This window comes from Notamacropus eugenii, chromosome 2, assembly GCF_028372415.1.
Source record: "Notamacropus eugenii isolate mMacEug1 chromosome 2, mMacEug1.pri_v2, whole genome shotgun sequence".
In the NCBI taxonomy this organism is placed as follows: domain Eukaryota; kingdom Metazoa; phylum Chordata; class Mammalia; order Diprotodontia; family Macropodidae; genus Notamacropus; species Notamacropus eugenii.
Genome location: NC_092873.1, coordinates 6,614,266 through 6,684,371, shown reverse-complemented (window position 1 = coordinate 6,684,371; position 70,106 = coordinate 6,614,266). Strand labels below are relative to the sequence as shown.

General features: G+C 36.6%; 2 protein-coding genes across 2 annotated transcripts; both read left to right on the top strand.

The window, feature by feature from the left end:
* Window positions 1–22,354: 22,354 nt before the first annotated feature.
* LOC140522087 (ankyrin repeat domain-containing protein 26-like) lies at window positions 22,355–26,042 on the top strand. The gene is made up of 3 exons (XM_072637123.1): window positions 22,355–22,396; window positions 22,637–22,780; window positions 25,086–26,042. Exons 1-3 carry the CDS (start codon window positions 22,355–22,357, stop codon window positions 26,040–26,042), a joined length of 1,143 nt encoding a protein of 380 aa, XP_072493224.1.
* Window positions 26,043–28,114: 2,072 nt separating this feature from the next.
* LOC140523390 (ankyrin repeat domain-containing protein 26-like) lies at window positions 28,115–42,294 on the top strand. The gene is made up of 4 exons (XM_072638293.1): window positions 28,115–28,560; window positions 32,087–32,893; window positions 35,375–35,524; window positions 42,004–42,294. Exons 1-4 carry the CDS (start codon window positions 28,312–28,314, stop codon window positions 42,118–42,120), a joined length of 1,323 nt encoding a protein of 440 aa, XP_072494394.1. The 5' UTR covers window positions 28,115–28,311; the 3' UTR covers window positions 42,121–42,294.
* Window positions 42,295–70,106: the final 27,812 nt, after the last annotated feature.

The following is a 70,106-nucleotide window of genomic DNA, read 5'->3' as shown; positions in this document are numbered from 1 at the left end:
ATTCATATTGTTAAATTCATTTTACAGAATCAAACTTAGGTGAGGAGAACTTGTGAAATGCCACCCCCACCCATATCATCACACTCAGTAGGTTTTAGTAGCAGTATTTCAATCTAGGGCTCTTCACGCTCGAAGACTAACACTCTTTTGCAAAAGTTATTTTCCTCTTAGGTGTTGAAGATAAGAATTTGTCCTACATTAAGAGTCATTATCCTGGTACAATCATCTCAGCTCCAAACCAACGAAATGGTAACTGTCTTAAACTTTCCTAGTACACGTCTTGAGAAAAAGGTCTTTTCTGGGAGAACTGTAGCATTTTCATTTTATCATTGATTTAAAACTTTTAGAAGTTTTCTAGTCTGAACATCTCTTTTAAGGGTGGAAAAAGTGAGACCTGGAGTGTGCTCAGTAGATAGTAACCTAAACTTCCTTTACCATCAAATTTCAAAGTACTAGTGAAAGAATTATTGAGTTCAAAGTATAAAAATTTGATGTTGCAGTCCCATCAGTTCAAGCAAACTGGGCCCCATTCAGGATAGGTTGGAAAGCTATATCAAAATGCTTAGAAGATCCATTCTATGAGATTCCTTCTATAAAGTCAGGAGGAGAGCATGAATAGGGAGCACTCCAGTACCCAGGCGGCAAAGGACTACTAAGGGCTAAATGATTTACTTCCTAAACGATTTACTTCCAACCGATGTTGGATAACAGAAATGCAAAATCCTAAATTTGGCATTTGACGAACTTGAATTTTTATCATACAGAGCAATGATGAATGTCAATTACTGAATCATTGTAATGGAAGGAGCCTTATTTTAGAAATCTAACTGAAAGTTATTCCTATTACAAATCCTTATGTTCCTTCTCTTTCATGGAACATGTGTGAGACAACATCGTGAAGTCGATCAAATTATTATCATGCATTTTATAACTCTTTCCCTCTGCCTATGAAAGCAGAAACGGATGAAATCAATTAATGAAGGAAGGAAAGAAATTTGTTTGAGATATCACCTTCTATTGGTTGCATTCCTTCCTCCCTGTAGGTATTAGTGACACTGATGAGCTGCCCCTTTCTGATTCTCAGAAAGGGCAGAGGTGCTCCCTCTGTCTTCCTTCGCTTCTAACCACTCCCTCCTTTTTCTTTCCCCTTGCTCTTCCTACTGCTTCTGGGCCTAGTTAGGTTCCATACTTAACTGAGTATGTTCTTCCTTTCTTGAATCATATCTAATGAAAGTAAAGTACAAACAATGCTCATCTCCCTCCCTTCTTTCCCTTTACAGTCATATATTTGTGTCCCTCTTCAAGTGGAGTAATTTACAATTTTCTGTGTCCTCCTTTCCCCTTCTCTCACTGCAATCTTTTTGTGCTGCTTAATTCCTTTTTTTGTCACATCTGTTAGTTTATACCCACAGCCTCTGTCTATGTCATTATAAAGATAAAATTTTCAAGATTTTTAAATGTTAGAATAAAGATAAAATTGTCAAAATTGTCAAGAGTATTGTTGTCCCACATAGATGTGTCAACAGTTCTCTCTTATTGAATAAGCTGATGTTTTTAAAATGTGTTTTTCTTGTTTATTTTTTCATACTTCTCTTGAGTCTTCTATTTGAAGGTCACATTTCCCATCAATCTCTGCCCTTTCATCAGGAAGATCTGGACGTCCCTTCTTTCATTTAATATCCATCTCCTTGACTGAAAGATCACCCTCATTTTTGCTGGGTACCTGACCCTTGGATATAGTCCAACCTTCTTTGCCTTACAGAATAGCATATCCCAAAGCCTCTGACCTTTTAATGTAGAAGCTCCAAGGACCTTCGTGATCCTGACTGTAATTTCATGGTATTTGAACTGCTTCTTTCTGACTGTATGCAGTATGTGTTCTCATTGACCTGATAATTCTGGAATTTGACTACAATGTTCCTTGAGCACTCGTGCAGGCTTAATCTTTCCCGTTGGGCGCGTGCGCATGCCTTGAGCGTCTGTCAAGCTCACGCGCACTTCGGTCTCCCTCGAGGCGTTGCTAGGGCTCCAACCATCTCCAGGATCGATTCCTTTCTAACTGTTGCCCTGTTTGGACGCAGTTTCCTTGGAGTCTCTGACTATCGAAGTGTTTTGGAGAGTAAGAGAGCTCCTGGAAAAGGCTGAGGGACTCCAAGTGAGTTCTCCAGACCATCTCTGAAGCCCGCCCTCAGGATGGAGAAGACTTTCAAAATCTTGAGAAGGAGAGAGCGGTCTCCATCTGGCTCCTCCTCTCCCAGGAGAGACAGCGAGGTCCGACCCTTGGGCCCAGGTGCTGGTTATGTCATCAAAATGAAGGACCTCGGGAAGATCCATAAAGCTGCCTCCTTCGGGGATGTGGCCAGGGTGCAGCACCTGCTGCTGCTGGGCCAGGCACACGTGGACGATCTGGATAAAGAGAAGCGGTGAGAGGGCGCTGGGGGTGAGAGAAGGGATGCCCCCCCTCCCCCCAGGAACAGTCTAAGACAACCCCCTCCCCCGCCCTCCCACCACGAGTCTGCGTGTGCCTTGGCTAACTCTTGGAAAAGTTGTCCTTTGAGCACGTGGGCCAGGGCAGGCGCAGGCTCTGCCTCCTGGAGATTGGATCCCAAGTCCTGACTGCTGATGACCCCTGACCCTCCTGCCTGCCCATTTTTAATGGAGGGGAAACTCTTTCCTTTTACTTGTAGTCTGCTTCCAGCTGACCTACTCTTTCTCAGTGGCGAGGTGGGAGCAAATGCTGCTCTCTTCCAGTGAAATGTTCTTCTGAGTCTGCTATTTATTTCCCAGACGTTTTTGTTCATCATATCCGGTCAGAAGAACTAATGCACATTGTAGATGTCCTCGGGTGAGAAGGGTGGCCACTTATATTTATTTGGGCAGTGATTTCGATTTCAGGCAGAGTAACAATAATGCATTTTATGTTAGAAATATAGTACCTAACAAGAGTACAATTTTGATTTTCGTAATTACCAAGCAATGACTTAGCTCTCATTTTCATAGCACACCTCTACACCTGGCTTCTGCAAATGGCCATCCAGATGTTGTGTCTCTCTTAGTAGAGAGAAAATGCAAAATAAACCTGCGTGACAAGCACTATCAGACATCTTTAATGAAGGTATGCCCTAGTTAACCTTCCTGGTCGATAGAATGCGTTTTGATTAAGAAAATGTGCTTTACTAACTTATTTAAATATCACTAATGATGTTTTAGTATACTAAATACTTTTTAGAGTATTGATTGTCTCTTTCTCTACATTCCATTCACAGGCAGTACAGTGTCAGCAGGAGGAGTGTGCAAGGATCCTGCTGGAGTATGGTGCAGATCCTGCTCTGATGGATACCGGTGACAACACTGCACTTCACTATGCTGCCTCTGGACTTAACACAGCAATAGCAGCAAAGCTGCTTAGACATACAATAGACATGGAAGCAAAAAACAAGGTAGAAGTCTACCTCTTGTGTGAGAAAATATTTTCTGAGCTCAAATGGGTAAATCAGGTATTTTCCAATTCACATTATATTCTTGGAAGCATTTCTTTAATGCAAGTATCTTAAAATCCATCTCTAGTCAAAGTTCATTGGCCTTGGGAATTTTCTGATGGCCAGGCAAAATGGGGAGGAGACTCCATTCACATCGGAACTCTTAATGAGGAACTTCCCTCGACTGCTTTGGACCAGGGCCTGTTCTAAGATTTAATCTTCGAGTAGGGTTGTTAACCTGGGATCCATTAATTAAAAAAAAAATCACCATTTATTTTATAGTTCTTTCAATGTCATTGGCTTCCTTTGCACTCTCTGTATTTTAGGTATTTAAAAGCATTATTCTGGAAAGGGGTGCATGACACACACACAAAAAAGTGATGAAAACTTGACTGAGGGAGTGGTTTGTAATGCTGAAATGTGAAGTGACTTCCCAGGCTCACCTAGCCACTCTAAGTGTCTCAGCAGCAGGCCTTGAATCTCTGTTTCACTAACTTTGAGTTTGGCTCTCCATTCATTCCATCACATCTGTCTCTCTAGAATTTTCTTTGCATGCTATATTAGGTCTGGTACCCAGAATTTAAAGGTTCCATCAAATATCTGTCTGCAATACTTTACATATAAACCTTTACTTATGATAGTACAATGTTAATTGGTCAGGAAGAAATGTCATAATGTTTTAAAAAATAATCTTTTAAAAATTTGTTCAGCATAAAACTGCAGACAGACATTTCACAAGAACAAATTCTTAGGCGTATGTAGGTGTGTTTTTTTTTCTCTGTTTCCTACACACTATATCGTTTCCTTTCTAGACTTATTGAGTATCTCCTGATTTTTAAGAAAAGGTTTGACTCTTCGTCACTGCTGCTCAAGAGAGAAAATAAAAATCAAAATATACATTAGGAGAGTTGTGAAGGGAGGGAAAATATCAAGAAAATGACTTTCTTCAAGGTTCAGCACCTTAAGGCAAGATTTTCTTGAGTTTTTGAGGCTGGTTGTACACACTTCAGGGGAAAGGATGAAGAGAACTAGGCAACTTGAAAACTGACCAGAATTTAGTTGTAGCTTGGCCAAGTACTGGGGAAATAAGGGTGACTGCACGCAGACAATCATTGATCATGACATGAAGACAGAGGAAAGGAAGGTACCCCTAAAAGATTAGGAAAGTCTCTTACACATCCTGGTTTTCTATGTCCTGATCACAAATTAATAACTGGAAGCAATCCCAGAGGCTATCTAACTTCATTCCCTCATTTTACATGTGAGGAAACTAAGGCCCAAAGAAGTGAAATAATTTACTTACGGTCACATGGAAATTAACTAACAGAAGCTGGATTTATGCCCTGCTCTTCTCATTCCAGAGTTCCATTGTAGCCTACTTCCTTAATATGTCATTAGCAAGTTCACAGGATGTTCACAACATGCCTTCAACTGAATTCTATCATCTAAACAATTCTTGCATACCTAAACTTGATCTTTAATATGTTTTTGCAGGAAGGCTGCACACCACTTTTGCTTGCAGTTAAAGAAAATAACCGAGATATGGTCGATCTTTTCTTGAAGAATGGAGCAAATGTGAATACATCAGATAGGCATGACAGGTACGGTAATTAAAGCTTCCAAGAAAAAAAGAGGTAACTGTTATTAGAGGAATAAGAACAACTTCAGTCAGGGAACTCTTAGTGAGCAACAATAATTGAAATTGTTCATCACTGAGAAAGGGTGACAATGTGCACAAACATCAATTATGAAAAGGGCTACTATTTATGCTTCTGCAGCAGAGAAAGCCATTCATGTGGGCATGCCATCCACCATCAATTAGTGATTTCTTTTTGCAGGTTTCCCTGTTTGATTTTCAATGACTTAAGATCATCACATAGCTGTTGTGTGCACTCGTGATGCAATTGATTCTCTATATGAAATAATCTTCATGTCACCCATGAGAATTGATGTGTGTAATTTTTCCTTCTTCTTCCTTTGATTGTCCTTAAGAATATGTGCATTGACAAATACAAATCAATACAATAATAAGATGACTGACTTTAATGATCCTGTGACCTTATTACTGTGAATATTTATGCCACTGGCTGAGATTTTAGTCTTTCCATACTTTCTCATGCTACATGATTTTTGTCCTAATAGCAGAAATTCTACATAGAGGATCCATGAAAGGCATTGAAGCCTTCTCCTGGTTCTTTTAATATTTGAGGACGATGGAAGCACTTACATTGTCACGTTTTCTCTCTTTTATTCTTTTAAAATTTATTTATTTTTAATTTTCAATTTTTTGCAGTTTTCAAATTTTGAGTTCAAATTGTTCTTCCTCCTGGGCCTCCCCCTTTCCCAGGATGTTATGCAAACCAATATAGGCTGTACATGTACAATCATATTAAACCTATTTCTACACTGCTCATGTTTGACAGAAGTAGTAGAATAAAAGAGGAAAATCTGAAGACAGAAAAAAACAGAAAACCAAAAGAGAGAGAAAATAGTATGCTTCCACCTCCATTCAGACTCCATAATTGCTTCGCTGTAAGTGAATAACATTTTCTGTCATGAGACTTTTTTCCCCGGTTTTCTCAGCATTTTTTGTCAACTAGCGAATTCAGAAGCTGGAATTTTGGGTTTCTCATATAGAAGATTACTGTAGTCATTGACCATGGTTCTTTGATACCAAACATATTCCACTAATCCTACACTCTGTTTCTCAGCCTGTTCCAAGTGGCTGTGATGATTGTCGATTTATACAATAGAATTTTATATATGGTAGAGATAGACCACCTTCACTTGTATTATTTTTGATTAATACCCTTGGTATTCTGGACCTTTTGTTCTTCCCGATGAATTGTATTTTTTTTATTTCTGTACAATAATTTTGGTAGTTTGATTGGTATGGCACTGAGTAAGATATTACTTTTGGTAGAATTGTCATTTGTATCATATTAACTTGGCTTACCAATGAATAACTGATATTTTTCAGATAAGTCAGATCTGACTTGATTTGAGTGAAAAACGTTTTGTAATGGTGTTCATTGTTGGTTGGTTTGTACTGGAAGAGAGAGTCCCAAATATTTTATATTGTCATAATTCTCTTTCATCACTCAATTCTTTGCACACTTTTCCTTCTACCTCTATTATATGATTTTAATTTCCTTTCTGAGCTCTTCCATGAGCTCTCTCTGGGATTGAGATCACATCTCTTTTTTCTTTGCGATTTTGCCTATACGTGTTTTGGCGTCATTCTCCTTCTCTGAATTTTTTTCCTCCACATTCTTTGTGGCCACAATAACTTCCTATGGTCATTTTTTCCAATTATTTTTTGCTCGTCTTTTTTTCCCCTTTCTTTTCAATTTGAGCTCTGCTCACAATGTGGAAAGGGCACTGTTTCAGAATTTTATAGCAGGGTCTCCAGGTCCTGGCTGTTTACCTGGTGCTGCAATGTTTTGCTGACTCGTGTGGGAGCCCTCTTTTACAGTGGTTTGCTCAGGGGATGGGAGTGGGAATGACAGGCACTGCTGCAGATAGTAGGGTTCTGGCAGCTTACCTGATGCTGTCCCGGAGTTCTACTGCTGATGTTTGTCATGTGCTATGACTGGTGGAGTGTTCTTGAGTTTCCCTAGATATACCCTGAAGCTCTTGTCATTGTAACCATCGGTGGTTGCCTGTTTGCTTAATCACCTGTAGGGATAGACCCTACCTGTTTGGCTGAGTCTATTCTGAGGCATGTCAGTTCTTAGAACTGGAGTCTGCCCACTCCCTATACTGGGGCTCAGAATCTACCATTGCTTTGTTGAGATGGGGCTTGCTGCTGGCCTGTTGGGATACTTCCTGTCCTGGAGTATGCTCCCTTTTACCCAAGTGAGAAAGAACTTCCCTGTCAATCTTCCAAGGTTTGGGGCTCTAAGATTGTTTCACCCTATACTTTTGATGGTTCTGCTGTGGCAGGATTTGTTTGGGGGCAGTGTTTTATGGTTGTTTCGAGGTGAATATTGGAGAGTTATGGCGATTTACTGCTTACTCCATCATCTTGGATCGCAAAACTAAATATAATCTTTTAAAAACAAACCTAATATTTTTAAATATAGGATAATATTTAGTGCTAATACTAGATTTCAAAACTCCATCAGTTTCAATCTTTCCCATAATCCTTTATTCCGCGCCACCCCCAAATATATTGTACTCGTTCCTTTTGCTATGTTTGGTATTGAGATTTTGGATCAGAGAAAAACATTTAAACAGAATCAACATTTCTACCTGCCATAAAGAGTTTATTAGCACTTGAATATACCTTAAAATATCCATAATTTCCCCATATAATGTATTTATATTACATGGATATTTTTGACACTACTTCCACCTTCCACAGAGTTAGCCTATTATATCGGTTATCACTGCGTGAGTGTTCATCCTTCCTTGCAGAAGAAGACCATGCCATCAGGGCAATACTGCCATGACTTGCAATTGACTTTATTTTGAGCGAGGGAGGGCTGTGCAGGTTGCCAGCCTCACTTCTCCTCCAGAACCATCTGAATCCAGTGACCAGATATTCATCAGGGTGACTGGAGATGACCCAGGATGAGACAATTAGGGTTAAGTGACTAGGCCAAGGTCACACACCTAGTGAGTGTCAAGTATCTGAGGTGAGATTTGAGCTCAGGTCCTCCTGACTCCTGCACTCGTGCTCTATGCACTGCACCACCTCGCTGCCCCATGAGTTATCACGAAGTAATCAAGGAGCAGTAAACCTCTACGTGACATTACTGATATACCTACAATACTGCCTTAGGCAGAAAGACAGTGAATTATTCAACATACCACAAACTCGGAACTTCAGAAGATCTCTGTTTTCATGATTTTGGATATTTTCTCTACTAGTGCAGCTTGTAATCACACTAACTCTTTATCAACTGCCTTCATGGGTTAATGGGCCTCCTTGAAATCCAATGGTCCTAGCTATCTGGTGATGAACCTTTCTTCAGTTACATGAGCTTGTCCATAAACATTACTTTCAAAGAACCTCCACTTTCCTTTCAAGGCTAGTAAACAAGTGGAAACTTGGTGTAGGCTCCCTTGAAAGTTCTTCACTTTTGTACACAAGTTACTCTGATGCACTACCTTCTTGTTGTCATGAAAATCTTGAATTGGACAGTTCCTGCTAGAACTCTAAGAGGACAAAAAATACCCCTCTCAATCCTGTCTTTCCTTCTTTTCCTAACTGCCATTTTTCATGCTGCATATAAGCACAAAAAGTACTCATCCCTCACGAAGTATTCATGTTGCACATGCGTATAACCTCATATATGAGATATCCTCTTGTTGCAACATATCGAGAGAAATCTAATTACGTGTGACTCCTTTAAATTCTGAAATGTCGATGGTTTCTTTGTTATTCTAGAACAGCCCTGATGATTGCTGCCCGTTGTAAACCAACAGGTGTAGTCAGTCTTCTTCTTCAATATGATATTGATCTCTCTTGCCGAGATGCATTTGGACAGACAGCTGAGGAACATGCTGCTTTCAGTGGTCATTCCATGTAAGTATCAACGTTTTAATTCTAATAATTTGTATGGAATTGCATTTAAAATCATTTCTCCTCTATACAAAGGAGACTGTCTGGGACTTTCATAGTTGCATAATATGGCAAGCATCTGGCAAGCATACTTCAAGGCACTGTGAAGAAGTTGGTCCAAAGGCCAATTTCGGTTATCCAAGTTCAGGAGGACATAAGCATGAGACGAGTTACAAAGTAGAGTCAGGGTATGTGAGATCAGATTTTTCAGAAGTAAGGATAACGAGGATGATAGGTGCCATTTTTATAGTTCTATAAGGTTTTCCAATGTTTTCCATACATTTTAGTATTTGATCATCCCAAAAGTTCACTTCACAAAAATTTATTTATAAAGTCTGCTTTAAAGACACGGTTTTTTTTTCCTGTTTGTTTCTTAATCTTTGCTGATACCTCCAGTTATAGTAGATTTAAAGTTAGTTTTAGGAAAAGCCACATGATATGTTGGACACCTGAAAGTGAGTGACAGCTAAAGAGAATAAGTAATAAATATAATAATCAACATCAAAATTTACAATGAGGCAGTTTGGTCAGGGGAAAGAGTGCTCTAATTGGAATCAGAGGACCTGAGGAAAAATGATGCCTCTCACTTTATGGATCACCCTGGAGAACTGTTAACCTTTTCTGGAACTCAGTTACTTAATCTAGAAAATAAAGTGTTTGGAGTAGATGATCTAAAGCTCTGAATCTATACTTCTCTATTACTGTGACTCTGAGTACATGTATACTAGGTTTAGGCTGAATAATTAGTTATACCCTACAGACTTTATCAAAAGAATAACAACAATTTTGCTGATAATCTGATATTAAAGTCTAAGGTATGCAGAGACCCGGTACGTATAATTTTATCTTGGTTGATGTACAAATATTTTGTTTTATCTTTTACTTTGTATATAGTCATTACGAACTAATTAATCAATATGGAAAACAGAAGGCACTTAATCAGCCCCTTTCACTCCAAATCAGCAGTTTGGAAAGGGCTTCTGATTCCAGATTTACCGTGACTGGACCTGCCAAGAATCAGGAAGGTAAGAGTGACAAATTTAAAAAAATAGCTAATTTTAAAAAATAATGAAAGAGCAATCTTTAATTTCATATATATTAAACATATATGTATATAAATATAGGTATGTATGTTCTTTTTCCATTTTATACTTTTAAAGGGTAGGAATTGGTCTATTTTTGGTTATTTACTTAATTATCGTTGTAGGTTGATTATCCTGAACAAAACAGCCTCAGGGTACTTTGTGTTATTAATATCTACTTTCTCCAAAAATTTCTTTAAACAAGTTACAATAACAATTTTCAGAAGTCTCCATTGTTATAAATGAAATTAATTAAATCATGTGAAAAATTTTGAACATATTTCACATGTATTATATGTAGTGATATTAGTTATTTTTGATTCTTAAACATGGGAAAAATAAGTATGTAAACGTCTCCTGTAACTATAGCATGTTCACGCACAGAGGCACACCGACACAGATGGGCTCATCTAATACTTGGACATATAAAGACAGAACGGTAAAACAGCTGGAGAGCAAAGCCTTCTTCCTTTTTGGAAGTGTATGAAAATCACTTATCCAAGCTTTGGAAATGGATACATTTTAAACGTTTCCAACATTTCTAAATGTTCATAAAGCTTTCAGTTCAGAGATACCAAAGAGGATGCAAAAGACACAGAAGTTAGGGGGAACAGGGGACAAAGGTTTGAAAGGTAATACATATATGTTCCTAGATTTTTGGTAGATATTTGCACATGTGCCCACTTCCAACATCATCCTAGGAACACTTCCAATCTCCTGATTCAGGCCGTTAAACTTTCAAAGAGAAGAGATTTTTCTGAGTGGTTGCCTAATATTGAATCCTGCCAGCTGGGCCATTGGGAATCTCAATGACCTGGGCTTGCAATAATAACTTCATCCCGCATTTATGAGTTTTCTCTTTCAAATCAATTTACCCTTTACCTTGTGAGAAAAGCAGTGTGGGTATTCTGTTTACTTCCATTTGAATGGTGATGAAACTAAGGAGCAGTTAGCTTAGATGCCTTGCTCATGCCAACAGAGCTCAAAAGAAAGTGTGATCATGCGCATATTACACTACAGATCTGAAAGAGATGAGCTATGTAAATCGTTCCTTAAAAGAAATAAGAAATCACAATGGCACAAGAAACAGTATTTAATTTTAAGTATATCTAGTACAGTCTAAAATCACATCCTTTTCTGAAAACATTCCTTGCTTATAGCTTGTCAGGTGATGAATGAACTTCATTTTTCTTCATTTTCTTCGTTTGTAAAATAGTATATCTCTAGCTACATACATGCAAATAGAATGAACTTTTAAGATTAAAAATGTCGAGTTTTATTCCTCAATTTCTATTATGTTATCTACAGAAAGAAATTTAATCAAATTTTTTGAAATTCCAAATCAAATTGTAACAAAAATAATTGTACTTAGGAATCTCAATGAAGGTGGAATGTCTATGAATTTCATCAAACAAGAAAATTTATAGTCTACAAGACGGAAATAAATATAGGGAAAACTGAAGGGATTGTTACTGATAGAACTATTCATAAATAGGTTTGTGACAGATATCTGAATGCAGACACTGACTTTATGAAATATATAATAACCAGAATCATTTTCTATAGAAACCCAAATCGTAGTGTAAGCGCAACCATAGTAAGGTTAGAATTTTAAAAGCTTCAAACAACTAGGGATAGGAATAGGAAGAAAAAAATTTCTTTTTTGTGATATATTTTTATTAAATATGTATGCTTTCCTTGAAATACTCATTCTGTACCATTAGACATTTATTTGTTCTATCTCATTTATGTTCATCAATGAATTAGTAAAATTTGTTATTTGATACACGAGTGTGGCAGTACAGCAAAGCATCATGCAGCATTAGACGAAATTGGTGATCACTTTTTTGAACTTGAGGCGTCACTGAGCTGTGACCATGAACCTCAAATCTTCGTTGTTTTGAGGGGAAGATGAGAGTAGTAATAAAGTGAGGACATTTTTTCTTGAGTTTTATTAGTAGTGAACCCTTTGCATACACATTTTCTTATAAATCATATTGGCAAAGGAAACCAGGCTCTTATCATGAAGTATGAGTGTGATAGAGTTCCGATCCTGGGGCCTGGTAGTCATTTTACGTTCCCTGAAGCAACATCTTCCTTCCTTGTAATTATTTCTTGTTTTCTTTTGTTCACATTAATTGAGAATAAGCCCAAATTATTTGTCAGAGAAATTTGAAATTTTCTAGTTTTCTGGCATTTTGACAAATTATTCTAGTCTGGGGTGGAGCATTCCCTAATCAGTAATTCTCATTTCTTTGATATTTTAATTCAGGGTTATGGTAGCAAAGTCACAAATTATCCCAAAACATTGCAGTCCAAAAGTCTTTTTTCTCTCTCTCCCTGATGATTGATATTCAGTTTTCTTTTCATGAAGCCATTACTTTAATTGAGTAATGTCATCTTGTTGCACAACTCTTCATGGGTAATACAAATTGGAAATGCTGACAAGTAAAAGTTGTCCTTCCCAAGTCAGACAGTGCTGTAGTGTAGCCAGATAAGACAGGCAGGATTTAGGACTAAGTGATCTAGTCCTGGCTCTGCCAGGTATTGTGTTGAATTAAGAAATCCAGTGCTCTTGTTAATTACTTTTCTCTTCTTGCCCTTAGTTTTAGGAAACAATGAGATGAATTTCAGTTTAATGAGTGGGTTATATAAATGTCTGCCTCAGGATAAAGCCCATATCACATAATTCTTTTTGGTGATAAAGACAAGACTTGTATTTCCGTTGGCATGAATTATCTCCTTCTGCAAGTGCAGGTTAGCACCTTCTGTGAAACTTCGGGTGGCAGAGAATTGACTTGAGCACTGAAAGGTGAAGGGATATATTAATTTTCACGTAGGCAATATCACAATCAAAGGTGCAACAATAATCCTATATACAAAAACTTGCACAGTAGTACCTGTTTCTTGATGCATTTACCTTTGTGCTCCCCTGCAGAAGGGCTCTACAGCATTACTCCATATTTCAGCGTACCAGAGGACCTGACTTTGACTATACATACATACATATTTATGTATGTGTGTGTGTATGTATGTATACGTGTACATATACATATATATCTATAATTGAAAATTCCCAAAGTTAATAAAAAGTTTTGCATATGTTCATTGATGCAACCAATTCCTCTTGTCAAACTAATTGTAAATACTTAATAAACAAGAAACCCCTGATAAAAAAAATGCTTTGAATTTAGTAATATATTGTGGACTGATGAATAGTAAAGGTAATTTTATAGTTTTGTATATTAAACAACATCTTAAGACGTTTTTGGACTGCTATATATAGTAAAGTCATTTAATATTTCAAAATAGACAATGGCTGATGTAGGAATTCAAAGATATAAAGTTTCTTCCTCTAAGGACATGAACGAATTGGGCATGCAGGTGAAAAAGCCAGAAAAAGAACAAATTGAAAATCCCCAAGTAAATCCCCAATCAGAAAGACTGAGAACCAGAAGAGAGATTAATAAAATGGAAATTAAGAAAACTATTGAAGTCATAAATGAAACTCAAAGTTGGTTTTATGAAAAACCACAAAATTGAGAAACCTTTGAGCCATTTGATAAAAAAAAAAAACCAAAGAAGAAAAGCAAATTACTCTATCAAAGATGAAAAGGGTTGAAGTCACCTACAATGAGCCGGAAATTAAAACATTACCTAGAAATTACTTTGCCCAACTGTATGCCCATAAATTCGACAATCTAAAGGAGATGGATGACTATTTTAAAAAATGTGAATTGCCCAGATTAACAAAAGGGGAAGTTGAGTACTTACATAACCCTGTTTCGGAAAAAAGAAATTGAACAAGCCATCCATCAACTCCCTAGGAAAAAATCTCCAAGGTTGGATGGATTAACAAGTGAATTCTATCACACATTGTAGGAACAGTTACTTCCAATATTATATCGAGTATTTGGGAAAATTGGCAAAGGAGTCCTCCCAAAGTCGTTTTATGATGCAAATATGGTTGTGATACCTGAACCAGGAAGGGCCAAAACAGAAAAAGAAAATTCTGGACCAATTTCTCTAATGAATATTGGTGCAAAAATTTTAAAGAAGATTTTAGCAAAAAAAAAAACACAGCAACTTACCTTGAAAAGAATGGTTCATTATTAGGAAAACTATTAACATTATTGATCATGTCAAAAATTAACAGAAACCACATGATTACCTCAAAAGATGCAGAAAATCCTTGGACAATATACAACACCCATTCCTACTGAAAAGACTGGAGAGCATAGGAGTAGATGGAACTTCCCATAAAATAATAAAACAATAAGTAGTATCTACCGAAAACCTTCAGCAAGCATCATATGCAAGGGAAATAAGCTAGATGTACTTGCAAGAAGACCAGGGCTGAAACAAGGATGTCCATTATCACCAATGTTATTTGATATGGTACTAGAAATATTAGTGGTAGCAATAGGAGAAGTAAAAGAAAAGGAAGGAATTAGAATAGGCAAAGAAGAAACTAAGCTATCTCACTTTGCAGATGATATGATGATATTCTTAGAGAATGCCAGAGGCTCTAGTAAAAAACTACTTGAAATGATAAATCATAAACAACTTGGCAAAGATTCAGGTTGCAAAATAAACAGATCTTCTGCATTTCTATATATGATTAACAAAGCTCAAGAGCAAGAGATAGAAAGAACAATTCCCTTTAAAGCTAGGTTAGACACTATAAAATATTTAGGAGTCTACCTGCCAAGAGAAATCCAGGGATTATCTGAATACAATTACAAAACCGTTTTTGCACAAATAAAGACAGGTCTAAGTAAGCGGAAAAACACTAGTTGCTCATGGCTAGGCCAAGCCAATGTTAAAAAAACATGACAATTCTACCTAAGTTAATTTACTTATTCAGTGCCATAACAATCAAATTATCAGATAATTATTTTCTATAGCTAGACAAAATAAGACCAAAGTTCGTCGGGAAGAGAAAAAGGCCCAGAATATCAAGCGAACTAATGAAGAGAAATACCAGGGAAGGTGACCTTGATCTACCAGATCCCAAATTTCATTATAAAGCAACAATCATTAAAACCTCTTGATACGGGCCAAGAAACAGAAGGGCAGACCGGTGGTATAGCTTACGTCCTTCCGACGCAGTGGTCAAAGAATATAGCAATCTACACTTCGAGAAAGCCAAGGAACCCAGTTTCTGGGATAAGGACTCACTACTTGACAATAATTGCTGTGACAACTGGATAACATTGTGGTGGAAACTAGGGTTAGAGCATTGCCCAAAACCGTACACAGGAATAAATTCCAAATGGATACATGCTATAGGAATAAAGATTGATACTATAAATAAATTAATGGAGCAAGGAATAGTCTATTTTTCAGATTTATGAAGAAGGGAAGAATTTTTGACTAAACAGGAGGTGGAAAGCATTATGAAATTCAAAATGGAAAATGTTGATTCCATTAAACTGAAAAGCTTTCTACAACCAAACCCAATGCAACAAAGATTAGGAGGAAAGCGGAAACCTGGGAAACAATTTTTGCAACTAGCGTCTGTAATAAAGGCCTCATTTCTAAAATAGATAGAGAACTGAGTCAAATGTGCAAGAATAGAAGTCAATCCCCAGCCGATTATTGGTCAAAGGTTATGAATAGACAGTTTTCAGAGGAAGAAAGAAAAGCTATCTAGAGTGATATAAAAAAAGCTCTCAAGAAGTTTTGATTAGAGAGATGCAATTCAAACCAACTCTGAGATACCACATCACAGCCATCAGGTTGGCTAACATGACAAATTAGGAAGATGATGCATGTTGGAGAAGATGTGGGAGAGTTGGAACACTAATCTCTTGTGGGTGGAGCTGGGACCTGATCCAACCATTCTGGAGAACATTTTGGAACTATGTCCAGAGAGCTAAAAAATGTGCACAGCCCTTGACCTAGAACTACCGCTTCTAACACTGTATCCCCAAGAGATCACAAAAATGAGAAAGAGTCCCAAATGTACAAAAATGTTTATAGCAGCTCTCCTTTGGGTGGCCAAAACCTGGAACTCTACGGGATGCATATCATTTAAGGAATAGCTGAATAAAGTGTGGTACAGGAATATAATGGAATACTATTTTGCTATAAGAAATGATGAACAGGAAGATTAATGAGAGGCCTGGAAATAGTAATGTGAAAAGATTCTGAGTGAGAGGAACAGAACCAGGAGACCTTTGTACACAGCAACAACCACTATATGGGAGGAATTTTTCTGCTAGGCGTAGCACTTCATTGCAATGCAGGGATTTACATAATTTCCAGTGGTCTCTTAAGGCAAAATGCTTTCCACATGCGGGGAAAGAACTACGAAATTTCATCACATAATGAAGCAGATCATTTTCTTTTGTATTCTGTTTTGATTTGTTTTAGGATTTCTCTCATTCGTTTTAACTCTTCTATGTAACATGACCAAGGTGAAAATGTATTGAATTGGAATGTAAGTGTAGAATCTATAACAAACGGTATGCTGTCTCAGCATGGACATGGGGAGATACGGGGTTACAGGGAGGGGGGAATCTAAGATATATGGAAATGATTGTTGAATACTGAAAACAAATGATATTTTAAAAGTATACAATAATTTCAAAGCTTCAAATTCTGATTTCTTAGATATATCTCCAACATGTATATAGCTTTCTTTTTCATTAATGCTAAAATACATATGTGGAAAGGGTGTTTATATATTAATAACTTTAAATTACTAAAGGAGATGACTAAAACCATTTTTCTTTCTTGAAATAACTCTCAAAATGGCAAAAGTTTTTCCATCATGTCTTAAAAATATTTTATATAAGTTCTTTCCTATATGGATAAACAAAACGTTTAAAAAGTAGGTTTTATATTTTTATAGTTTTGAACATACACTTACCTTAATTTTAAATTTTCTCCGCCTGCTTCCCTTCCTCCCTCCCCAAGACAGTCTGCAATCAGATATAGGCTGTACATGTACTTTCCTATCAAACGTTTTTTCACATTAGTCATGGTAGTGATGGAACAACTTAGTGTTGGTTGTGAAGGTAAGAACATTTTACAATTTCCTAAAAAAATAACAGTGTTCAACAGAAACCAAAGACGTGTGTGTATACAAGAAGATACCACTGAAGTCCTAACCCATTTTCTCATAACAAAGTAGAGGTCAGCTTCATTTCTGGCAGGCCTTCACCAAAGAATCACTAAGTACCTATTGTGTGCTAAATATTCAAAGTTTAGATAAGTTTCCTCATTCAATGTGCAATCTGATAGGGAATATAGCCTACATAGATAACTCAAAAATTAATATGTATATTCATATATATATATATGTATATGTACATATACGTATATATGTGCTATATACGTGTACATATATATGCATATATATGTATGCATGTTTGAGAAGCACAGTCATATTGCTGTATGAGGTTCAGTCGGGGAAAGACTATCAACATTACAAAATAAATAACCTGTGTGTGAAGGTAGCATTTGAGTTGAGTTCTAAAGAATGAGTATGAATTCAGTAGGTAGAGATCATGGGAAAATAGGGAGATGAAATGAACATTTTCAACCATGGATACTCTGAGTAGAAAGGTATAAAAGTGACAGTGAAAAATCCAGTTTTTCTGCACAATATATACCTCTAAGAATTAAATATGGAAAGTTAGGATATTACACATTTGCAGAGGGCCTTGATTTTTTCTGTAGTCCACTCACTTAAACGTGGAACTTCAGTTTCATAACGTACAAAAAGTCATACTTCACAGGTTTGTTGTTGGGGGAGGTGTATTTTGTAAGCCTCTAAGTGCTATGTTATATAATCTGTGTTATTAATATTGGTTGGTAATAGGAGAACCATTGAAGAGATGGAACTGACTACGAGTATAAAGGTCTCAAGGAGTGAACTCTTTCATGAAAAGAATAGTCAAAATACGAAAATATTTCATAAAATGGCCCCAAATATCAAACATCTTGTAAATATTCTGCCTAGTTTTTATAATTCTTCTCTCAGCATGGCATATAGCATAGTGGACTGGACACGATGCCATGAATAGCTAGGTTCAGATTCTGCCTTTTACATGTTCCAACTGTGTGAATCTTAACAAGTCTTTTAACTTCTCTGTGCCTCAGTACCTTCTTTTCTTTGAATCGGTGAGCTAACCACTTCCCTCAGTGTCAGCTTCGCTTCTACTCCAGTGTGGCTACATCCAGCAACTGGGTTCTCTCTTGTTGCTTCACTTCAGTTCAACAGTGAATGAATATATGAAGAACTGGAAGTTACCAAGGAAAACCCAATAATCAAGTTCGTTGAAACTGTAACGACATAACGAACATTTCTAACTCTGGATTAGGTCTCAATTTGACTCCATATGTCTCTCAAGAATAAAGGGGCAGCTATTTTCTTTAGTGCTCAGAACCATTTTTGACCTTCCTCTGGTGTTTCAGGTATATTTTGTTTCAAGTTACCAGAGGTTTCGCCAATGAATAAATGAGGATGGATATTTCAATGTGTGAATATTACATACTTACTGATATTATAAATCTCTAAAGAGGAAACAGTGTTTCCATACAATTATGTAAAGCAAAACATATTTATATTTCTAAAATAATTCAGTATATTTTCATTATATAGATATTAAGTATATAATCCCTTTGATGAATCTTATTTGTCCCATCCAGAATACACCTCAAAATGTTTCCTTTTCACAAATATTTTTCTTTCATTGTGAAGAATTCTGAGCTTTGAGATTTTTTTATATCAATTAATTTGTCACTTAGAGATTGTGTTTCATTGCCTACAGTGCACACATAGAAATAGGTTATTGTCACCTTCAATGTAAATTTTTGACAACGCATTATTTTGCAATATCTGAGAATTTATACGTGGATATGATTTTGTCATTGCCAGAGTATTTGAATTCTAAGTATACTGCTACTGTTCTGCATATTTTAAAATACTTATATTTTTATTGACTTGCGTTTTTCTCTGCACAGATTTTATTAAACTTGTGAAAAATGAAGATGCAATACTTAGACATGATCGATCAGTGGTACGTAAAAAAGGACATTGTCCATTACTCACCAGGAAAGTGAGGAGTTTAGAAAAAAAGATTTGTGGACTGCGGGAAGAATTATCAGAAACAAGGCAAATGGTGTCTGACTTGGAGCGACAAAAAGCAGAATGGAAAAGAGAACTCCTTAGCACCAGGTATGGAACTCATGATTTTAAACAAATCCTTGGAAGCTTTTCTCTTACCGTTGAAGAAATGTGATAGAGGATTTGAGGTTAGGAAGGCCAAAATACCACCTCATTCAAACACTATTATTAATAAGCCCTACTTACTCATTTTTACTCTGTGGATATGAGGTAGAGATGCATTTGTAGTGAATTTTGAAAACTGTAACACAAGTAGCTGTGTTTCATTTTTTTCAACATGAAGTTAAAAATCATTTGACTAATCAATACTAATGGGAAAATGGATGTAATTTCATATGCATCCCCCTCTGCACTTTTCACCAGCGCCTTTGAAATGTATCAGAACTCGGGAATTTGGAGATAATCTTTTGTGCCAGCTCCATACAATTTATGGAATTTCTCTTCATTGAATACAAGAAGCAAAAGCATCCAAATGAATATATGATACACTTTTGATAGAATTAAAATGCCCTGGAGCAGCCTGGATAAAAAAAATGGGTTCCCCTCTGATTTTGTTGACGACTGGCAGAGGGGCAATCAGTGCCACGAAAAGACCAGAGTACCACAGGCAGGTCACCTGGAATGAATTCACAAACTCAAACATTTTTGACATCAAGGTACTTTACTTTTACTTTACTTTTCAGCAGCAAGGGTTCTTAGGGAACCTGCAACCTTAGCTGGTTTTAGTCTATAGGAAAACATGTGCCAAATATGCTAAGCAGATGACTCAAGGTGAGATTAGGCAATGGTTAAGGAGAGGTTATTTCTTAAAGGAACATGCACTTTTGGTATCTACTTGGCAGATATTTTACTCAGAGTTCATAGGGAAATAGCATAAGGAGGAGCGGCAACTGCATAGAGATGCGGTTTTAGGACTGAAACATCCCTAAGTCCACTAGTGGTCAGGACAGACTAACGGATGCCAGATTGGTCTAACGAATATCTTGTTGCACAAGAAAAATGTAAGGGAGTGTTCCTATATCTAAGTCGAGGAAACATATGATGGGTCAATGAGTAGTCAATGTCGTTCTGGCCATGTTCACAGACTGTTTAGCCAGCACAGAGCTGTTCAAACTTCTGAATTCCATTCTTGTAACTGGCTATTGTATCAGGTAAGGAGATAAGAGTTGTTGCTGTGACAGGCTGTTTTCTTGCGCTGGGGAGAAACTGCCTGAGACAATGTTTTGAGGCTAGGGAGAAATGTGATTTTGAAAGAGAAACGTGATTTTAGAATCGTGTCCAAGCACAGGCACCCAAGAACTCCATCAGTTTCTGACACATCCTGACTTTGTGAGCCTGTGCAAGTTACGTTGTTTCTCAGTGTTATAGGGACAGAAGCAGGTGAACTCAAAAGGTAGAGCACGGACCACTCTGCATCAATAGAGGGCGTTCCTTGACGGGGAGTTCCCTACATAGATCCAGTTCCCGATAAATTAATCTTCTTTTCCTTTAGAAATCCAGATGAGTATATTCAATGGTATTTCATCCTTATTTCTACTGCACTGTCATTCAAAAAGGACAATTTTCATTTAGGATTCACGGGAAGCAAGAAGAAATTGAGCAAGACACTGAAGAAAAGCTAGTTCTAAAAATGAGTCACCAGTTAAGAAAAAAAGAACGATGTGGTGAAAAAGTGGAGCTAAGACAGGAATTTCAATACCCTCTCAGAACTCTGGACCTGGAATTGAGAACAGAAACAAATCATTCGAAACAGGTAAATTGGAATTTTAAAGTCACTATTTCCATCTTTTCTTGTTAAGAAAACTTATGGGTTTCCTGGGAGTGGGGAAGTGAACATTATATTCTTTTTAATCCTGAGAAAGGACTAGGATTTTTATGTCTAGTGTGAGTAAGTTGGGTCTAATCATTTGTAGATACGTACACATGAATATAAAAAAAATATATATCCCATGCAGTAGCATTAGAATGTAAAATTGCAGTCTAAACAGCCATGAAAGAGTAAAGTGGAATTAGTATTTTTTAAAGTATGTCTCACAGTAGAGGATCACAATGGCGTAGTGAGTAGAACTAACCTGAAATCCAGAGAAACCTGGGTTCAAATGTTGCCACGGAGTTCATCTCACCTACCCCTGAGCCAAAGGTTTCAAAGTCCCCCAGATCTGTCCATAGAACTCAGTACTGGAGGATCTGTTTGACACCACTTCTCTATCCTCAACTTTGATAGCAACATAAGTTCCAGAGGATTCCTCTCCATTTTTAGAGAGAGTCTTCTTATCTGAAAATACTTTGGGTAATGCAAGTGCAAGTTCGTTCTCTTTTTCTCTTCCTTTCACTACACTTTAGCACACATCCTTCAGTCTTTCAGAAGAGTTTATTGGTCTCTAGGGTCTTTATGTTTTACTTATTTACTTGTTGATTTACTTAAAATTATTGCAGACTTTCTACATGGAGGAAATGCAAATTCTCAGTAAGTCAGAGTACTGGACTGAGCCTATTCATAACATGATGTTCAGTGAGGATTTCTGTCAAATTATACAATTAGTTACAAAATTAGGTTCATTCGTATGAGTTGGAGGAAATAGGTTTAGATAGCATTTTGCCTGAAAAGATATAAGAATCGTGGCCAGTTCTAAACTAAAGTTGATTTATTGATGTTACTTGAGAACCCAAAAGCTAGTGTAATTTTGCATCTTATTCAGAAAAGTATAGCTTCCAAAATAGAGAAGGTGAAAATCACTCTCTACTCTGAAGTGAATAAGTAGATAGGCTTATGTTGTTTAACTCATTTGTGGCTTCCACAGAATTATGCTCGCTAATAAGCAGGATGGCAAACAGGATGAGGAAGGCCCTTGAGGTCCATGACTTGTGAGGATCTGTTCAAGAAAACAGAGCTATTGATCCTTATATGTTCAAGTTTTTGAAGGAGAGTCATGTGGAAGAAGGACGAAGCTTGCTCTGCTTCAGTCTAAGGATAAGAGCTAAGAGCCATGGATAAGAGTTGCACAAATGTACATTTTTAAGATTAATGAGGAAAAAATTGCCAACAAAGAGAACCATGCACAAATCGAATGAGTTCACTTGAAATATGGTATCTATCCCCATCTGTGAAGACTTCAAGCTGAGGCTTGTAAGAGTTAGGGACTTAACCCTGGGTATGGATCGCCCTGAGGAGTGATTGAGGTTCCTTTCCAACTTTGAAATGCTTTCCTTCTTGTTGCTTTTCCTTTTCAGTAGCCTGTTTTTCTTTGAATTTTTAAAGTTTGTTTCCGTGCTTTGTCGGATTCTGTATTCCAGTTAAAGGTAAAATGTTGTTGCTGACTGTTGAAGGAAAATGATGATGAAAATTTTATGAACTTCTTGTCCGCAGGACGAAGAAGAGCTAAAGGAAACTCAAGGACCACTTTTTCCGCAGCTAAATGTTATAGCTTTGCAAAGTGGGATTCTGAATAATCCTCTTTCGAAGCACCAAGAAAACAAAACAACTGCTTCCAAAATCACTCAGACTTTTGAGGTATTTACTTTGGTCATTTTCAAATCTAACTACATATTTTGAAAGTTCAGATTTCCGTTCTTCATTTTGGGACATCTTTGTTGTCCTCAGTCCCGTCCATCTGTCTGCAACAGATAGTTCAGGACACAGCTAGTGATCAAAACCAGCACAATACTGTTTGTCTTGCTTGACCGTTTCTTTTTCTTTTAATTGAATGATCTCTCCCGAGACCCAACTGTACGTCTACTGAAAAAAGTTCCTGGTGCACAACAGTGCCTCTTCCCTTTCTGGACATAGGAAAGGGGCAGCTCATCAGTGTCACTAACCCCTAGCTTAGAGAGAGAAAGGAATGCAACTAGGTAGAAGGTGACACCTCAAACACAAACCATTTTTCTTCCTTGATTACGGGATTTCACCTGCTTGTACTTCTCAGGGAAGAGAGTGAGGGTTCTGAAATATATGCTAATAGATTGCTCTATTTCACCTTCTTGTCTCCCTCATCTTTCATTAAAGAAAAGGAATAAAAGTATTCGCCACAGAAATAAATTTCACTTAGGTTTCTGACATAAGGCTCTATCCGGGCCATGAATTCCTCCATTCGCTCACATTCATCATTGCTCAGCATGATAGAAACATAAGTTTCTCAAATGCCAAAATTAGAATTTTTCATTTTCTTCTGTTTTTCAACAGTTGTTTGAAGTAAATCATTTGGGTTGTTGGCCCTTAGTAGTCCTTTGGTGCTTGCACACTGGAGTGCTTCATTGAACTCACCTGTTACCAATTCATGCTCTCCTTCTGGCTTTTTAGCAAAGATATCGTAGAATGCAGCTTCTAAGCTATTGGACAAAACTCTGTTCACCAGTCCTGAACGGGATCCAACGTTCCTGGAGGAGTTTGGTTGTGATGGTAGTGCAATACTCATATTTTATTCTTTGGCCCCAATAATTTTTTCATCATTTCTTTCACATGTAATGGTTAAGACTAGGTTACCATCAGTAGGGGATAACATTCTAGGCCTGACTTTTCCCTTCCCTAAAATGAGAGATTTCAACTTGATAACTTCTAAAAGTTTTAAATCAATGACGCTATGAAAATGCGACAGATCCATCACAAAATCGATTATTCTTAAGACTTGTACTAAGAAATATAAGACTTATGAGTTCATTGTTCTGGAGTGAAGTTTATTGTACTAGGGCAATGAGTTTCCATTTAGGAGAAATTCTTAATATCAACTGCTGAAAGTAAATAAGCTATTGAAAAATGTGTGCTAGATTTGGAGTCTGAAGAGACCTGGATTGAGATGTTGCTGCTGATACTTTTTGAGCGTGATAATGGACAGGTTTTTCAATAATGTATCCTAACCTAAGTTCTAATCTGTAAAACGGGGAAAAGAATATAAATATTTCCCGCATCACGGTGTGGCAAGGCTTAGGTGAGAAAATGTATGGGAAGTACTTTGCTGAATACCACCAAATCCAATGTGTCACCAAGACTTTAGAGAGGCCTGGAAGGACTTATGTGAACAGATGATGAGTGACAGGAGCAGCACCAGGAAAATTTTGTATGCAGGAACAACCAGAGTGTGTGAGGAAATATTCTTGTAGATGTAGTACCTCATTGCATTGCAAGGACTTAAAAAATTCCCTTTGGCTTCTTGAAGCAAAATGCCTCCCACATGCTGAGAAAGAACTATGGAATTTGATCGCAGAATGTAGCACAGCATTGTCTTTTCTGTTACATTTTGTTTTATGGTTTCCCCCGTTCATTTTAATTCTTCTAGGGAGTATAACTAAGGTAAAAATGCACTTAATAGGAATGTATGTATAGATACAAGATACTAGATAAGATATAAGACAAGATATTGATGCTCTATGAGATCGTACACCGTGTAAGGCAGTAAGTGGAGAGAAAAGGGGAAAGGAGGTGGGGGAAAGGGAAAGGAATCTAAGATATACAGAAGTGATTGCACAACATTGAAAATGAGTAAAATAATACAACATAGAAGAGGCAGTTTGCAAATATTAAGTATTTTAATTTATGACTTATCATGGTGGAATAGAATGGACAGAGCAAAGGAAATAAAACATAAGCTTTGTAGGCCTCAAAGTACACTCCATGTCTTTTCATTAATGAAGCACTTTTAAAATGTGTTCTTTGTGAAAACTGAGTCTGAGAGAAATGTGAAATAGGGCAAACTCCCTCATTTTAATTTTGTTTTAATAAAGTATGCTTCTTGGTACCTTGGCGTTTATTTGGAATTACTAGGTAATAATCAGCATCCATAACTTTATTTTGAATAGCACTTTTTTCTATGTATTATGTTTAGATTCCTGACAGCCATGAGAAAGAAAAATATCTGTTCCAGAAAAATCAAATCTTAGAGGATGAAAATGCCATGCTCAAACTCGAAGTAGACACACAAAAAATTAAGGATCAAGACAAAGAAAACCACATCGAAATTTTAAAGGAAAAGAATGATCACCTTCAACAGGAATTAAAGTTGAATACAGAAGCATTAAGAACAATCAGAGTCCAATACAGTGAAGAAGTAAAAGTTGTGACAGCTGAGAATGCAGGGCTGAATTCTAAATTGGAAACTGCAAAAGAAAACACAGACAGACTAGAGGGCGAAATTGAATCATACAGGTCTCGTCTGATGTCTGTTATTGACGATTATGAGCAAAGTGAGGCGTCCAAGCTAGCCCTTGAACATTCCTTTCAGGAAGCAAGAGATGAGTGGCTTCATGTACAGGACAAGTTAAACAGTGACTTGTCTATTTTAAGAGAGACCCATGCTTTCCTTTCTGAAGAACTCTCTCAGGCTGAAAGTGGAGCCAAGAGTTTAGAAAATGAGCTAGGCCATGTCCATGAATGCCTCAGAGAAAAGACATATACTTTAGAAAACACACAGACAGAACTGAACCATGCTGAAGAGACGGCAAAGGAACTTGAAGAAACAAATCAAGTGTTAAAGGAAAAATTCAACAGATATAGTTTGGAAAATGAATCTCTGCAAGAAAGATTAGGGCAAATCCAGAGTGAAAATATGGTTCTTCAGCAAGCGCTTGAAGACACACAGAAGAAAGTCACGATGAAAGAAAAGCAACTGAGTGATGCCCAGGTACAGTTTATTGATCTCTTCAACAAACTTTATGCTGATAGTGAACAACAAGTTCTTCTAGTAGAAGAGAGCAAGAAAGTGTTAGTCAGTGAATGTAACCACTTAGGAGAAGAAATGTGTAAATATGAAATTGAGAAGGCTGAAAGAGGGTTCGGTCATTAAATGTCATACTTGGATAACGATAAAGATTTTTGAAATGAAAGTCAAAGTAATTTTAATCAAGATAATTTAGGAATTTGAATTCTCAACAGGCTGGTGAGGTTATCAACTTTCATTGGGAAAATGCTGATATGTAAGAATTGAGAATGAGAATCCATAATATGATAAATAGAACAAGTAATATCATGATTTTGAAGATAATATGATTGCAATAATAATTAAATATACTGTCATAAAACATCAGTAATTAACTTAACAAATGAAAATAATGTGACATATAAAATAATAATTTAAAAACCAAATAAAACTAAAATTAGAAAATGCTTTTGTAGATAAGATGACTCATTTTGATTGAAGAAATTCTAGAGGCCATGACATTTTGGTTTCATAAATATTTGTAGGGAAAATCTCTAGTGTATAAACACAAACAATATTTTTATTTTATTACTTTCCCTAATATTCTCTTTGAATATTGAAATGGAATAAATTAATTCCAACGCTGAAGTTTAAGAGAAGTCTTACAAAATAATGCTAGGAATAATGTAACAGTGGAAAGATAACATTTCCTTTGAGACACTTTGGAATATTCCCGTTAGACGTCTCATTAGCATTTAAACGTGCTCAACATTCTGACGAGTTTCAATTCAGATTCCTCTGAACTACTCTTTGCAACGCTAACGGCAGGATGATAGTTGTAGTGAAAATCCAGAGTCTAGACACTCCTTTTCTTTTCAATTTAGGACAGTAATTCTATTCACAAATATCATGATTCTGCATTTAGGGTTAATTGTTGGGTTACTAATATTATTTTTTATTGTGCTTCACTACCAATTTTTTTTTATCTCAGTATTTTTTATTGTTTTACTAATAATTCTTGCTCGGTGTACAAAATTGCAAGTTCTGGAATCACTACCTTTTAGTTGTTGAATAAGAACAGCTTTACACAGTCTAATAGCAGCTCTCATTTTCTGTGATTTATCATATATACAATGAGTGTCCATTGTACCATATATTGTACTGGGTAATAATTTCATCTAAACAATTTGAAAATTTTATCTTGTCATTGAATGGTAGAATTTAGTTACCATGTAAGAATTCAGTTAATTGAGGCGATTTTACTTTCTCAACTTTACATTGTCTTCTTTTAGCCTTATGTTTTCTTCAAAACAACTTACCAGACTTCAGTTAAATTTAGTTTCACAAAGTATTTCAACTTGTCTAATAGGAGAAAACATTTTGATTTCTTTTGATTTGGGGCTTCATTTGGTATTCATAATTTATGTAATAACTTGCCTGGCACTATGATGAAAGCACAGATGAATTTCTGCAGTATAACAGTCCATAAACACATGACTTTGTATCTCTGTGTGTGTATGTGCTTATACACATATGTGAATGAATGAATACATCTGTAGGTACAAAACTTTGATTTTGTAACGTGCTACGTATGCATAAGCGGGAGAACTAGCATGTTTTCCATAGTTTCCTTTTTTTTGCCGATGGACTGAAACCAGGCGTGTAATTCCTATCAGAACAGGAAAAGGAATTCTTTGAAGGCTTAGCAAAGACTCTGGAAGATGTGAACAGCAGCTAGTGACCATATGTGTGGTTCTCATTGTGGCTTTGAGCAAAGCACATCATTCACGTGAAGCGCTTTTACCAAGCCTGACATGCCTACCAGTACCTACGTTCCTTCCCCCGAGTTAAACAATGAGAGGAAGGAAAATTCAAACGTTTCTTCTAGATGTCCTCTTCTTTCTAAAGGTTGGTGCATAGAAATGAGGCAGTTAACTTTTCTGGAAAACGGAATGGGAAACCATGAATGTGTCTATCAAGTACAAAAAAGTATACATTCCTCCCCCCTCATTCCATTACCTTCCATGTGAGTCTCACCTATAATATTTTAGTCCCTAGATAACTTTTGAGGTGATACAATTATGCTCAAAAAACAGGCCATGGGAAATCAGGCTGAATGTTCTGATTTCTGACGATTTTTCTGAGCAAGTAGAAAGATCTCATTTGACCCATGCTAAATGAAGGTTGAGTAGAATAATCAAAAGAGCTTTCTCGTGTCAGGAGCCAAGTGTCAATCTTTGTCCCTAGAAACGACTAACGTGAAGACCTTGGGTAACTCAACTAACCTCTTTGGAGTTTCGTTTTTCTCATGTGCAACATGCCGGGAATTTTGTTAAATAACATCTAAGATATTTATACCACAAATCTATGAAAATTATGAATATGTTGATGAAATTCAATTGCATACAGAACTATAATGACTTTTGATTTGAATTTTGAAATGATATTTATTTCATATGAGCTAATATTGCCTTCTGAAATCAGCAATAGAAATAATTTGACATATATCTCTCAGGCCAGAGAAAGAAATCTTCAGCGAGAAGTTCCTGTTTCCAGCAACTATCAATCCATGAGAATAGTTTCACAACAAGTCACATCATTTTATCGAAGGAATTATGAAGAGGAGAAAAAACTACCGAAGCAAGTAGATGAAACCAAACGTAAAGTATGTACGCAAAAAGATCAATAATTTGTTCCTGATGAATGGAAATTGTGTTCAGTGTGACATTTCCCTTTTTCTCGTCAACAGTATAAATTTTCTGAACGCTCTGTCTGTCAATTAAGTTCAGTTAAATTAGACCTACAAACTCCACAATGTGTGCACACGAATTTTAATACTAATATTCACTCATGATGTCCTTGACAATTTGGATTATCTGTCTTTACAGAAAGAGTGAGCTGTTTTCCCAAGGACCCATAATGCCTGAATCGTTTCTATGATTCTTTATGTTTAGAAAGACCTTTACCATTATTTTCTCTTTTAATCGCGAAGCAATACTGTGAAGTAGAAATTACTTGGTTACTTACGTTGAAACTTCTCCTTGAACAACAGGAAAAGGTTGTTTCTTCACAATTTGAAAATATGTAAATTGTACCTGCAAAACGCAATTGAGAATGAGATGGATGATTTCATTAGTATCCTCTAACTTCATCGATCTTATCTCACCATGTAGATTTCTAGCTCCATACCTTCTTCACACTCTTCTTCTGGCTTCCACACAGTTACACGTCCTCATGTGCACTACCCGTCAAAAACCTATCGACTCTTTACCTCCAGCATGCTTGTGAATTGCAAAAGCATGATTCTTTTGCCATAATGCCATTGGGACTTTTCACCCATATGGGTTTCTGAATCTCCTGAAATGCACTTTTCATTTGATACGACCTCATTGGGTATTTATTGCTTTATGGTGTTCACATTTGTTAACAAAGTATTAATTCCTTGTTCTACCTCTTTTTTTCCGACTATCATAGATTTCCTTGAGGACAGGGATAATTTAGACTTCGTTATTTTCTACAGAACGTTGTTTTCAAAGCATGCTGTCAGCAAAAGTAATTGTTATTATTTTTTTTTTTTAGTACAAGTAGGAATAGTAGTAGTTCTAGTACTAGTAGCTCTAGTGATAGTAGTACTTGTAGTGGTAGCACTAGTAGTAGAAAAACAGGAACAAGGAAACTAAATGGTTTTTCTTGATTTTGGCAGGAGTTGAACGTTTACCTAAAATTAAATTTCTTCTAAGGTAATGGTTGGGCTAAAGTACTTTGAGTTTCTCTAGTCTGATTTTTCACAAAGTTTCAATTTCCCAGACGCCAAAAGTAGAAATTCAGTACAAAACTATTTTAGTTTCTATTATCATTCTTCGAAATTATTAAAAGGACAGTGCAGTTAAGTGTACAATAGCATGACAGTTAAATTCTTCTAGCCTCTTCCCTTTAATACTATCAAATACCTTTCTCCACTGTCAGTTGCTTTCCCACATTTCCATGTATTTCTGTATGCTATTCATCATGGTGGAAGGCACAACGAATAGTAAGGGAGATTTCTGAGATTCTTCTAAACGCAATTTCCCCCTAGTAGTCACCATAACTTGCAAAGTAAGTAAGTATCTCTGCCAAAGCAGGGAAAAAAAGAACTTTGGTTGATGAGATATTTCTCCACTTAGACGTATGTTGGTGGAATTAGGGATAGAAATTTGGGTCTGGGGTTAGAAAAATCTTTCTTCAAATGTGTCTGGAGATTCTATCTGTGTGATCCTAGGCAAGTCACTTAGTTTTTCTCAGTTTCCTCAGCCACAAAATGGGGATAATACTAGTACATACTTCTCAGGGTTGTTGTGAGAATCAAATGAGATCATTATTGTAAATCTCTTATGTTTATGACCTTTATTCTTGGCACATATTGGACACTTAAGAAGTGCTAGTTTCCCTGCTCCAAAAGCATAAAGACCATTGTCCATTATATACAAATAATACTGCCTCCCACATTTGGATAAACATCTCCTAATATTGGAAAAGACTTTTCTTAACCTGGCTAATTTCAGTGTACTCAGCTTAGTTAAGAAACTATTATGAATTCCAATCTCATTCTTCTGAAAATGACTTTTCTTTTCAATGTGCATGCTTGAGAAATTTCTCAAGGTGTCAGAAATGAGCACTGGAATGAAATAAGTTCTGTTTCCCAATTAACACCCCTATCACTTCTTGCCTTCATTTCCCTCACCTTCTTTCTGGAAGACTTGGATTAAAATATGAACCGTCATAAACTTTTGGCTTCAGGTTGCTCTCAAGAAACTAGGTGTGAACTGACTCCTGGAAGGTATACCAAGCAAGCAGTAACTTAGAGTCCATCGTTGGCAGCAAGAAGTAGGTCATTTTATGGGCATTCTGGCCAAACTGACACCATTTCTTGTGTAATTTCCCTGATCGTGTAAGTTTTCACTATGTAAGAATTTAGTGAAATTCCAGTTCCTTCCTTCTTCAAATGTTATTTCATCAGCCAGTGAATATTATCTATGTGAACAACCCTGTGATAGATCCTGAGCAGGAGAAAAGACTGTGTGTCAGACGTGCGCTGTCTCCTTGAAGAATTTTCACTCTCTGTGGAAGTCAACACAAAATAGAGAAACTTCATTTATAACAAACGGTAGAATTTAAACAACTACGAAGTGAACGATTTTCCAGTAAGCATTTATAAAAGGGAGGTATCACTAAAGTTGGACATTAGAGCAGATGGTATTGATCCATTCATGTTTTACCTAATGCAAACATTACTTGATGCAATTTGGTTGAGTTAGCAGCCCTACTGGAAGAAAAATTGCTGAATACCTACCTATTGTATATCTGTATCTATCTATTTGTCTGTCTCTCTGTCTATCTATCTATCATCTATCTATCTATCTATCTATCTATCTATCTATATTTACATGTACATTTATATTTACATATTTATTTATATTGATATATTTGTTCCTGTGTGGATGTGTACATGTACACACAAAAATATACATGTACACATACGTAGATACACGCATATATATATATGTGTGTGTGTGTTTTTACGGATATGTGTCTGAAGTTTGTTAAAACTCTGCATCTACGGGTGACTTTTCCAAGATTTTGTGTTCTGCTTCATTCCATTGCCATCCAGATGGCTTTCGACAAATGATTTTCTGTCTTTAGGCTTCTGGTTCTTGCTTTGTAAAATGATGTACTAACTCATCAGTAGTGTCCCTTTTTGCTCGAACAATCGAGAGTTTGACGTGCGTGAATTGCACTTCTGTTACACAATTGGCAATACGAAGGAACATAAATATTTCCCTCATAAGGGTGGTGCAAATTTTAGGTGAGATGATGTACTGAAAGTCCTTTCCAAAAGCCTTGACATGTCTCAGATAGAATCATCAGTGTGAGTCAGAATGTATGGAGAAAAGGAAACCAAATCTACTGAAAGACAAATAGCTTTGTGAGTTCAAAAATGGTGTCCAAATCTTCTGGTTGATGAAGCAGTTTTCAGTCGTATGCTTTCGGCAAATTGATAGAAATGGGAAAGAGGTGAAACTCCCTCAGTTAACTTTTTCTCTAAATACACTATGCTTCTTGGCCCCTTGGCGTTTCCTTTGAATTTTGAAGGAAATATCAGAATAAGTCGTTTTATTTTGAATAACACTTTCTTTTCTTTTTCTTATGTTTAGGTTCCTGTTAGGAATGTAAAGGAAGAATATTTGCAGGAGAAAAAGGACATCATACAGCATGAAGTTGCCATGCAGAAAGTGGAATTAAAAACAGTAAAAATTAAGGATCAGCGAACCAGAAAGCACCACACAGAAGAAACTGAAGCTTTGAAAGAGAAGAATGAGGAGCTTCAACAGGAATTACAGTGGAATAGAGAAGCATTAAGAAAAATCCGATTTCAATACAGTGGCCAAGTAAAGGTTCTGAAAGCTGAGAATGCAGCGCTAAACTCTCAATTGGAGAATGCAAAAGAAAACACAGAGAGACTAGAGAGCGAAATTGAATCATACAGGTCTCTTCTGATGTCTGTTATTGACGATTATGAGCAAAGTGAGGCGTCCAAGCTAGCCCTTGAACATTCCTTTCAGGAAGCAAGAGATGAGTGGCTTCATGCACAGGACAAGATAAACAGTGACTTGTCTATTTTAAGAGAGACCCATGCTTTCCTTTCTGAAGAACTCTGTAAGGCTGAAAGTGGAGCCAAGAGTTTAGAAAATGAGCTAGACCATGTCCATGAATGCCTCAGAGAAAAGACATATACTTTAGAAAACACACAGAGAGAACTGAACCATGCAGAAGAGAAGGCAAAGGAACTTGAAGAAACAAATCAAGTGTTAAAGGAAAACGTCAACAGAAACACTTTGGAAAATGAATCTCTCCAAGAAAGATTAGGCCAAATCCAGAGTGAAATTATGGTGCTGCAGCAAGAGCTTGAAGACACAAAGAAGAAAATCATATTTCATGAAAAGCAAATTCGTGATGCCCAGGTGCAATTTATTGATCTCTTCAATAAAGTTTATGCTGATAATGATAAAAAAGCTCTTATAGTAGAAGAGAGTAATAAAGTATTAGTTAATGCGTGAATGGAACCAGTTAAGAGAGCAAACGTGGAAATATGAAAATGAGAAGGCCGCAAGAGGGTTTGCTCTTGAAGTATTTTATTTGGATAAGTTTTAGTCTTTTTGAAATGAAATTCTAGTTAATTTTTATCAAAATATCTTGGGAATTTGAATATTCGACAGACTGGTGATGCTATTATCTTTCATTGTACAAATTCTGATATATAAAAATTGAGAGTGAGAATCCATCATATGATAAACAGAACAAGTAATATAATAATTTTTAAGATCAAATGAATATAAAAAGGAAAATAAAATGTACTGTAATGCAATATAAGTAATAAAGCAAACAATCGAAAGCAATTTTAAATATAAAAATAATAGTATAAAAGATAAAAGTATAAAAATAATTTACAAATTCTTCTTTTAGGTAACGATACATTTTGCTTCAAGAAATTATGTAGTCCATGACATTTGGCTTAGTAAATATTTGTATAGGAAATCTCCAGTGTCTAAATAAAGATAAATTTTTATTTCATTAATTTTTCTATTATTTCATTTGAATGGTGAAATATAACAAATTTTTTCAAATGCTCCAACTTAAGAAAAGTCTTCCAACATAATGCTAGGAACAATATTACAGTTGAAGTATGAAATCTCTTTTGAGATAACTGTGCAGTATTCCCTTTACGAGTTTCATTAAAGTTTAAACATACTCATCTGTATAACTAGTTTCAATTTAGACACTTTTGAACTAATTTTTGAAACATTAACGATTGGATTCTATTTGTAGTGAAATTCCGTAGTCTTGCCACTACTTTTCTTTGAAATTTAGGACAGTGCTTCTATTCAGAAACATTATGATTCTTCATTAAGCGTTAATTTTTCAGTTACTAATCTTATTTTTTAATTGTGCTCCACTATTTTTTCATCTCTGCTTTTTTTTTTTATGGTTGTACTAAGAATTCTTGCTCAGTTTCCAAAACTGCTGGTTCTGGAATCACTCATTTTAGTTCCTTAATATGAATAATTTATACAGTCTAATAGCAGATCTCATTATCTGTGATTTTTCGTATATGCAATGAGGGTCAATTCTACCATGTATTGTCAAAATTCAAAATTTTATCTAGTCATTCCATAATAGAATATAGTTTACTTGTAGAAATTCAGTGAATTGTGCCAATTTTACTTTCTGAACTTTACATTGTCTTCTTTTAGCCTTAAGTTTTCTTCAAAAAATTTGACGAGACTCTACTAAAATTTACTTTTACAAAGTACTTCATCTTGTCTAATTAGAAAAAAACATTTGGCTTCTTTTGATTTTTGGCTTCATTTGGTTTTCATAATTTATGCAATAATTCCCCTTGCTCTCTAGTGAAAGAGGAGAGGAGTTGCTGCAGTATATCATTTTACACACATACGATTGTGTTTTTCTGTGTGGATATCTACATATACATATATGTGAACGGATGAATATGTCTGTATGTCCAAAACTCTGTACTTCTAACATGCTATGTACACATAGCGTGGAGAACTAGCATATTTTCCATAGTTTCCTCTTTTTTCTCCATTCACTGAAACCAGGAGTGTAACTCCTATCTGAACAGAGGAAGCAACTTCCTTGAAGGCTTAGCAAAGACTGTTGAAGATGTGAATAGTACCTAGCGGCCGTATTTGTTGTTGACATTTTGGCTTTGGGTATGTGAAGTGCTTTTACCAAGCCTGATAAGCATATCAATGCCTATGTTCATTCTCCAGCGTAAACCATGAGAGGAAAGAAAGCACAACCTTTTCTTGTAGATGTCTTTCTTCTACGGACTGGCACACAGAAATAAGGTAGTTAAATTTTCCGAAAAATGGAATGGGAAACCTTTAAGTTTTCTACCAAGAACAAAAAAGTGTACATTCTTCCCTCCTCTTTCCTTTACTTTGCATGGGAATTTCATGTAAAATGTTTTAGTGCCTAGATAGCTTTGGAGGTGGTCTCATTCTTGTCAATTAAGACGTAATGGGGAAAGCAGGCTGACTGTACTGATTTCTGAGGAAGTAGAAAGATCTCATTTGCTCCATGCTAAATGAAAGTTGAGTGGTATAATCCAAATAACTTTGCTGTCTCAGGAGCCATGTTTCAATCCTTTTATCTCTAAACGTCTACCTTTAGGACCTTGGTTACTCATTTAACCTCTTTGGAGTTTAGTTTTTCTCACCTGCAAAATGAGGTTGTTTTCTTAATGCCTAAGAGATTTCTGTCTTTCAATCTTTGATAATTATGAAAATACTGAAGAAATTAAGTTGCATGCAAAATTATATAGACTTTTGATTTGAATTTTAAAATTATATTTATTTTATATGAGCTAATGTTGCTTTATGAAATCTGTAATATTAGTAATTTGGACATATTTCTATCAGGCTAAAGTAAGAAATCTTCAGCGAGAACCTCCTTTTTCCTGCAATTATCAGTCCCTGACAGGAGTTTCACAACAAGTCACATCATTTAAGGAAATTGATTATGAAAAGAAGGAAAAACTACAGAAGGAAGTGGATGAAACCAAAAGTCAAGTACGTATGCAAAAAGATCAGTAATTTGTTCTGGAAACAAATGAGTGGAAAGTATATTCAGTGTGACATTTCACATTTTTAAGCAATATATTTAGTTTTAGTATTCTACAATCACTACGACAAAACTTAGATTTTTTTCCCTCCCCAAGAGGCATACAATTCTATATAGGATCTACATATACATTCCTACTGAGTATATTTTCACTATAGTCATGCTGTGTAGAGGAACTAAAATAAATGGGAGAAATCATATAACAAATGAAAATATAATACACACACACACACACTCACACACACACAGAAATGATCTGTTAAATTCTGCGACTGAATTCCATAGTTCTTTCCCTGCATGTGGAAAGCATTTTGCCTTAGGATATCATTGGGATTTTTTTTTTCTATGAATATCGAAGTCTACCAGAAAAAGTTCTTGCACACTTTAGTGGTTGCTGTGCACAAATTTCTCCTGGTGCTGCTCCTCTTGCTCAGCATCAAACCATGTAAATATGTCCAGGCTTCTCTGAAGTCATCTTGCTCTTCTTTTCTTATAGTGCAATATTCCATTACATTCATATACCATAATGTCTTCAGCCATTCCCCAATTGATGGGCATCGCCTTGATTTCCAGTTTTTGGCCACTACAAAGAGTGATGCTATAAATGCTTTTGTACATGTAGGGCCCTTTCTCACTTTTATTATCTCTTGGGGATACAGTCATATTGCTGTATATTGCTGGGTGAAGGGGTATGCACATTTTTGTAGCCCTTTCAGCATAGTTCCAAAGCGCTCTCCAGAATGGTTGGATGAGCTCACAGCTCCACAAACAATGAATTAGTGTTCCAACTCTCCCACATCCTCTCCAACATTTATCATTTTCCTGTTCTGTCATGTTTGCCAGTCTAATAGGTGTGTTGTGGTACCTCAGAGTTGTTTTGATTTGCATGTCTCTAATCAAAAGTGGTCAAGAGCATTTCTTCTATGATTATAGGTATCTTTAATTTCTTCCTCTGAAAATTGTTTGTTCATATCCTTTTACCATTTATCAATTGGGGAATGACTTGTATTCTGGTACATTTGACTCACTTCTCTATATACTGTATCAAGGAGGCCTTTAACCCCAACATTAACTGTAAAAATTCTTTCCCAATGTACTACATCCCTCTGAATCTTGATTGCATTGGGTCTGCTTGTGCAAAAACTTTTCAGTTTAGTGCAATCACAATTATTCACCTTTCCCTTCATAATGCTTACTGTCTTTCCTTTAGTCAAAAACTCTTTCCTTCTCCATAAATCTGATAAATACACTATTCCTTCCTCCTTCACCTTGTCTGTGGTATCAATCTTTATCCCTAGATCAGGTACCCATTCATTCTTGTGCATGGTGTCATGAATTGGTCTATGTTTAGTTTCCACCACATTATTATCCAGTTTTCCCCGCAATTTTCTCGAACAGTAAGTTCTTATCCCAGAAGGTAGGGGTGCTTGAGTTTATCAACCCAGAGGCTGCTATATTCATTGCCTGCTATCTCTTGAGTAACTAGCCCATTCCACTTCTCTACTCTTCTCTTTCATAGCTACTACCAAGTGGTTTGGGGAAATGCTGCTTTATCATTTTACCAGTTTTGTCAATTTTCTGAGCACTGTGCCTGTAATTTCCATTGACTTACAGTTACACCTACAACTCCCACAATCTGTACACATAAATTTTAATACTTATATTAACTCTTTCTGTGGTTGACCATTTGGTTTATCTGTCCTTATGCAAAGAGCGAGGTGTTCGTCCCAGGAGCAATAATAGCTCAATCATTTCTATCATACTTGATTTTTAGAAACACCTTGACCTTCATTTTCTCATTTAATCCCCCAAACAGCACTGTCAAGTACAAATTCTTTGTTTCTTTCTGTTCAAACTCCTCCTTGAATAACAAGAAAATGTTATTTCTTCACATTTTGTACATATAGAAATTGTACATGGAAAGGATAAATTGGAGTTGAAGTAATTAGATGGATGCTTTCATTAATATTCCCTAACTTAATCAATCTGATCTCACCCTGTGGATTTCCCCCTCCATACCTCCATCTTGTTTAGTTACTCTTCTTGTTTAGTTTCACTTCCTCATCTGTGCTACCTATTCAAAACCTTTCTACTCTTCACATTCAAGATGTTTTTGAATTACAAAAGTATGATTCTTTTCTCATAATGCTTTTTGGGCTTTTCACCCCTGTTGATTCCTGAATCTCCTCAAATTCACTTTTCATCTGATACCACAAAATCTGGTATTTAATTACAGATAGATTGTCCTATGGTGATCGCATTTCTTATCAAACTATCAATTGCTTTATCTCATTGTTTTTTACCCAATTATAATGGAGTTCCTTGAGGACAGGGAGTATTCATGCTTCCTTATTTTCCATAGAAATTCCTTTTCCCAGGATGTTGGCAGTAGAGTAATTGTTATTATTGTAGTAGCAAAAGTAGTAGTAGTAGTTGTAATAGATTTGGTAGTAGTACTTCTAGTAGAAGTAGTAGTGGTACTGGTAATAATAGTAGTATTACTAGTGGAAGAACAAGAAGGACAAAACTCTATATTCATTTCTTGGCTTTGCCTAGGTTGAAAATGTAGTGAAAATGAAAATTGGCTCAAGGTGATATTTGGACGAAAGCACCTTGAGTTTGTCTATTCTGGTTTTTTATATATTTTCGATTTCCCAGAGCCTCCAATGGCCACATATAAATTCAGTAAAAAAAAAATTATTGTTGTTATTACTATTAAAAATTATTACAGTGAAGGGGACGTTACACATAGAATACCAACACAGTCAAATTCCCCTAACGGGTTTCCATTATTAGGTCAAGTGCCTTTCTCTTTTTTCATTTGCTTTCCCATATTTATATGTAGTTGTGTGTGCTATTCATCATAATGCCTGCCAAAAAGTATAGAAGTGGATATTTCTGACATTCCTCAAACATATTTTCAAACTAGTACACATCATAAGTGGTAAAGCAAGGGAAATCTAAGCCAAAGTGATCAAAAAGAGAATTTTGTATGATGAGATGTTTCTAAACTTGAAGGGGATTGGCAGCAATTATGGATAAAATCTTGAGCCTGGGCTGAGAAAGATCTGATTATAGATATAGCCTCAGATGCTCTCTGTGTGATCTTAGGCAAGTCACTTAATCTTTTCAGTATTCTCAAACATGAAATGGGGTTGATAATAGCACCTACCTCCCAGGGTTGTTGTGAGAATCAAATGAGATCATAATTGCAAATCACTCAACTTTATGGCCTTTGTTCCTTGCACACATTAAACACTGAATAAATGCTAGTTTCGCTACACTGAAAACAAAAGACCATTGTCATTTTCATACAAATGACCACTGCCTCTCACATTTTCATATCCACCTCCTAATTTTCCAAAAGTGTTCTTTTAACCTAATTAATTTCCGTATACTTCCCTTAGCTATGAAATTATTACAAGGTCCAATCTCATTCTTAGAAAAACTTCTTTACTCTGGCATTTGACGCTTGAGACATTTTTCTAGGTTTCAGAAACCAGTATGAAAGTGAAACAACTTTTTTTTTTTTCCTCAATTAACTCCCCTATCCCTCATTCTCTTCATTTCTCTCACATTATTTGTGGAACACATCCATTAAAATATTACCCTTCCAAACCTTTTGGTTTTAGACTGCAGTCCAGAAACTAGGTGTGGACGGTGCCCTTGAAAGTAACGTAAGGAAGAAACATGTTAGAGTCCCTCTTTGTCCGTACGAATTGCCTCATGTAATTGGTATTCAGGGCAAACTAGCACCCATTTCTAGTCTAATTTCCCAGATCATCCAAGTTTTCGCTCTGTAAAAATTCAGTCAAATTACAATTTCTTCCTTGTTCAAAATTTACCTCATCAACTAGTGAATATTCATTATGTGAATTCCACTATGAGAGGTTCTGAGCAGGTAGCAAAAGCTACGTGTAAGACATGTACTCTCTCCTTGAAGAATTTTCAGTCTCTCTAGCATACCAATGCCAAATAGAGGAATTTCATGTTTAATACAACGTAGCATATAAACAACTACTAAGTGAATGGTAAACGTAAGTATTTACGAAAAGGAGAGATCACTAGAGGTGGAGGTTAGAGCAGATGGCATTATCCACTCCTATTCTTAACACAAGAAGTTCCCAGTGCAAATTTGCTGAGGCAGCAACTCTAGTGGAAAAAATATTGCCAAATATCTGAATTTTATATATGCGTACACACATCTACACATCTGTACATATGTATGTAAATTATTGATAGCATATATAGGAGGGTGAACTTTCAAAATTTTGTGTCCTGGCTCAGCCTCTTGGCATACAACTTGTTTTTATGAATGTTTTTCTCTCTCAAACCTTGGATTCTTCATTTATAAAAAATCTTTACTTACTCATGACTTGTCCATTTTTGCTCTGTTTATAGTTCTAAATGAGTATAGTGCAGTTGATTATCCTGAAAATATTTAGTGAATTCCTGCTAGGACCCTATACAATATATCACCAGTAGACACCGAAATAATAAAGAACTAAAATGAGAGGTGATTCTCAATGTAGGCACTAACCCGAATAGCATTCTCACTGAATGCTGCAGACAAAAATCTTAAAGAATGCAGTGAAGGCAAGGATCATTGCAGCAAAATAGTAAGGAAAGCATTGAAGAAAAGTGAGAACTTTGAGTTGCCTTCGAGATTTGGGAAGGGATCAGCAGGATAGGAGATAAATGGAGTCCAATAGGCAAAGAAAGTGATGGATCAGTAGGATAGGGAGCGATAGGAAAATACAAAAAGCATAGGAGTGTGAGGAGGGGAACCGTAAAACAATTAGAATTAAAAGTTGGAAAAATGTGATGAAGTGAGAGATAAGAGAAAAAAAGACGGAGAATTTAAGCCTCAATCTCATAGCCCATAGAAGTTCCTGTACATGTTGCTGAGTAAGGCAGTAACATGATCTCAACGATGTTTGATAGTACTTGGCTTAGCATTTTGTAGGAAAGATTGGTGTGGGGGCAAAATTAGAACAGAAAGATCCTGTAGCCCTTTTGTTTTTAATTAAACTCTATCCAACTGATTTAACACCATTGTGATTGCTTCCTCCTTTGTAAAATGAGAAGGTGGGATTGAATGCTCACCTCCCTCACTGTTTGATCCTCGGCTTGAAGTCATGATCCAGGACCAAAGGGGTCTCCATGAGATAGAAGAGGAAAGAGAAACAGGGTGAAAGGATAATTTATAGGGAAAAGAAATTACCAATCACAGAAGAGAAAGAGGATCTATGTTTCAGTGAAATCAGGGACTAAGAAGAAAAGTTTTTGGATACCAGTATGACTTCTACCTCTTGAGAATGCAGTTGTAGTAGACTAGTAAGGAGGGAATAACTGATTTTATGACAATGAAGAAAGGCACTATGTTTTAGGAATAGAGATCTTGCCTCAGACGTAAGCATAGGTTGAAATCCCAATGTTGACATAAATGGCTTCATGAACCTGGGCCAGTTTTGTATAATTTTGGTGCCCTAAGTTATTCAGTAAGACTCTGAGAGTTGCAGATTCTAAGATCTCGGTTGAGGGCAGGGCCTATTTGTACTGATACGTTATGAACGTTATGACTGGGAATTTCCTATACCAATTAAGTCACAGATAAATAGAAAATAAATAAGGGGAGAGTTACAGACAAATACATGAATGAAATGGGAATAGGAAATGAAGAAATTGCAGCTGTGGTAATCATTCATTGGAGAAATGTGGAAGCAAAGAGGAGAAATAGGAGTGAGTCTACAATACAATCATGCAGTATTCACCACAATGAGCAGGCTTCTGTCTTCCTTTGCAAGAGAGTAAAGAGCACCTGGCTCATAATCGGGAACAACAGATAACCACTCAAGGAGAAAAAGAAAACGTCAATTTACTCACGTTGCATCTCACTTATTTCAGTACAGAGAGATTAGCAGAACTGTTTTACACCCTTACTTACAAAGACATACATTGTTATTTCAACATAGGAATGATTGGAACATGGGTCAGGTGTGCCAACACAAAGGGGAAGTGGAGCTGAACGGATAATTATCATGGGCTCTAGAGAAATAGGAAAGGCCAATGTTCCTCCAAGGTGTGGTGTGTTGGGAAACTTGGCCCACTTTCTATTCATTCCTATTCCTTTCAACCATTCCTAAATTTATGAATATTGTTAGTAAAAGCAATACCTATATTGAATCAAATCAGAACTTTCATAGATTTAAATTTCAAAAGAAAAGAAATAGTTTGTAGTGAAATCACGGGAAATGTATGTCATGTCAAGGAAGATCAATCATTTTCAAATCTTTCCATATTTGTTTTGGTTCAACAATCTATGCTTAAATTGATATTTACAATTGGACCTAGAGTTAATGAAGAGAATCCCTTTGAGAAATGCCAGTTCAATTGTGATATTTTTCATTGTAAAATTTTTTTAAAGCTTCGTATTGAAAGGGAAAAATTCACGAGACTCAATGAGTGGAAGCAATGTCTGGAAGATTCTCTAGAACGACAAATGAAGAGAAATGATGAATTAGAGGAAGATTTAAATCGGTAAGACCCCTTTTGGCAGGCCTTTCAAAGGAAACATAAAGTAAGCAAGGACTTCACTATTTTGTTAAATACTGAGTACAAATTCATTTTGTATATTAACACTTATAGAATTCCACCATGGATGATTCTAAGTGAACAAAGGGTTTTTTTTTTTTCACTTTCATTTTCTTCACTAACTTACCGCTGACAAATAAACCTTCTGTCCTGCATCTCTGGAGCTATAGTAAAATGCTGCATAGCACCTGTACCTGAAAGTATGTTTGGTGGAATGATACTATACAGCATTTGACAGTTGCTTGTTCAGTATACTATTTCTGGACACAAATGCTTCTCTATGGTAAATCTCTATGTTTTCCATCCTAATTTATTTCCTTCATTATTTACCTAATTTGTTCAATTGTCATTCAGTCAAAAAGTATTACCAAACATCGTTTCTATATAAAATACTGTGCTGGTCCTGGACTGGCAGGGGTCGATTACTAATGTGCAGTCCCTGCTTTGACAGTGAGTGATTGTAGGCTATTCAAAGAGGTAATGTAGGGACCCAAATAAGCTGTGCAAATGAGAATGTATTAAGTGCTTTAAAATGGTCGAAATGAAATGCAGTCAGAGACTGAAGGAGTAAAAGGCCTCTTCTAATTTTGTGGGATCAGCCAAACTAAGTTAAGTATATGACTTTTGAGCTAGACCCCACAGCATTTCTTGACCTGGGATATAAGGCTCTTCACGATGTGCCAGCAGCGTGCCTTTTCTCTCTTCAATTATATTATTCTGTCTTCTACACTTTACACTCCTGTTCAACTGGGCTATTCTCTGTGCTTCAAAACATGCCCTGGGCTTTCCCAAATCTGTCCTGTGCCTGTGATATTTACCCATGGTATCTACACTCATCCTCACCCAAATGCAGTTCCTCACTGGGGCCTACTCTGATCTCTGTACTTGATAATGAATGACCTTCCCCATCTGAGTTCACATTGAAATTTCCATTACACTCGCCTAAAGCTCTTACACGTGGTTGTATATTGTCATTATCTGCACATTTATTTCATATCCTGCTTCAATGAGAGCATCGACCACGGTCTATCTAAATTCTGTATTCTGTCACAATTTTGAAAGGTAAGCATTTAATGCTTTCAAATTGCATTGTAACTGAATTCCAGTGGATGACTTTTAATTGAATGTGGCAAGAGGCTATCACTGCTGAGGTATCAGAGCTTCTTACCACAGGCGAGAGGTTGCCATATTAGTGGGAGAGGACAATCTCTAAATGGTCCTGCATTTTCCAGGACTTTAATTTAGCAGTGTTACGATAGAATTAGTTTTTGCGGGGCTTTTATTGAACTGCTTTTAAGAGTACTACCTCTGAGTGGGAGGGAGAAATGCCTGCCCTGTTCCACAAAGTCAGTTTGCAAAGGAGCGTTTGAGATCCAACTGATTTTTCAAGTTAGAGACTACCTGTAATTCCATCCACTAAAGCAACATTTTAAATGCAACTTGGTATTCCAATAGCATTAAATGAGATCATTTGTGTTTTGTAGCCTAGGACCTTTAAACACTTCCCCAGCCAATTTACATGGATCGACAATGAAAATAACGAAGAAACAACACAGCACTGTAAAACTTTTTTTATTCAAAATGAATTTCCTTGTCCTTTAATTGTTGTATTATATTATTTGGAAGGCATCCTTCGTTCTACAAATATGACAGCATAACGAGAAATCATGTGGGCAGTGTTCTAAAATGAAGTGACATTAATGTAGAGCTGATGACGAATATATATCTTTTGAAAGAGAGATGAAATCATTGGTGAGGCTACTGTTTCTCTGGTTTTATTTCCCAAAATATCATCAGATGTGTTGAGTAATGACAAGAACTCTTTTTATATTTATTTCCTTCTCTATGATTGAGGATAATTTAAGGTAGTGGTTCAAAAATTACCCTTTTGAAATGTATAATATGTAAGCTATGAAGACATTGACTTAATTATTCTGCTCATTGTCACAGATGTTTCGACGCGTTGGAAACAGCCATGACGGCATTAAAAGAATATGAAAATGGAGATGTTGTTGACCAGGGTGGGAGTGAAGTGAACTGATTCTGAAATGGGTAGAGAAATTAATGCTTTAAAAAATCAGGTAATCCTGAATATTGAATTGTGTAAAATGACTTCCCTTGATATACCTTTTGAAATAGTTACAATATGCACCAGGTCATTGGACACCAATGTCCTTGAGATTTACATCTTCCCCATGCTAGGAAGACAACAATTACTATTTCAGGCCTAGTCACCTCTTGCTGCTCTTAGCAACTCAGTAAACAAGCTTGGGACTTGATAATCTCCCTGAAAATTCTGGGCTCTACTAACTTTCTTTCTAGATTTATATGCTAGAAGGTTTTCCTCTTCTGCCATCTTGGAACTTATATCAAATAGAATGTATTTAAATATATTGTGTTAATGGTACTTCTCAAGGATTAAAAAGCTTTCTCAGGTGAGAGAAATATTAGACTTGTTCTACTCATCAATGGAAGTGTGCAAAGACACAAATTTAGATTGGACCTCAAGAAAAACTTTCCAGCAATCAGAGTGCTACCAGAGGGAGATAAGCTATTTGAAGAAACACATGATAGAAAGTCTTTTAGGGGCACTGATTGCAGGATCTCTTAGAACTTCTGAACTTCTTCTGACACTTCTTCTGGATTTCTAAAGATCCAAATCATATCCCCCCCAAAAAAGATGACTACTAAGCAGAAACAATTTGAAAAGCACTCGCTCTTTAAGAGCTTTTAAAATGGCAAAATTAACCCCCCCCCCCCAAAAAAAAAAACAACAACGAAAGCAATTTGATTGCAAGGTGATTACCGCTGATTAAGAACCTTCATAATACAAGGTAATTGAGTTAAAAGAGTTAAAAGTGAAAACAGGACTTGAGTTGTTTTAAGAGGAGAAAGGAGTAGAATACTTAGGAGATTTTCATTTCATTCCACCAGGAAGTGAGTGAAACTGACTTCATTGCAGTATGGCCTATACATTGCTCTTCTGTTTTAGGGAAGCAAAGATTTTCCCGAACTTGAGGAATAATAAGTTGACTAATTCATCTTGAACTATTTCTTAATTTGTACGGATTCTACTATTTGGTAATACTGAGACATTTCCCCAACTCCCAGCAGGAGTTGGGGGAAACTCCTAACGAGGTTTTGAAAAACAAGTGTTCAAATGTGTTCCCATTGATAATGCTTAAAGTGCTATTTAAATGCTAACTAGTAGTAATATTCTTTTTTCTATGTGAAGTGACTCCTTAGAAACATTTTATCTTAACTCTCATTAATGTTCATAGATGATATCTCCTGTCTTGCAGTTCTCATCAATATTTATCATAAAGAATTAACTTCTTAACATTTATTGAGGATTGGTCCTCTGGAAGGCAGTGGTGGCATATTTTTTATTGATCACTTATTTCAGTCTGTCCTCTAACCCCTGGGTCTGAAGGAATAATGATCGAGTCCTGTTTAGCTTGTTGGTTTATTCCCCTAAAGCACTTGGGGAGCAGGAAGAGGGCCCTTTCACAACAGAAGCTCTGAGAAACAATGTGATGTCCCTGGGTACTGTCACCTGAGTTTTGAGATAGACCTCTCTGGTTTTCTCTGGCTCTGTAACCCAAAATCCTGCCATGTGGCCTTGAAATGGGTATAAATGTATTTGCTTTCTCAGTGAAGTTTATCAACATAGAATCAGTGTTCTCATTAGAATGAGAAAGGAAATTTCATGTCTTTCCAAATTCCTTTTGAGATGTCTTGCTGCCTTAGGCTTGGCATAAGTGAAGAATTCATTGATCTCCTTCGAGTATGAATTTTATTGATATCTGCTCACTGTAGTAAGAGCTGGAAAAAAGATGCATGAGAAAATTTGAGATCACAGAAGAAAATATGGATTGAAATATGAAATGTGAATTACATAGTGTATCAGAGCTAATCAAAGAAATTCTTCGTTTATCATTTCAGTCTTAATTTTGTTTTTGATTTGTCACTTTACCCGAATAATCCTTTCAGGAAATACAATTTGTAGCTGTAATATGTAGAGAATGATGCATTTAATTACAACGGAGTTCAAAGTAATTTCATGTTATCAGTTTCAAATTAGTCTTTAGTTTGAGAGAGCTAAATTCAATTGGTGTAATTTGATAATGTTCTTTTATACAGATTAAATACCTTACACAACAATTGGAAGCAGCATTTTCATTTTATAAACACTTGGGATCAATTAATCAAAATCTTCAAGAAGAGGTTTTTTTTCATGACAATCTTGCAAGAGAAATGTGACCAGTTGGAAGCAGACAGCAAACACCTGGAAGAAGAAGTCGTTACTATTAGACATCATCTGGAATTTCTTTTTTTTTTTTATTAAAATTTTAACATTTAATTTCACACATTTTTGGGTTACAAATTTTCTCCCCTTTTTTCCCCTCCCCCCCCAGACCCAAGCTTTCTAATTGCCCCTGTGACCTATCTGCTCTCTCCTCTATCCTCCCTCCCTGCCCTTGTCTCCGTCTTCTCTTTTGTCCTGTAGGGCCGGATAGCTTTCTTGACCCCTTAACCTGTATTTCTTGTTACCCAGTGGTAAGAACATTACATTTGGTCCTAACACTTTGAGTTCCAACTTCTTTCGCTCCCTCCCTCTCTACCCCTTCCCCTTGGAAGACTGGCAGTTCAATATAGGCCATATCTGTTCAGTTTTGCAAATGATTTCCCTACTAGTTGTGTTGTATAGGACTAACTATAATTCCCTCCATCCTGTCCTGTCCCCCATTACTTCTATTTTCTTATGGTCCTTTCCCTCCCCATGAGTGTCGACCTCGTATTGCATTCTCCTCCCCATTCCCTCCCCTCTATCCTCCCCCCCCCCATCCTGCTTGTGCCCCTGTCCCCCACTCTCCTGTATTATGAGATAGGTTTTCCTATCAAAATGAGTGTGCATTATATTCTTTCCTTTAGTGGAATGTGATGAGAGTAGACCTCATGTTTTTCTCTTGCCTCCCCTCTTTATCCCACCACTAATAAGTCTTTTGCTTGCCTCTTTTATGAGAGATAATTTGTCCCATATAACTTCTCCCTTTCTCCTCCCAATATTTCTCTCTCACTGCTTGATTTCATTTTTTTTTTAGTATGTGATCCCATCCTCTTCAATTCACTCTGTGCACTCTGTCTCTATGTATGTGTGTGTGTGTGTACTCCCACCCAATGCCCAGATACTGAAATGTTTCAAGAATTATAAATATTGTCTTTCCATGTAGGAATGTAAACAGTTCAACTTTAGTAAGTCCCTTATGATTTCTCTTTGCTGTTCACCTTTTCATGGTTCTCTTCATTCTTGTGTTAGAAAGTCAAATTTTCTTTCCAGCTCTGGTCTTTTCATCAGGAAAATTTGAAAGTCTTCTATTTCATTGAAAGACCATTTTTTCTCCTGAAGTATTATACTCAGTTTTGCTGGGTAGGTGATTCTTGGCTTCAGTCCTAGTTCCTTTGACTTCTGGAATATCCTATTCCATTCCCTTCTGTCTCTCAATGTAGAAGGTGCCAGATCTTGTACTATCCTAATTGTATTTCCACAATACTTGAATTGTTTCTTTCTAGCTGCTTGCAATATTTTCTCTTTCACCTGGGAATTCTGGAATTTGGCCACAGTGCTCCTAGGAGTTTCTCTTTTTGGATCTGTTTCTTGCGGTGTTCGGCGGATTCCTTGAATATTTATTTTGCCTTCTGGTTCTAGAATCTCAGGGCAGTTTTCCTTGATAATTTCATGGAAGATGATGTCTAGGATCTTCTTTTGATCATGGTTTTCAGGTAGTCCCAGAATTTTTACATTGTCTCTCCTGATTCTATTTTCCAGGTCAGTTGTTTTTCCAATAAGATATTTCACATTATCTTCCATTTTTCGAATCTGCGTGGTATGTTCTGAGATATCTGTCTTTCTCGAAAAGTCCAAAGCGTCCATCCGTACCATTCCAGATTTGAAAGATCTATTTTCTTCAGTGAGCTTTTGAATCTCCTTTTCCATTTGGTTAATTCTGCTTTTGAAAGCATTCTTCTCCTCATTGGCCCCTTGCACCTGCCTTGCCAGCTGAGTTAGGCTAGTTCTCAAGGTGCCAATTTCTTCAAGATTTTTTTGGTTCTCCTTTAGCAGGGAGCTGATCTGTTTTTCATGCTTCTCCCTTATCCCTCTCATTTCCCTTCCCAGTCTTTCCTCCACCTCTCTAACTTGATTTTCAAAATTCCTCTTGAGCTCTTCCATGGCCCGAGCCCATTGGGTGGGCTGGGACACAGAATCCTCGATTTCTGTGTCTTTGCGTGATGGCAAGCATTGTTCCTCCCCATCAGAAAGGGAGGGAGGAAGTGTTTTTTCTCGGATAAAGAACCCTTCAATAGTTTTATGTCTTTTCCCTTTTCTTGGCATTTTCTCCACCTAGTGGCCTGACCTCTGAATGTTCTTCTCACACCCACCTCGCCTCCTGGTCCTCCCAGCCAGCGTTTGGGGACTGAGATTCAAATGCTGCTTCCCGCCTTAGGATTTTTGGCGGGGGCAGGGCTGTTATTCAGTGTTAAATTAAGTTCAGGTGGTCAGGGGCAGGGCCGCCTCTCTGGCTCAATTCCCTCAGGGGCTTTATGCACAGACCCTCCACAATGGATCCAGGCTCCCGCTCGCTTGGGGAGCCCCCGTCCGCAGCCGCCTCTCAGCCCCCACCTCCCAGGGGGGCCCGAGCGATGCGGGCACCTCACTCCCCTCTCAACCCGCCAAAGAGACTCTCTCACCTACCCCCGTCAGTCACCTGTTGGTGGGGGGGCCCGTGCCGCTGCTGAAGATCCCGCCTCCGGAGCCCTCTCAGAGCTGTGTCTCTCGGAGCCTCGGCCGCGGCCGCTGCCGCAGGTCCGGGCTGGGCACCGCGTCTGCAGCCCGACGGACCTTTTGCGAGAGGTTTGCAGGTCCCTCTGTGGGTGGGGGAACCCGCGTAGCCGCTGGAAATCTCGTCCCGCAGCCCTCTCGGATCTTTTTCTCACGTTGTCGCTGCCGCGGTAGGGCTGCTCCCTGCTTCTCGCCCTGGCGCCCAGTCCACGGCGCGAAGGACCCCCCGCGAGAGGTTTGCAGGTCTCTCCAGAACAGAAATCTCCCTCGCTCCAATATTCCGTGGTCTCTGGGTGCAGAATTCGCCCCGGGTTAGTCCCCTCTGCCGTTCTGTGGTTTGTGGGTTTGGAGCTATGTGTATGTGCGTCTTTCTACTTCGTCATCTTGCCTCCACCCCCCTGATCTGGAAATTCTTAAGCTAAAATGCATCTAAATGGCACAGAATAGAAACATGATCTTGATGAACGAGCATGGCTGGAAACTGATGAAAAACCAAAGGAACTCCATACATTCCTACAGATTCATTTACCACGACTATGATTGTAAAATATTTCAATGTAAATGAAATTTTAGGATATTTTTCCCGGATATACACCCACAGTAAGAATTCTGGGAGATTCTGGAGTTGAAGACAACTTTTGGAATTATACATGTTTTTTGTAATGATTCTAATACTAGCACCGGAGTAAGTACCAAAGTGCAAACTAATGACTAACTTCCTGTAGAAATAGGGCTGTTGTTGCTTTTAGTTAAAATTTAATTCAGATGAACTTTATGATTAATACTTTCAAAGTTCGAATCTATTTTTAGAAATTCAGAATCGGTCTCTGAATCCCTGACTGAAATTAAAGTGAAAGCTAAGAAGTAGACATCTGTTAATTTCCACGATACAACGGGGCAGTTTCTCATTAATTTCATTCTTTGTTTTCCGTTTGGTTTAGACTCAGCAGAGACAGACAAGTTAGAATAATGAAGAGAAAATAAGTTATAAATATTTATAATTTTAAATTAGACAGTAAGGATGTTTATCTAAGGAGCCAAATGGAGCAACCAATAAGAGATCTGGAATTCAAACTCTCAAGAATGACAAACTCATACCAAGACGATACTGAGGGAAAGACAGAGAGAAATATACCCAGCTTTCTTCTGAAGCTTTAAAAATGAGAAAATTATTATCAAACAAATTATACAGGTAAGCCGAGGCAGAGACACTAAGGAAATAATACTTGAACTTATCAGATTGCTCTTGAACTTTTCGATGTTGATTCTGAACAAATCCTTAATTCACAAATCCATGACTCCATTGGGAACTCGGTATGAAGAGTAGAAATTATATTCATTAATACAAATGAGTAAACCAATTTTTTTTCAATGTTAACTAGGTAGACAGGAATGAAGTGTGGTCCATTGGAGAAACATTGCCTTGGCTGTAGAAGCAGAGGATCTGAATTCAAATCTTGACACTGATGCTTACTTCCTGGTCTCTCTCATCCCCTGATCCCGAAACCTCTGGTTGTTTATTCGCTGTGTCTATCAGATAAAACACAAACTGAAGAAAATGAGTAATAAACTTCATCTTTAAAAAACAATCTTATGTATCTGCTTTCGAAAGGCTGTTAATGTTCAGACTCTTGTAACTTTGGACAAGAGATTCCACAGGCTGATGACAGCAAACAGTGACTGAAGAAAAATGTAGGCAATAGGAAGTCAGAAATATAGATAGTAGGAAATGAGTTCATTGGAATCAGGAAGAAAAAGAAACAAAGAATTCCCTTACTTTCATCAAGTATGAAGGAGGGTATGAAGGCCTCAGTCTATACTGGGAGTTCTTATTGCTGACTTTTACCCAGACATGTTTTCCCTCCCTAAATTCATTTATTCAAGAATAGATTATGCTTTTTGCTCTCACCCTTCTTTGCACCTTTTGCCTCCTTTTCTTGGCGTGTTGTTATCTTGATATGTAGTCTAAGGATATTCAAATGTGGTGGGCATAGGTTATTGTACAAAGTTAAAAAAAAATGTTTCCAATACCCAGCAGAAAAACACATCTTCCAGCAAATGTTCAGGAGATGAAGGAGCGCTGCCTTCTGGGACCCTTGACAGTAGGACTGTGACCAATCTTAATACATCCTGCTCGTCTTCACTCTTATTTTTCAGCCAAACTGCTCTCCCACTTACTCTGTATTTTGTCCTACTCTGGACCCATTCAGGCTATGTGTTGAAATCTCTCTCTTCCTTCAGAAACTTTCACAGGTGTAAACTCCAGGAAGCTTTCCCGGATTTTCCTCATCTCCCTGATAATCATTTCCCAATAAATTGATTTATTTGTTTCTTTTAAAGGCATACTAAATAAAAACTCTATCAATTAATGTAACAGAGTACCTACTACTACATACATGATAATGTAATCCATCCCAAGGCTTCCCAAACTTTGACCTAACAGCCATTTTTTTTCTGAACTATTCATAAAGGGAAATAGTGGACAAATATTAAATAGAAATAAAAATGATTATATGTAAGTGTTCAATTATCCCAGGGATCCCTGAATTCATTGGTCTAGACTCTAGCCCAGATTCCCTAAAACTGATACAGATTGAACCCGAGTGCCTTTCCCCATCTGGTCTGAGTTACCTAGAGACTTTTTTATTCGTTTCTCAACAAAAACAATCAGCACCTTATTGCCAGGATTTGATTGATCCCCACAAGAATGTACACATACGGACCAACTTTGATCACATACAGTAGCGTAAGCTATCCCTCTCTCCTGGAAATTAAACCCGTCTTCCAGTTGCCAATAACAATTCCAGTGTATCCTTCCTCAACCTGAAAATGCTTCCGGTATGTATGTCTTCTGTTCTCAAAGCAGACCAAAATGACATCATTGTGCTTGAGTCCAGATTCAGTGTGTCTGACTGTGGCTGATGATACCAGTTCCGACTGGCAATGGTCTACCTCACTTTAGGCAGAAATGGTCCTTGTGAGTATTTGTGAAAAAATTTGGGTATCCTGTGTTTCCTTTGAGCTATCTCAATTCAGATTTGTTCACAGAGCACAACACTTTTTGTGATGTGGGCACCTCATGATGAGCAGTCCTGTGCCAGTGTCTCCGATGTCACATAATGAATTCCAAAGTTCTTAAGAGAGACCATGAGAGTGTCCTTGCATTACTTCTTCTAACCACAGTGTGAACACTTGCCCTTTGTGAGTCCTTCAAAAAAGAGTCTTTTTTGCAAGCGTAAGTTTTTCATTCAAACCATGTGACCAGCCCATCAGAGTTGGAGAGTTTGAAGGCCTGAACGTTCAATATCTAGAAAAGACCTCAGTCTGGTACCTTGTCCTTCTATATAGTCTTCAGAATCTTCCTAATACCATTCAAATGGAAGAGATTCCGTTCCCCGGCATGGACCTGCTATAGTGTCCAGGTTTCACAGGCATACAACAATATAATACCGTTTCTCTTCCATAATATTCTTTGAACCCTCCCAAACACTGAGTTAGGTCAGTCAGTGCCTGTGTCAGCCTCATTACCAAGGCTGTAATGCTAGGTAAGGTGATGAAAGAAAAAGACTTCAAAAAGTGCGATCAGATTTAGCAGTGAAGATACCATTGGCAACCTTGGAGGAAGCAATTTGAGTAGAGTTTTAGGGTCACAGTCAGATAAATGGGTTTGAGGAGTGACTGTAAATAACTCTAATATTTAGACAGGGAAAAGGAGGGGAGACACTACATAAAAATAACCTGAAGGGATGCCAAATTCAATGAAGATAGGAGAAATTTAAAAACCCAGAAATTAAACATATATTGGATAGTGTGGTGTTTATATCACCTTTCATACATCATTGTCCTTAATTTGCACTTTTTGAGCCTAGCATAAAGGTCATGTTATAATATCTGAAATGAGAATACATAAACTCTATAAACTGTTATTTGCGTTTTAGATTTGTAATACATATCGAAAGTTAAAAGGTTAATCATGAAGAATTTAGAGTAAACTTTGAACTACCTTATATTCTACTCACATTAAAATCCGTCCTTGGGATCCTTGCTAACTCTGTGGTGCTGGACAAGCCACCTAACATCTGTGAAATGAGTTTGAGTAATGCTTGTCTCACAAAATGGTTGTGAGGATGCCACAAGATAATGTATATAAAGTGTTGTGAAAACCCTCATGTGTGAGAGAAATGTTAGCCACCGTTATTATTTTAAAGTTTTTAAATTTTTTTTTGAATTTTCCCCTACTGTTACTTATTTTACAAGACAAAGTGGTGTGCAAATGATTGGGATTACCTCACTTAGTGCTATGAGACAAGTAAAGAGGATGACGATTTATCTCCCTTAAAGTGTAAGAATATTTTGTTATTGATTGAACAGCTCAGTATTGATTGCAAAGGTAAGTACAGTTTAAAATTTCCAAACATAATAACTGTTAAACAGAAATCGAGGACGTGCGTGTATACAAGAAGAGACCATTGCAATCTTATCCCATTCATTCACAACCAAATAGAGGAAAGCCAATCACTGACAGGCCTTGGCCAAGGGGAAAGGGATTGTGTTGATTGCAGGGTCATAAATTTTTCAGCCATCTTCTACTTGTGTCAGTTCAAAAACAATTACTAAGTACCTATTTTGTGCTGAATACACAAAGTTTGTATAAGTTATCTCATTGAGTGTGCAATCTAATAGCGGATATACCCTACCTAGGTAACTCGAATATATGATATGTATATTCATATAAATATAAGTGCATGTGTACATAAGTAGATATATGTGTGCACATGTGTTATATATGTATTTATATATATATATTCATACAAATGTATATTTGTATATATACGCATATGTATGAGAAGCACAGTCATAATGCTCTGTGAGCTTCAGTGGGGGAAAGAACACTAACTTTCAAGAAAAAATAACCTGTGTGTGAAGATAGCATTTGAGTTGAGTTTTAAAGAACAGGAATGAATTCAGTAGCTATAGATCATGGGAACATAGGGAGGTGAAATGAACCTTTCAACAATGGAAACTGAGTAAAAAGGCAGAAAAGTGACAGCGAAAAATCGAGTTTTTCTGGACAGTATTTAGCAGTGAGAATTAAATATGGAAATTTAGGGGATTACAAATTTGCCGAGGGCCTAGATTTTGTCTGTTGCCAAGTCACTTAAACTTGGAGCTTCAGTTTCTTAATCAAGAAAATATCGTACTTCACAGGATTTTTTTTTTTTTGGACGTATCTTGTAAGCCTCTAAGTGCTATATTATATAAAGTGTGTTATTAATACTTCATGGTAGGATAAGGTGCATTAATTTTATTTGCTTGGTTGGTGAAAGGAGAACCATTGAAGAGATTGACTTGACTTCAAGTATCAAGATATCAGGCAGTGATCTCTTTCATGAAAAGAATGGTTAAATTACTAAAATCTTCCATAAAACGGCCCACAATGTCAACAATCTTGTCAATGTTCTGCCTAGTTTTTGGAATTCTCCTGTCAACATGACATATAGTACAGTGTACTGGACACCATACCAGAAACAGCTAGGTTCAGATTCTGCCTTATACACCTACCAATTGTGTGAGTATTAACATGCCCTTTGACTTCTCTGTGCCACAGCTTCTTCCTTTGTTCTGAATGTTTCAGCTTATCATTTCTCTTACCGTCAGCTTCACTTCCTGCTACAATCAGTGTGGCTCCATCTAGCAACCGAGTTTTGTCTTGTTGCCTCAGTTTTGCTAAACACTGAAATATATGAAGTATTGAAAGTTACCAAGGGAAATCCAATATTCAAAACTGTTGAATCTGTAACTTGACATAACACATGTTACTACCTCTGGGTTAGGTAACAACTTGACTCCATACCTCTCTGAAGAGTAAAGGGGCAGCTCTTTTGCTTAATACTCTGAAGAATTTTTCACTTTCCTCTGCTGTTTCAGCTATATTTGTTTCAAGTTACTAGAATTCTGGCCAATGAATAAATGAAGATGGATATTACCATGTGAATCTTGAACGGTTTTTGCTATTATAAATCTCTAAAGGAGAAGCCGTGTTTCCACACAACTTTGTAAAATAAAACGTATTTATGATACTTATAAAATCATTCAGTATATTTGAAATATATAGATATTAGGTATATCATCCATTATATTAATCTTATTTGTCCCATCCAGAGTCCACATCAGAATATTTACTTTCCACATATATTTTTCTCATAATGTGAAGAATTCTGAGCTTTCATATATTTTTTTTCTATTAAGTAATTTATCCCTTAGTGATCTTTTATCATTCTCTTCAATGCTCACAGAAAAATAGGTTATTCTGATACGCAATGTGAATTTTTTCACGAAGTAATATTTTGTTATATTCTCCGGATTTATGCGTGGATATTATTTTGCCATTGCAAGAGTATTTGACTACTGCCAATACTGCTACTGTCTTGCAGATTTTAAATACTCATATTTTTATTTTGTGTTTTTGTCTGTACACATCTTATTAAACTTGTGAAACCTGAGGATGCTGTTCCTGGATAGGACTGATAACTACAACGTGAAAGAAGGCGTTGCCCACTACTCACCAGAAAAGTTAAGAGTTTACAAAGCAAGATTCGTGGACTACAGGAAGAAAGACCAGAAACAGGACAAAGGATATGTCAGTTCGTGCACCAAAAAGCAGAATGGAACAGAGACCTCCGTTGCCTCAGGTATGAAACTCGCGATTTTAAAGAAAGCCTTGGAAGCATTTTTCTTACTGTTGAAGAAATGTGACAGGGGATTTGAGGTTAGAAAGGCAAAAGGACTACGTCATTAAAACAGTATTATTGTTGAGCCTTACTTATTCGTTTGCACTCTAGGGATGTAAGGAAGAGATGTATTTTGAGTAAAATTTGAAAATTGTAGCACAATTATTTGTGTTTTATTTTTCAAAATGAAGTAAAAAAGTCAACTCTGAATAATCAATAGTAATGGGAAAATGGATAGAATTTTATATACATGCCCCTCTACACATTTCTCCAGAGTCATCCCAATGCATCAAAACTCAGGAATAATGAAAAAAGTATGTTGTTCTAGCTATATAGAATTTATGGAATTTCTTTTCATTGAATATAAAAAAGAAGTTGTACACAAATAAGAATATGACCCATTTTTGATAGAACTATAATGCCCTAGAGTAGCCTAGATAAAAAATGGGTTCCTCATTGATTTTGATGACGGCCAGAAGGGGGGCAGTGGGACCCTTGCCAAGATCCTAGTACAAGGGGCAGTTCACTTCGAATGAATGCAAAGACTCAAGCATTTCTGAACTCAAAGTAAAGATTTACATTTTTCAACAAGCAAGGGTCCTTAGCGCACCTGCAACTTTATCTGTGTACAGGTAATGTTTCTAGAGCATTTTCTATAGTAAAACATGTGTCAAATAGGCTAACTAGATGATTCAAGGTGGGATTATGGAATGGTTAGTTCTTAAAGGAACATGTAGCTTTGCTACTGGGGAGACATTTTACCCAGCATTCATTTGGAAACGAATAAGAGCCATTCCATGGAGGTATGATTTTAGGCCTGAAACCTCACTAAGTCCACCTAGTGGTCAGGACTGACCACTGACCACAGGACTGACTGAGGAATACCGTCCTGTTCTCATGAATATCTTGTTGGAGGAGGTAAATGAAAGGGAGTGTACTTACATCGAAGTCTAAGACATATATGATTGGTCAGTGAGTAGTGAATGTCATTATGATCAAGTACACAAACAGGTCAGCCAGCATACAGCTGTTTAAACTCATGAATTCTCTAGTTGGAGCCTGCTACTGTATCAGTAAATGAAAAAATAGTGGTGGATGGGGCAGGCTGTGTCCTTGGACTGGGGAGAAACTGCCTGAGATAGGGTTTTGAGGCTAACAACAAATGTTATCTTTGAAGAGAAATGTGATTTTAGAATAGGAGTCCAATCACATGCACCCAAGCACCCCATCAATTTCTGACATGTCCGGACTTTGTGAGCCTGTGCAGGCCAACAAAATCTCAGTGCCACAGGTAATACAAAAAGGTCAACTTCAAAGGGTAGAGCACGGACCACTCTGCATCTGTAGAGGGAGTTTCTTGACAATGAGTTCCCTACATGGAATTAGTTCCCCTGAAATGAACGTTCTTTTTCTTTAAGACATCCAGATGAGTATATTCAAATGGCATTAATTACTTCCTTCCACTGAACTGTCATTGAAAAAAGGCAATTTTCACCTAGGTTTACTCTGAAACAAGAGGAAATGAAGCAAGTGACTGCAGAAATGCTATTTGAAAATATTAGACATCAGTTAAGGAAAAAAGAATGATGATGTAAAAAAGTGGAGCTCAACAGAAACTTCAATGCTTTCTCAGAATTCTGGACCTTGAACTGAGAACAGTAGCAAATCATTTGAATCAGGGAAAATGAAATTTAAAAGTCACTATTTCCATCTCTTTTTGTTGAGAATATTTATGTGTTTCCTGGAAATAGGGAGGTGAGTACTATAGTATTTTTAATCTTAAGAAAAGCCTATGATTTTTATATCACATAAATATAAATTGGTCTCAGGTCAGAGAAGAGCTCAGAAAGGATTTTGAAAATCACATAAGAGAAATAGAGGAAAATTGGGAAGAGAAAGGAGAGTAAAGCAAAAAATATCATAGGCAAAATAGGAATCAACAATTTCGTAAACGAGACCAAAAACATCTTGAAGGAAATAACGTGTTAAAAAAATGGACTAGACGAAATGGCAAAAGAGGTGGAAAAAAACAATGAGGAGAAGAATGCCTTAAAAAGCAGAATCATCCAAACTTTAAAGGAAATTCAAAAGTTCGTTGAATAAGTGATTCCCTAAAATTAAAATGGAGCAAATAGAAGATAACGAGTGTATCAGAAATCAAGAAATGACTAAGCAAAACCAAATGAATATAAAACACAAAATAATCTGAAATATCTAACTGAAAAACATCTGACCTGGAAAATAGATGCAGGAGGGATAATTGAAAAATTCTTCGACTACTTCAAAGACATGATATAAAAATTGTCTCTACATAATATTTCTAAAAGTTCTAAAGGAGAACTGATATTCTAGATATTCTAGAAACAGATGACAAAATAGAAATTGAAAGCAGGCACCTATCATCTCCTGGAAGAGATACGAAAAGGAAAACTCCCAGAATGTAGTAGCCAAGTTCCGGAGTTCGCAGGTCAAGGATAAAATATTGGAAGCAGACAGAAAGAAATCATCCAAATATTGTGGAACAACAATCCCAATACCACAAGAATTGGGCGCTTGGGCAGTACAAAAGTCTGAGAACTTGGAATATATTCTAGAGGTCATAGTAGCAAGGATTAAAACTGAGACTTACTTAAACTTGCATAAAACTGAGATAGGTTATCAAAATTGAGTGGGGAAAAATTATATTCAATGATGCAGAGGAATTTAATACATATTTGAGTAAAACAGAGCTCAACAGGAAAGGAATCTTACACATACAAGACTTAAGAAAAGCATGCCAAGGAAAGTAGGAAAGAGATATCATAAATAACTTATTAAAATGAAACTGTTAACATTCCTACATGGAAAAATATTTGTAACTCATGAGACTTTTCTCATTATGATAGTTGGCGGGCACTTGGTGAGCTGAATATCAAAGGATGGTACTGAAAAGTAATATAAAAGTTGAGAGAGGAATGTACCGGGAGGAGGAGAAAGGGACAGGTGGAATGGAGTAATTTATCTCACACAAAAGTGGTAAGAGAACGCTTTCACAGTGGACGGGAAGAGGAGGGAGGTGAGAGTGAGAGAGTCAACATTACCATCAGAATTAGCTTAAGGAAGGAATAACATCCACACTCACTTGGGTACGGACATCTATCTTAACGTACAGGAAAGTAAGGGGAAGGGCATAAGAGGGGGGGGATTGACAGAAGGGGAGAAGTTTGGGGGAGGGGGTAATCCAAAGCAAACACTTTGAAGGAGGGACAGGGTGAAATGAGAGACGAGAATAAATGGGAAGTGTGATTGGATGGAGGGAAATATAGTTACTCTTTCACAATATGATTATTTTGGAACTATTTAGTATGACTTCAAATGTATAACATATATTGAATTGCTTGAATTCTCAATAAAGGTGGGTGGGGAGGGAAGAAGGGAGAGAACTTGGAACTCAAAGATTTGAAAACAAATGTTATAAAATGGTTTTTACATGGAAATGGGAAATACAACAGGCAACGCAGTTTACCAAGCTACCTCATCCTAAACAAGACATAAAATAAATAATGTCTTAAATAAATAAGTTATGTTCAATCATTTGTAAATATGCACACATAAAAATAAAACAAAAAAAATTCCCGTCTAGTATCATTTGAATGTAAAATTACAGTCTAAAAGGCCATGGAAAAGTACAATGGAATTGGTACTTTGTGAAGTATTTCTCCCAATACAGAATCAGCATGATGTAATGAATACAACAAGCCTCAAGTCCAGAAAGATCTGGTTTCAAATGTTGACACGGAGTTCATCTTACCTGACTCTGAGCCAGAGGTCTGAAATTGGCCCAAATTTCTCCGCAAAACTCAGTCTTGGGGGCATCTATTTGACACCACTGATCTCTCCTCACCTTCCATAAGAATATAAGTTCCAGAGAAATCCTCTCTTTTTGCAGAGAGTATTTCCTTACCTGAAAATTCTTGGTAAATGAAATTTCAAGTTCATTCCCTTTTGCTCTTCCTTACATTATACTTTAGTATACATCCCTCAGTATTTCAGAATAGTTCGTTGCTCTCTAGGATCTTTATCTTTTACTTATTTTCTTATTAATTTACGTAAAATTATTCAAGTGTTTCTACATGGAGGAAAGACAAAGTCTTCATAAGTCAGAGCACTGGATGGAACCTGTTAATAACATGAAATTCAGTAAGAATGAACACAAAATTATATAATTAAATACAAAATAGTTTCATATGTATACGTTGGAGGAAATAGAATTGGACAGCATTTTGTCTGAGAAGATGTTAATCTTAGTCAGTTCTAAACTGAAGCTGAGTTGGTACTGTTATCTGAGAACCCAAAAGCTAGTGTAATTTTGCAGCCTATTCAGAGAAGCATAGCTTTCAAAACAGACAAAGGAAAAATCCCTGTGTACTCTGAAGTGAATAGATTGGCTTATCCTGAATAATTCATTTGTGGATCTCACAGAATTATGATAAGTAGTAAGCACGATGCCTAACAGGAAGACCCTGGGGGTCCATGACTTGTGAGGATCTGTTAAAGGAACTAAAGATATTGATTCTTATGTCTTCAGGATTTTGAAGGACAGTCATTTTGAAGAAAGATGAAGCATTCTGTGCTTCAGACTGAGGATCAGAGCTCGGAGCAATGGATCAGAGTTTCCAAAATGTACATTTTTAGGGTGAATGTCAGGAAAAAATTGTTAACCAACACAAACATCTTGAAACAGAATGCGCTCACTTGAGACGTGGTGGCCACCCCCACCTGTGAAGACTTCAAGTTGAGACTTGTAAGAGTTAGATCCGTAAGAATTGATAAGGCTTGCCTTGGGTAGTGACTGAGGTTGCTTTCCATCTTTGAAGTGCTATTATATTTTGGCTTTTCATTTTCGGTAGCCTGCATTTCTTTGAATCTATAAAGCTATTTTCCTTGCTTTTTCACATTCTGTATTCCAGTTGAAGGTCAAATGTTGTTGCTGACTTTGGAAGGAAAAAAGATGATTTAAAATTTTCTGAAATTGTTGTCCCCAGGACGAAGAAGAGCTCATCTCAAAGAGACTTTTTTCTGGAGCTGAACGCCAGAATTGAACAAGGTGGAATTGTGAATAATCCTCTTGGAAGCAGAAAGAAAAAGAAGTAGCTTCTTCCCAAATCACTGAGATTTCTGAGGTATTCACTTTGATCACTTTCCAACCTAAATCCATATTTTAAATATCAGGATTGTGCTTCTTCATTTTGGGACATATTTGTCATCCTCAGTTCCGTCCACCTGTCTACAGCACACAAGTCGGGACATGGCTGGTTATCAAAATCCGCACACCCTGTTTGGTATGCTTGGTTGTTCCTTTTTCCTTTTTCATTCAATGGCCATTCCTGAGACCCAACTCTACTTCAACTCAAAAAAGTCCTGGATTTCAATAATGCCTTTGCCCTTTCTGGTCATAGAAAAGGGGGAGCTCATCAGTGTCATTAACCCCTAAATTAGTGGGAGAAAGGAATGCAAAGAGGTAGAAAGTGACACCTCCAAAACAAACCATTTTTATTCCTTGATTAAGTTATTCATCTCTTTGTACTTTTCTCGAGAGAGATTAAGGGTTACTATATGTATGTATACAGAGAGCAAATATATATAAATAGAGCAAATTAATAATATATAATAATACATAATAATATATATAATATATAATATTATAGTATATAATATATATACATACATATGTATATATATACACACACACACATATATTATCAATTTGCTTTACTTCACTTTGCTGTCTCATTCATGTTCCATGAAAGAGAAGTAAAAAAATATTTGCCACAGAAAAACTTTTCTTAGATTTCTGACTTCTGGCTTTATCTGTGACCTGAATTCCTACGTTCATTCTAATTCATCATTGCTCACCATGATAGGAATACATATTCATCAAATTCGAAATTTACAATTTTGCATTTTCATATTTTCTTCAAAAGTTGTTTGAAGGAAATCATTTGTGTTCGTGGCCCCCAGTAATCCTTGGTTAACGGTGCCCTGGGGTGCTCCTTTTAACTCAGCTGAAACCTCCTCATACCCTCCTGCTAGACTCCCAGAAATGATGTCACAGAATGGAGCTTATAAGCTTTTTGATATAACTCTTTCCACCAGTCCTGAATGGGGAACAATGCTCCTGCACCAGTTTTACTATGATAGGAGTGCAATATGCACTTTTTACACTTTGGCCTCAGTAATGCTTTCATCATTCTTTTAAAATATGATGGTGAAGGGTAGGTTACCATCACTAGGACACCACACTGCAGGTCTCACTTTTTCCATCCCGAAAGTGAGAGGTTTTGACTCAACAACTTCTAAAAGTTTTAAATCAGTGTTGCTGTGAAAACGCTACAGCTATCAGCAAAGAGAATTTTCTGAGGACTTCTACTAAGAAATTTATGTCTTATCACTTCATTGTTCTGGAGATAATATAATTGTAACAAGACAATGATTCTAAACGTAGGACAAATGCTTGTCTTCAGCTCCTAAGAGGAATTAGCTATTGCAACAGCATGTTTGATTTGGAGTTAGAAGAGACGTGGTTTGAAACGCTGCTACTACTACGTACTGAGTGTGACAATGGGCAGGTTATTCAGTAATGTCTCCTACCGTAAATCCTGATGTGTAAAATGGGGAGAATAATATAAATATTTCCTTCATAAGTGTGTTGCAAATTTTCGCCGTGATAATATATTGGAAGAACTTTCTAAAATACCATAAAAGGTAATGTGGCATGAAGACTTCACACAGGCCTGAAAGGATTTATTAGAACTGATGATTAGAGATAGGAGCAGAACCAGGAAAACTCTGTACACTTTAAAAACCACAGTGTGCCACGAATTTTTCTGGTACACTTAGTAATTCATTGACATGCAAGTACCTAAAAAATTCTGAATGGCCTTTGGAGGCAAAACACCTTGCACATCCTGAGACAGAAATAGTGAACTGGATCACAGAATGAAGCAGACCATTTTCCTTTGGATTATGGTTTGTTTTATGGTTTCTCCCCTTCATTTTAATTGTTCTCTGCAACGTGACAAACAGGAAAATGTGTTTAATAGGAATGTATGTGTAGAACCTATATAAGATTGTACACAGAATTAGGGAGAGAGCGTGTAGAGAGAGGTGGTGGAGGAGGAGGAAAGGCAAGACATCTAAGCTATATAGAAGTGACTGTAGAACACAAAAAACAACAAAATAATTTAATATAAAAAAGGCAATGTGTAAGTATTAAGTATTTTTATTTTTATAGTAGCGCTTTGACTAACCAGTTTGGAATAGAATGGATAGAGCAAAGGAAATAAAATATGCTCAAAGGTAGCTTTGTGGTCCTAGAAGTTCACTTCATATCTTCTGATTGATGAAGCACTTTTAAGACCTGTTCTTTGTGAAAACTGAGTCTGATAGAAATGTGAAATAGGTGAAACTCCCTTAATTAATTTTTTTCTGAGGAAACTCTGCTTCTTGATATCTTGGCATTTATTTTGAATTTCTAAGGAAAATCAGAATACATAATTTTCTTTTGAGTAATATTTTTTTCTGTTTCTTACATTTAGATTCCTAATGGCAATGAGAAAGAAAAATGTCTGTTGGATAAAATTCTAATCCTACACGACGAAGTTGCCAAGCTCAAACTCGAACTAGAGACAGTAATAATTAAGGATGAAGAAAAAGAAAGTCATTGTATGGAAGATATAAAAGTTTGAAAACAAAAGATTGAGAAGCTTCAAAAGAATTACAACTGAATGCAGAAGTCTTAAGAAAAATTACATTCCAGTGCAGTGGAAAAGTACATGATCTGACGACTGAAAATGCAGTGCTGAACTTTAAATTGGACAATGCAAAGCAGAGACAGACTAGAGAGGGTAATTGCATCATGAAGTTCCCATGTGATTTCTGCTGTTCTCGATCAGGAGCAAAGTGTTCCATCAAACTAGCTCACGAACATTCCTTTCAGGGAGAATGATATGAGTGGCTTTGTTTACAATTCAAGCTATCATGATACGCCTAGCTTAAGAGAGAACAATGGTGTCCTTCCTCATGAGCTGTCTAAAGCTGAAAGAAAAACCAGTAGTTTAGAGCATGAGCTGTCTGGTGTTCGATTGTCTCAGGGAAAAGACACTCGTTTAAAAAGAATCCAGAGAGAATTAAACCTTGCCCAACAGAAGAAAAGGCACTTCAACACACAAATCAACTGAAAAACGGGAAACTGAACAAATATGTTATCAAATGGGAATCTATCCAAGAAAGATTAGCAGAAATCCAGAGTGAAAATATGTTGTTTCAGCAACAGCTTGAAGACACCCAAAAGAAAACCATGACTAAAGAGAAGTTCTTGAGTGATTCCCAGGTACTGTTCATTGATCTCTTGAATAAAGTTTGTGCTGACGCTGAAAAACAAGTTCTTACCGTAGAATAGAGAAATAAAGTGTTGACCAGTGAATGTATGTACTTAAGAGAGCAAATGTGTACATATGAAAATGTGAAGGCTGAAAGAGAGGTAGGGTTTTAAATATTCAGCTTGGGTAAACATTTAATTTTTTGAAATCAAAGTCAAAATTGTTTTGATGAAGATAATTTAAGCATCTGAATTTTCAGCAGGCACCCAATATTATTAACTTTTATTGTCAAAATTTTGAAATGTAAGAAAGAAGAATGAGAAGCAATAGTATGATAAAATAATACCATTAGAATGCACAAGTAAGTGTGAATTTAATAATAGTAATGAAATGTAATACGGTAAAATACAGGTAATAAAGCTAATAAAAGTAAATACTTAATATATAAAATTAAAATTTTTAATAAATAAAAATAAATTTTCATAAAGAAAATATTTATGTATAAATAAATAAAAATAAAAATATAGAAGTATAAAAATAAAATTAAATAAATAAAGTGTCAATATCTTCTTTTAGGTAAGATGACTCACTTTGCTTAAAGAAATTTTATAGTCAATGAAATTTTCTTTTCATTAGTATAGATAGCGTTATCTCTTGTGCACAGATATTGATAAATTGATTATTCTAATTCCTTTCCAAATATTCCATTTTCCTAATGAAATGGAATAAATTGTTTGAAATACTAAAACTTCTGAAGAATCCTACAAAATTTTGCTAGGAATAATGTAGCAATTAAAATCACATATCTCCCTTGAGATATTGGTGAGTATTACCGTTACCCTTTTCATAAGAATTTTAAAATGTTCATCAGTCTGATGAGTTTTTATTCATACTCCTTTGAACTAATTTCAGAAACAGTGAAGAGTGAATCATATTTTTATTGGAATTCCAATGACTAGTCTCTACTTTTCTTTAAAATTTAGGACAGTATTTCTCTTAAAATGAATATAATTATGCACTAAGCATTAATATTTTTTGTGTTACTAAGCTTTTTTTTTTTTTTTTTGCAGCTACAAAGTCAACCAGTACATATTTACTTTTTTGGGGATTTTTTTAAAAATTTATTTATTTAGCTTTTAACATTCATTTTCACAAAATTTTGGGTTCCAAATTTTCTCCCCATTTCTCCCCTCCCCCCACCCCAAAACACCAAGCACTCTAATTGCCCCTATTACCGATCTGCCCTCTCTTGTAACATCCCTCCCTTCCCTTGTCCCGATCTTCTCTTTTGAATTGTAGGGCCAGATAAATTGCTATACCCCATTACTGGTATTTCTTATTTCCTAGTAGTAAGAACAATACTTGAGAGTTGTTCCTAAAACTTTGACTTCCAGCTTCTCTTCATCCTTCCCTCCTCACCCATACCCTTTGGAAAACAAGCAATTCAATATAGGCTATGTCTGTGTAAGTTTGCAAATGACTTCCATAATGGTCGTGTTGTGTAAGACTAACTATATTTCCCTCCATCCTATCCTGCCCCCAATTGCTTCTATTCTCTCTTTGGATGCTATCCCTCCCCAAGAGTGTTGACTTCAAATTGCTCCCTCCTCCCAATGCTCTCCCTTCCATCATCCCTCCCCCCGCTTACCTCCTTCTCCCCCACTTTCCTCTACTGAAGATCAGTTTTCATGCCCAAATGAGTGTGCATTTTATTCCTTCCTTTAGTCGAATTGATGAGAGTAAGTTTCATGTTTTTCTCTCACCTCTCCTCTTTTTCCCTCCACTGAAAAGTCTTTTGCTTGCCTCTTTTAGGAGAGAGAATTTTCCCCATTCCATTTCTTCCGTTCTTCTCCCAATGTATTTCTCTCTCATCGCTTAATTCCATTTTTTTTAAAGATATGATCCCATCCTCTTCAATTCACTCTGTGCTCTGTGTGTGTGTGTGTATGTGTGTGTGTGTCTGTGTGTCTGTGGATGTATAATCTTACCAACTACTCAGATATTGAAAAGTTTGCAGAGTTACAAATATTGTTTTTCCATGTAGGAATGTAAAGATTTCAACTTTAGTAACTCCCATATGACTTCTCTTTGCTGTTTACCTTTTCATGCTTCTCTTCGTTCTTCTGTTTGAAAGTCAAATTTTCTTTTCAGCTTTGGTCTTTCCATCAAGAGTACTTGAAAGTCCTCTATTTCATGGAAAGACCATTTTTTTCCCTGAACTAATATACTCAGTTTTACTGGGTTGGTGATTCTTGGTTTTAGTCCTAGTTTCTTTGATTTCTGGATAATCACAATCCATGACCTTCGATCCCTTAATGTAGAAGCTGCTAGATCTTTTGTTATCCTGATTGTATTTCCACAGTACTTGAATTGTTTCTTTCTAGCTGCTTGAAATATTTTCTCCTTGACCTGGGAACTCTGAAATTTGGCCACAACGTTCCTAGGAGTTTCTCCTTTTTGGATCTCCTTCAGGTGGTGATCCGTGTATACTTTCAATATTTATTTTGCTCTCTGGTTCTAGAATCTCAGGGCAGTTTTCCTTAAAAATTTCATGAGAGATGATGTCTAGGCTCTTTTTATGATCATGGCTTTCAGGTAATCCCAAAATTTTTAAATTGTCTCCCCTGGATCTATTTTCCAGGTCAGTTGTTTTTCCCATGAGATATTTCACATTATCTTCCATATTTTCATTCTTTTGGTTTTGTTTTGCGATTCCTTGTTTTCTTATAAAGTCAGTAGCCTCCATCTGTTCCATTCTAATTTTTGAAGAACTATTTTCTTCAGTGAGCTTTTGGACCTCCTTTTCCATTTAGCTGATTCTGCTTTCTAAAGCATTCTTCACCTCATTGATGTTTTGAAACTCTTTTGCCAGTTGAGTTGGGCTATTTTTGAAGGTGTTATTTTGTTCAGCATTTTTTTGGTTCTCCTTTAGCAAGGTGTTGGCCTGCTTTTCATGCTTTTCTTGCATCTCTCTCATCTCTCTTCCCAGTTTTTCCTCCACCTCTTTAACTTGCTTTTCAAATTCCTTTTTGAGCTCTTCCATGTCCTGAGCCCATTGAATAGTTATTTTGGTTGTTTGGGATACAGAAGCCTTGACTTTTATGTCTGTCCCTGAGGGTAAGCATTGCTTTTCCTCATCCAAATGTATGGGAGGCGATATCTGCTCACCAAGAATGTAACCTTCTGCAGTCTTATTTTTTTCCCCTTTTTTGGGCATTTTCCCAACCAGTTACTTGACTTTTGGGTCCTTTGTCAAGAGGAGGGTATTCTCCGGTAATCTGTGAGATTTCACTTCCTCCAAAGTGGCACAATCAAGCGTGTCCTGGTCTGGATGCAGAGAGGGATTTCTATGCCAAGAATCTTAGCAGATACCTCTCCACTGGCACTTGGCCTCGAGTTCCCAAGTCAGCACTTGGGGCTGATTTTCAGATAGGCTGGGTGGCAGGGCCACCATTCAGTGTGAGGCAAAGAGCAGCTAGCCCAGGGCCTCCACCCAGGGCGGAGGCAAGACTCAGCTCTTCAATGGCCCCAGGGGTTTTTACGCTCCAACAAGGGAGCTTCCATAGGGGCTGCTGTGCAAGATCTGTGGCCACTGCCTGCTGCCAGAGCTATGGGAAAGCCGTCTCCCTTCCTGGCCTGCTGATTGAACCCCGTCACTGACCTTTGGTGCCTGTGGGCCAAGGGGTATGAGGCCTCACTGTTGCAACTGCAGATTCAGCCCCTGAGGTGTCCTCACTAATCTTATTTTTTAATTGTTTGGGCGTCCCTACTAATTTTTTTTTTATCTCAATATTTTTTATTGTTTTAATAACTATCCTTGCTCAGTGTCCAAAATTGCAGTTTCTGGAATCATTGCCTTTTATTTGTTGAATATGCATTGCCCCTTACAATCTACTAGCAGTTCTCATTATCTCTGATTCATCATCAATTCAATGGGGAACAATGTCACAAAAAAATTTTTAAATTTTGTTTTTAGTACATATGGTCGTGAATTTGAATCCAGTCCTTCCATACTACAATTCAGTTTACTTGTATGAATTCAGTTAATTAGGTCAGTTTTAATTTCACAAGTTTTTATTGCCATCTTTCTGCTTTCTGCTTCCTTCAAAAATTTACTAGAAGTTATTTAACTTTAGTTTTAAAAGGCACTTAATATTATCTAAGAAGAGATAAAAAAGATTTGTTTCCTTTTATTTTTTGGTTTCATTTCCTCTTACTCATTGGTGCATTCATATACTTTGCTGTATGGTGAAGTGAAGATGATATTTTGTAGCATATCTCTCTATGCATTTGTGACTGTGTATTTCTGTGCATATTTGGACATATAGATATGTGCATATGAATGAATATACTTATGTATATAGAAACACTGACCTTGCAATATACTGTGTATACATAAGTGGGAAAACTACCCTTTTTTTATGGTTTCCATTTTCTCTGTCCATTGGCTACAGCCAGACGTGTAATTCCTATTCTAATGGATAAGTGAATTGCTTTGAAGCCTTGGCAAAGAGAGTTGAACATGTGAAAGGTAGTTAACAAGGATATATGTTGCGGTTTTGGCTGCGAGCAAACCAAAACATTCTTGTCAAATGCTTTTACTAAGCCTGATAAGGATATCAGTGCCTATGTTCATTCTCCAAGGGAAACTATGAGAGGACCGAAAATGCAACCCTTTCTTATGCATGTCTCCCTCATTGTAAAGGCAGGGGCAGAGAAAGAAAGAAGTTCACGTTTCTGAAAAAGGGAAGGGGAAACCCCTAATGTTTCTATCAAATATAAAATCTGTCGATTATTCCCACTCCATTCCATCACCTTCCATGTGAATTTCAGATAAAAGAGTTTAGTCCCTAAGTAACTTTGGAGGTCTTTTAATTTTTTTCTGAAAGAGATAATGGAGAAATCAGGCTGAATGCATTGCTTAATGGGGAGTACACTGAGCAAGAAGAAGATAGCATTTGATCCATGCTGAGTGGAGGTGAAGTTTTATAGCTAATTGTGCTTTGTAGTCTCAGGAGCCAAGTTCCAATCCTTTTATCTCTCAATGACTGCCTTTGGGACCGTGGGTAATTCATTTAACTTCTTTGGGCTTCAGTTTTCATGTTGGCAAAATGAGGTGCTTGTATCAAATAGTCCTTAAGATATCTCTAATTCTAAATCTATGGTAATTATGAATATATAGATGAAATTAAGTTGAATGTGAAAATATTTATATCTGTTCATTTTGAAAGTGTATTCGTTTTTTTATGAGCTAATATCATGTCATGGAATCATGAACAGAAATAATTTGGAAATATTTCACTCAGGTTACAGTAAGAAAGTTTCAACAAGAACTTGCTGATTCTTTGTGATATCAGTCCATGACAGTAGTTTCACAAGTTGCATCATTTTGTCGAACTGATTTTGAAAATAAGAAAAAACTACAGAAGAAATTAGATCAAAGGAAAAGTAATGTATGTATGCATAAAATCTGTAATTTCTCACTGGTTAATGGAAAGTGTGTTGAGTGTGCTATTTCCTTTATTTCATCAATATTATAAATTTTCTGAACACTATGCCTGTCATTTAAACTCACATAAAGCCAGACATAAAAACTCCACCAACTGTACACTTGAATTTTAATATATTAAATTAAATTGATATTTAATAATTTTTTTTTATTTTTCATTTGTAAAATACTTCATATCACATAAAACAATTCCCACCTTTGGTCGGGTGATATGTCTTTTAAAGTGTTCAAAATGTAGACCACAATGTAATTTTTTTTAGCAGTATCCAACTGAGATACTAATGATAACTATGTATGCTAACTTCATAAGCCCTTGTCCTAATTGTCTCCACATTATTACCAAGAATTAGACGACCTTAGCTTACTGTTGTTGTTCTAAACTCCTAAGCCTAATAGCTTAATTTTAGACTTGACCTTGGATGTTTCCCTACCAACAAGCTATAACTTAATTGATCTGGTATTCGGCTTACCACCCTTTTGACTAGAGGAAATTGC

Bases quoted from the DNA above. Each gene is read 5' to 3' on its own strand.
- LOC140522087 (XM_072637123.1), top strand. From the start codon at position 22,355: ATGGTATCTATCCCCATCTGTGAAGACTTCAAGCTGAGGCTT. The intron at 22,397-22,636 runs GTAAGAGTTAGG...TCTTGTCCGCAG, and splicing joins AAGACTTCAAGCTGAGGCTT to GACGAAGAAGAGCTAAAGGA. The intron at 22,781-25,085 runs GTATTTACTTTG...TATTATGTTTAG, and splicing joins AAATCACTCAGACTTTTGAG to ATTCCTGACAGCCATGAGAA.
- LOC140523390 (XM_072638293.1), top strand. From the start codon at position 28,312: ATGACTTTTGATTTGAATTTTGAAATGATATTTATTTCATATGAGCTA. The intron at 28,561-32,086 runs GTATGTACGCAA...TCTTATGTTTAG, and splicing joins TAGATGAAACCAAACGTAAA to GTTCCTGTTAGGAATGTAAA. The intron at 32,894-35,374 runs GTGCAATTTATT...TATTTCTATCAG, and splicing joins AGCAAATTCGTGATGCCCAG to GCTAAAGTAAGAAATCTTCA.